Raw genomic sequence first — 72,089 nt, forward strand, 5'->3', positions numbered from 1 at the left:
TCAGCCTCGTAGTCCTAGACGCCGTAGGGGCGATGAGCCAAACCTACCGAACAGAGGTCAGTATCCCCCTGGTAACAGGAGGGACTCAGAGTTAGGCTTTGCGGTCCGGGGTTCTGTAACGACCTCCTTTCTTAACATACATATATAGTGTAAAAACAAATTTTAACCTAAATACGACAATACTGAAATTCTGAATTTACAAAAACTTTATTAAACAATACATAAATAATGTTTATAACCTCAAACCACACAATACTCACAACTAAATAAAAACTTTATCTTACATACAAATCTTAATACTTTTATAAATCATTTTCGTGGCTTTACTACACCTTAACGTAGAAATGAAAATGCATCCAACTGATAAATTGAAAAGCTTTATGTAAATTACAAAGTTCATGAAATACTTTTAAAGCTTTAAGTAAATGATAAAGTTCACAAAATACTTTTAATGAAATATAATAAAACCAAGTTTCTTGTTTATTTATAAAATAGCATAGCAGAACTCCACTCCCTTCAGGTCAGCCCCATATGTACAGTCATGTTGGCTCCACGTATACTCATCAACGATTTATATTTGGGGCCTCTTACCTACAATACAAAACATTAACTGATGAGCTAAGGCTCAGTAAGCAGAATAACTACCTCATATGCATTAAAATAAACGTGCAACATGCTATGTATTCTCTTTCTTTCTTTCACTTTCCTTTCTTTTGGGCCCTAGAGGATGCTGCTGCCGGCATTACATAGGGAATCACATTCCCACCTGAACATAAACATGATAATAGGGAATTTCCCTCATAAACATTCATCATATAGGGACGTACATCTCCCTCCTTACATTTTTGGGACTTAGGTCTCCCAAGCAGCACCTCTACTTTAACGTTGTGAACATTAAGCGTGCTTATGCATAATATAACATTCTTGAAAATAACTTATGCATAAGAACAATATGACAGATTAACATATAAAGCATATAAATGCACATAAGACACATAAAATACTTGTATTGTAGATGAGGATTCTACTTACCTTGCGTCTTGATAAAACAACCGAAATTGTTAGCTTCCTGATAAAAACACAAACTATTAACTTACATAAAATCTACATGATATAATTTTAGTTTATAATTGTTGTTATTCTATTTTTCTTTTCTTCTTATTTTATTGTTTATTTTATGTCCAGGCATATGGTCATACTATAATTGTCCATGGCAAGATCCCGGTCTAAAAGTCGTGGTCATGGTCATGGTCATACGGAAATGTCCAGGTCATAGTATCAGTCCATAATAATAGGGAATAAGGTCATATAATAAAAGTCCAAATAGTCCAAAGTGTGACCATAGCCTATATAAGTTTTAGTATTATAAAGATACATAAAAAAAATAGTTTATATTTCAATTTTGGCATTTGTAAAATATGACGACATGGTAAAATAATCCATATATAAATTTTAGCATTTTAATGGCATAGTAAAGTAATCTATATAAATTTTGGCATTATAATGGCATGGTAACATAATCCATATATAAATTTGGCATTATAGTAAAATAATCTATATATAAATTTTTGGTATTATAACGGCATAGTAAAATAATCTATATATAACTTTTGGCATTATAACGTCATAGTAAAATAATCTATATATAAATTTTGGCATTATAACGGCATAGTAAAATAATCTATATATAAATTTTGGCATTATAACGGCATAGTAAATTAATCTATATATAAATTTTTGCATTATAACGGCATAGTAAATTAATATATATATAACTTTTGGCATTATAACGGCATAGTAAAATAATCTATACATATATAATAACTAAATAACTGAAAAGAAAGGCTCGGGAAGAGCTTACCTAAAAGGTTTTCGTAGGCTAGCGTTACGGACAGAACTTCGCCTAGATCTCCGAGGTTTAGAACTTTAGAAGGATGTTAAGAATATTTTTGGGTATAGTAAGAGAAAGGAAAATGAGGTTTTTGTGATTTCAAGATGAGTTTTGGAAGGGCTATTTATAGGAAAAACTTGGGATACTATTCTAATAAAATATTAAAAATAATAAGCATAGTGGAATAATAACATATTCAAAATATCAAGCATAGTAATTTGCTTAAGTCATTAATGTGTCACTACTGCGTCAACATGTGGAACCCATGGGGTGGACCCCGCTGTGGGACCCATGTGGACCCTACTGTGGGACCCTTGCGGACCCCACTGTGGGACCCACTATGAATAGTACCCGGTGAATAGTAAAAAATGAAAATTTCCCAATCTTCTTATATTACTTAGTCCAACATTTTTGACTCACAAACTTTTCTGAAAAAGTTTCTCTAACACCCATAAATTAATTATTCCCACCTGTTGGTTACTTCAACAACTTAGAATTGTTAAAATCCCATAATAGAAAACAACTATACCCCCAACGGTCATGATCACTATTCACCAACGGTCATAAACGGCTAGTTTTTGTCCTATAAATACTTGTTCCTTCAACCATTTATTTGCACAACTTCTTCACCTCTTAACCTTCTATAAAAATTCATCATCAAAACATGAATTTCTCTTTATTTTTCATAACTTTAGTGATTGTTTGCTTGTATTTAGCATCATTCTATGGGTATTATACTAATGAAATGCCAATGAATGTTATAGTTGCATATTCATTAGTTATTCTTCCACTTTACTTAATAGCTCTAGCCTTCGGTTAGCATTGTAATGCACTTAAAAGTATGAATAAAAACATCTTCTCTTATCTTTCATAATTGTTATAATTTGTAAAAAGAAATGGGAGTTACAGGTTCCCCATGGCATGATAATGCACGGGGACGCCACGATCAGCGCAGGCCGCCCTCTAACATTCGGGACGTTTCAGCCAGGGACGGAAATCGAGGGAACAGTCAATCCCACCATAGCCAATCAAGGTTCAGAGATGGCCATGGATATAATGAGGCCGACTCAGGCAAGGGAAACGCTGGCCGAAGGAATGAAGAAAGAGGTAAAGGCAGGAGCCAGGTACCTCAAGATGACCAGCCCAATAGACGGGACGCTGGGGGGCAGCCCAAGCAAAATAATGTCTTCAACCGGCTCGGGGGTAGTGAGCAGCGGAGAAGAGACGAAGATTTGCGTGACGTACTCAACGATCTCCGCAAGTGGCATGGCGAGAATGTCCCCCCAGCAACAGAGGCAACAGCGATTCCTGCCGCTGTACAGGCCCAAATAGACGCCCTCAACCAAGCAGTGCAGCAGCTGGTCGGGGGAAGGACGTCGTATATCGACCACGATAAGAGGAAAGGCACTCCTTTTGTACAGAGGATAGCTAATACAGAAACTCCAAGCAAGTTCAAAATGCCTACACTTCCAAATTTTGACGGGTACGGAGACCCAGTATCTCATGTCAATAAATTTGAGATACAAATGGACATTCAGAAAGTGTCCGAAGACGCTCGGTGCAGGATCTTCCCTGCAACACTTTCTGAAGCCGCGTAGGAATGGTTTTTTAAGTTCCCTCCCGCAAGCATAGTTTCCTGGGAAATGTTCGTAAGGGAGTTTTACGGACAGTTCTATGCAGGTCGTGTGCACCCGACCGAAACAAACCAGCTGGTTGAAATTCGCCAGCAGGATGGAGAATCAGTGAAGGACTACATCTAGCACTTTATGTGAGCGACGGCTGGAGCGAAAATGGTGCGGGACGAAGGCAAAATGATGGCCATAACCGCAGGGGTTAAACGTCGTTCTCCCCTCTGGAAAAGTCTCCGAAAGGAAGGAGTGAGAACTACCCAGGAATTTTTGGACCGGGCTGATCGCTACATCAAGCTCGAAGAAGCCATTGCCGACGATGGAAAACCCTCAAGCAAGGATAAGAAGGCTTCCGAACCCGCCAAAGCCGCCAATGGTTCCAAACCTAATGGCAACGGGAATGGCAACGGCAATGGCAAGAATGGTGGAAAACGGCCGTATAACGAGCCTTCCACCTCCGACAATAAACGAGCCAAGGGTAATCGTTATGAACCTCAGTTCACTAACTACACTACCCTCGTTGAGTCTCGAGGAGAGGTTTATCAGGCCACAAGTTCTAGTGTGCCTTACAAAAAACCTGGCCCCATTCGAAAGGATATTTCGAAGAGAGACACTACCAAGTTCTGTCGTTATCATAACGACTACGGACATGACACCAATGAATGCAACCAGTTGAAAGATGAAATCGAGTTCCTTATTAGACAAGGACACTTGAGAAGATACGTACGGGCCTCGGGAAATTCCCAACGAGAAGCTCCGGGTAGCAACGAGCAGGCGCCCACGCGGCAACGCTCACCACCCTTACAGCCTGCCCCCGTGACTGGCACACTCTTAACCATCTGTGGAGGCCTGCACCTCGTGGGAAATAGCGGAAAGGCCAGGGAACGATATGCTCGGACTCTGCGCCACGACCAGGACATCGAGATGATGACTGTGGAGGACCGTGCACCAAAAAAGGCTCAGGCAGAGGAAGGTGAAATAACCTTCTCTGACGGCGATGCCCAACATGTCCGTTTCCCGCATTCCGATCCGCTGGTCGTGGACATCCAGATGGCCAACATGATGGTGAAGAGAGTGCTGGCCGATACAGGAAGTTCAGTCAATATCCTGTATAAGTCTACACTGGAACGCATGAAATTGTCTGTTAAGGACTTGGAGCCCTGCAACCAAACGATATACGGCTTCTCTGGAGAAGGACTCGCCCCCGCCGGATTAATCAAACTACCAGTAACAACGGGTACAGCGCCTGCAACAAGGACATTACTCGCCACTTTTGTAGTGGTCGATTGTCCTTCAGCGTACAATGCCGTCATTGGAAGGCCTATACTGGTTGATCTACGGGTCGTCATCTCTATGTGGCACTTGGCCATGAAGCTCCCAACAGACACGGGGGTAGGACGCGTGTTGGGGAACCAGAGAGAAGCCAGGGAGTGCTACAACACCTCAATCACAAAGGCGAAGAATGGAACGCCGAAGAGCACTACCTCCGATAGGTTGCAGATGACAGTTGATACACAAGCCCAATTCGGTGATGAAGTCACCAAATAGGGTGTTGCCCAAAGTGAGGATAGAGACTTAGATCCTCGCTTTGGGGATTTTGAAGAAAACGTTGGACCCGTCGAGGACCTTGAGGAGGTCCAACTCGACGAAAAAGACCCGACCAGAGTCGTGAAGGTTGGGAAAAACTTAGAGCCTACCACGAAGCACGCACTGGTGGAATTTTTGCAAAAGAACCAGGAGGTTTTCGCCTGGTCGCATAAAGACATGGCTGGGATAGATCCTGCAGTCATCAGCCATGTCCTGAATATAGACAAGACCTTTTCACCCGTGCAACAAAAGAGAAGGCTGCTCAATAAGGATAGATCGAGAGCCTTAAAAGAAGAAGTTGAAAGGTTAAAGGAGAATGGGTTCATCAGGGTGGCGTTTTATCCATCATGGGTCTCCAATCCAGTGCTGGTTCCCAAGCCAAACGGCAAATGGTGAACCTGCGTGGATTTTACAGACCTCAATAAAGCCTGCCCAAAGGACTGCTTCCCATTCCCAAGAATCGACCAGCTGGTCGATGCAACTGCAGGACACGAGATCCTCTCGTTCATGGATGCGTATTCGGGCTACAACCAGATTAGCATGCATCCCCCCGACGAGGATCACACCAGCTTTCGGACCGATACGGGCTTATACTGTTACAAAGTAATGCCCTTCGGACTGAAAAACGCAGGTGCGACTTACCAACGGCTAGTCAACCACATGTTTAAGGAGCTGATCGGAGTAAACATGGAGGTATATGTGGACGACATGCTGGTAAAGTCTAAAAAGGGAGAAGGACATGTAAGGGATTTACAAAAGAGCTTTGATGTATTGAACAAATACAAAATGAAGTTAAATCCCCTTAAATGTTCCTTCGGAGTTGGATCAGGGAAGTTTTTAGGGTTTATTGTAAATTCAAGAGGAATCGAGGCCAACCCCGACAAGATAAAAGCCCTGATCGATATGAAGTCGCCAGAAAGGATCAAAGATGTACAAAGTTTAACTGGGAGAATCGCAGCCCTAAGTAGATTTATTTCGAAATCAACAGACAAGTGCGTCCCTTTTTTCAATCTACTTAGGGGAAATAAGAAGTTTGAATGGACAGGAGACTGCGAGCAAGCATTCCAAGCCTTGAAAGCCCATATGGCACAACCTCCCATCTTATCAAAGCCGATCGAAGGAGAAACTTTGTTTATTTACCTGGCGATTACTGAAGTTGCTGCTAGCGCGGTACTAGTGCGAGAGGAAAAAGGCGTACAAAAGGCAGTCTATTATGTCAGCAAGAGACTGATCGGGGCAGAATTGAGATATCCACCAATCGAGAGGTTAGCATATTGCCTAATCCTGGCCTCTAGAAAGTTACGCCCCTACTTTCAAGCCCATCCTATTACAGTTCTAACTGACTAGCCCCTTCGACAAGTCCTCCAAAAACCAGAAGCGGCTGGACGATTATTAAAATGGGCAGTCAAACTGGGGCAGTTTGATATAACTTATTCACCGCGAGTAGCAGTCAAGGGACAAGTCTTGGCCGACCTCATTGTAGAGTTCACCGAACTCCCAGACAGCGAGCAGTGCAAACAGCCTAGTGCGCCTGAGCCTCAAGAGAAAGCCCCTTCGTGGAAATTATTCACGGACGGGTCATCTAACGAATCCTACGTAGGAGCGGGAGTGATATTGATAATGCCGGAAGGGCATCGATTTCACTGCGCTATTAGGTTCGACTTCACCGCGTCAAATAATGAAGCCGAATACGAAGCACTCCTCGCTGGATTGAGGATGGCGAAAGACATGAGCATAAAGACGCTTGATATTTACAGTGATTCACAGCTGGTGGTGAATCAAGTTCTAGGAGAATATCAAGCGCGAGGCTTAAAAATGGTGGCCTACTTGAATAAAACAAAAGACTTGCTAGCCCAATTCACAGAGTACACCCTTCAGCAAATTCCGCGGGATCAGAATTCAAACGCAGATGCCTTAGCCAAACTCGCGAGCGCGAAGGATGCTGGCACTTTGAACATTGTGCCAGTGGAAAGACTGAGTAAGCCAAGCATACAAGCGGTCGAATCCAGTATGGAGATTCGAATGGAGGATACATGGATGGCACCTTATTTGGAGTATTTGACAAACTGTATGCTACCAACAGATAGAAACAAAGCCAGAACTCTACAAAGGCGAGCTGCTAGGTACATACTGGTCGATGGTGTTATGTACCGAAGAGGATATTCCTTGCCACTACTCAGATGCGTTACACCAGAAAAAGCTAAGGAACTCATGAAAGAGGTGCATGAAGGCTTCTGTGGGGATCACGCTGGGGGGCAGAGTTTGGCAAAGAAGATTCTAAGGCAAGGCTACTTCTGGCCAACTATGAACAAGGATTCGATGGAGTTTGTACGAAGATGCGATAAATGTCAAAGGTTCTCCAAGATTCCACGAGTAGCTCCAAACGAATTAAAATAGATGCAAAGTCTGTGACCTTTTGGAGTATGGGGGATAGATTTGATTGGATCCCTACCTACAAGGAAAGGCGGAGTAAAGTACGCAGTCGTAGCAGTTGATTACTTCACCAAATGGGCCGAAGCTGAACCGCTCGCTACCATCACGACCAAGAAAGTACTTGACTTTGTATCAAGAACATTGTCTGTCGATATGGCTTGCCTAGAAAGATAGTTTCAGACAACGGAACCCAATTTGACAGCGACTTATTCACCGATTTCTGCGAAAGACATGGAGTTATCAAAAGCTTTTCTTCAGTTGCACACCCCCAAGCGAATGGGCAGGTCGAAGCCGTGAATAAAACTCTTAAAGATACCCTGAAGAAGAGACTCGAAGAAGCTAAGGGAGCGTGGCTAGAGCAGCTACCAGAAGTCCTCTGGTCGTATAGAACGTCTCACCGAACAGCGACAGGACATACCCCATTTTCCTTAGCCTACGGATATGAGGCGATGTTGCCTGTCGAATTAGATCCCCCCTCACATCGACGATTAACATATGACCAAGACCAGAACAGCCAACTGATGATGGAATCCCTAGACTCAATTGATGAGATACGGGAGAAAGCCCAACTCCGAGTTGCTGCGTACCAGCAAAAAGTCGTCCGGTACTTTAACTCAAAAGTTAAAGAAAGAAAATTCAACGTCGGAGACTTGGTGCTACGACGAGTTTTCTTAAACACCCGCGACCCCACTGCTGGAGTACTCGGACCTAATTGGGAAGGACCTTACCAGATTGAAGAAGTCCTTCATCCGAGCACCTACAAACTTGCACGCTTAAACGGAGATCTCGTTCCACGTTATTGGAATGGAGAACACCTGCGCAAGTACTATCAGTGAACAGTCCTTTTTAAAGGACTGGCTTGTATTAATTTTACTTTTTACAAGTTTTGCAAAGAGGGTTAGCCACGTTGTATGGCTAATCGCTCGTATATGTAAGATTCTATTTTAGAATCACTCGTAAAGACATGTTTAGTTGATTATTAATACGAGATTATAAGGGACTGTGCGCAGCTAGTCATTCTTGCCAACCTTTGTGAATTTATATTTATAAGTATTTGTTCATTACGTGTGTTGATTTGCTGTATTACAAGTATTACTTTTTTCACCCGAGCAGAAATGTTCGAACAGGTCGTGGTCAAGGCAAGTGACCAAGGACCTAAAGCTCCTCGATCACTTGGGGGGCATATAAGGCACATCGATAGCAAAGCGTACCATGAGGTATGTAAACACATGAACAAAATGAGTGAAAGCATGCTAAGGTACTTAGAGTATTTTTCAAAATTTATATTTTGTTAAATCAAGCCAAAGTACTATGCTAAGTTCGGTCATACGGACAAATGTTATAATAAATGAAAATGTTATAGCATCATGATGTAATCTTTTACACCGCAAGCATCATTGCTTGGATGTAGCTGTTCAAATAAAAGAAAATGTTTACTGCTCGTGCAACAAATTCAAAAAAGGCATTGTCTTTACATCACGACCCGTGGGTCATATAATCAAAAGAAAGGAAAAATAATAAAAAAGCTCAAGAGGCATTGGGAGCAGGAGGGTCTTTATCAGCATTGGTCGCGTCCTCAATGGCTCTTTCTTCTTCTGCACCAGCAAGACTTGGAGAAGTAGGGATCCTTGCTCTTGCCTCCTCTTCAGCCAGTTGAGCAGTGCAGCGAGCCAGCTCAGCAGTCCTGACATCTTCTGAAAGATAGCTGAAGTCGGCACCCTGATTGTGTTTCCAGAAATTATAAAAACATTAGAGCGTCGTCCTCTTATATCTTTCCAGATTCTTGGAGTTGTCAAGCTCCAGCTGCTTTACTTTGCCCTCAAGAGTAGCGATGGCATCGTCCTTGGACTTAAGCACCCCTTCCAATCTCTTGACTTCGCGAAACTGAGTACGGCTGGCACCTTGATACTCCTCCCTCTGCTTTATTATAGCTGCCTTCGTAGCTTCAACCTCTGATAGCTTTGTCACTGCGGCATCCCTCTGCTGAGCCAGCGCCTCCAACTCCTTTGCGTGCCTGGCCTCTGCAGCCGAAAGTTCCTCGGCTGCCTTCACCTGGTGCCTCTCGATAGCCTTTGCCCGAGCCTGTTTGATGGGGGCTTGGGTGCGGGTACGAGCAGTAGTGACAGACAGCAAAGCCTGAGGATAGAGGATAAAGTTAGAACCTGTGGCAAAGACTAAAAGACTAAGGCCAAAAAGATAAAGAACTACTTACGCTGGCTATTTCGTTCAGGGTCCTGTTCAGAATTAGGTCGACCGTCATACTCTCTGCCTCAACCATTGCATCCTTGACGCGGTTGTTTTTCCCGATGTGCGCAATACGGTCTTTGGCTGCTCGTACGGTACGGCTCGAGAGTCTGGCCCCAAGAGTTTCTTCCCGCTTGTCTTGTTCCCTGCTGGGCGCAGCTGGAGGAGGGTTCATTGGAGCAGGGGGAATCTCCTTCTCAGCAAAGGTGGGAGGATGAGCAGAAGTTTGCCCAGTTGGCACGCCCCTAGAAGGGTCTTCTGTTCGACTCTTTTTGGCAGGTCCCTGACTCGTCTCGCCGTTGTGTCTCCGTGACGACTTTCGCCGAAGCTGAGGAACTTCCTCTTCCTCCTCAGCCTGGTATAAGTCGAAGACGTTGGGAGTGGCCATATCTGCACACAAGTAAAAACATGCAAAGGGTAAAGATAAAAGCAGATGAAGACTCTTTATCAAAATGGAAAAGAAGGTCACAAAGTTAGTACCCGAGCTACAACTACTGGTCGCTATACTATTGACTCTATTAGTCACACACTCACTATCTGGCATGAAGAAGTCTGGCCCTAGATTTGGAGTATATGTAAAGTTGCCCTCCCCGTCAAACAAATGACAGGGAATTGGCAAGCTATTTAAAAGCAAAATAACTTTACCATTTTCATCAGAGGATTCCCCCAGGTCCACAACTGGCTCTTTGGCCTTTTGTTTCCCCTTGCCTTGGGGAGCAGAAGGCCTTTCTGCGGAAGGATTTCCCGTGGGCTCCCTGATTGTAACCCCCGTCAGCCTCCTTCGAGGAGGGGACGCAGGAGGTTGCTGCTCGGGAACCCCCTCGGCAGTGGCATCAGCTACCACGGACCCTCTTGTTTCATGGCGAGGAGCCAGGAGGCCAGACAGCCTCAGGTTTTCATCAGTAACCAGGGACTTGACGCTTTTTTCTGCGTCTGTCATCCTGGCCAATGTATTGGACCTCAACACCATGTCTGGTGTTGGGGTCGGATGTAACCATGGGCTTGAAAGACAAAGTACAGTTTGAGAAAAATGAAAGGAAACTCCTTGAGTAAAAGTATCGACCAGTCAAAGACGGTACTTACCTCCTCGAGCGAAGGCCAGGTTGTTGTTGGTTATGTCCGGAGTAAGGAAGTACTCCTTACTGTACTGCCCCACGTTAGATATGTGCGTAGTGTCACTCAGGAATGTCCGGTTTGTCTCCTGGTGATAGAAGTGGAAGAAACCCGTCCCATATTGTTGCGGGTTGGATTTAAGGTCGAAAAGATAATTGACCTCATGGGGGGTAGGTTTTGACCATTTTTTAAGTTTGTACAGGATATAGAGTGCGGCCAGCATTCTATATCCGTTTGGAGTGATTTGGAAGGGGGCGACGTCGAAATAATTAGCCACCCCCTGATAAAAAGAATGTAGAGGGAGGAAAGCCCCTGCCTCTATGTGATACCGATACCAGGCGCTATATATGCCTCCGGGGAGGTTAGCCCTTTGGTCTGCGGCAGGAATTTTAATGGAAACCCATGTGAGAGGGTACTTCCTGAAATAGTTAGCAACCATCCGAAGGGTCACTACGCTGGTCGGGGAAATATACCACTCGACATCAGGCAGATTCTGATGGCGAGGGCGGGCTCTAATTTGGATATTAGGGTCAGGAACAGGATTGTTTCGATCGCTGGTCGAGGGAACCCTAGCCTGCGAATCAGGCTGAGTAGGAAGGTTTGGACTATCGTCGGATTCAGGTCTTTTCTTGCCTACGGATTTGGAACGAGCCATTTGAGGAGGAGAAGGACGAGGTCTGGATGAGGATCGAGAAAAAGGAATCTCGTGGATTCGATCGGCCGGTTGTTCTTCGCCTTCGAGCAACTGGGCGAGAAGATCGTCGTCGATGGGCCGTTCACCTCCCCATAAATCTAGCATCAATGTCTGCAAACACAAGAATGGGGAGGTGACGATGGAGAATTTTTAAAGGCTTTTTAGAATGACGCTGGTCGAGTATAAAAGCCAAGCTTTTATACAACAACATTCTAACAAAAAGCTAAATGTTTCAACACGAACAGTTTGAAAAACAGATCAAAGGGTGAAAGTAAAAAGTTTTTCAAAAAAGCTTTTTCAACTCCCCTTAGGAAGGGAAAAACCTATTTTCCAACTAGCCTAAAGATCGAATTTTTACTTCGATTTTACGTCCTAAAAGTACGATCCTAACTATCAAACTAACTCGTAAATCTTTTTACTCACAAACATCTCAAACCAGAAGCAGATGGACTCAAACAGTCAACATACAGAAGCATGCATTATAAAAATTTGAAGCGTAAGGATTCAAAAACTTACCAAGAAAATGGTCGTGGAGATTGAAAAAGAGCCTTTGGAAATCAAGAAACTCTCGGACTGAGTCTTGAAAATGCAGAAGAACGGTCTTCGGAGAAGATTAAAGCTCTGGTTTTTAGGGTTTCTTGAGAAGACAATGGCGTGCGTAAAAAGAAAAGGGGAAGTTTGGAGATGTTATATAAGTTTGTCTGCGGCATAAAAAAGGTGTAATCATCAGTTTCCCTTTTTTCGAAATATGGGGAAGCGAAATGGCCGTCGAATTATTACTGGGGAACCGAAAAGTCATGATTAGACAGGAGTAGGTTACTTTTTCCAAGAACACACGAAGGGTTCTGACACGTAAGGCGGGGTTACCGAAGAGTCGTTCGCTCAAAAGTTTATTTATTGCTCGTAATAAATAAACTTGGGGGGAAAATGTTGTCCAAAAAATTGGCATTGATGACGTGGCAAGTGAACCCTAGACACGTGGCTGACGCCTGGAGAAACTCTGCTAGTGTATCGACCAGAGGATGTATTAGAAGCAGTAAGCAGCCCAGTCATACCTGCGACCAGACTGGTCGATAGTCCCACATGCAATGTAATATTACTATAAAGATCTTTGTAGATCCCGAATTTAACTCACAGAATCTCCTTAATATCCGGTTATTCAGGAGAGAAAATCGGCAACTAAATCGTGTAATCTCCCTTGAGCCTATAAATAGAGAAATATAGCTCAAGAGAGGGACTTTTGGCTTTTGAATTATTGGAGATTAGAGTAATTCTCCTTGGAATATTGTATTGTTCTTCAGAGGTTAGTGAAACTCATTGAACCCTTGTTCTTTGATCACTCCTTTGATTCTTATATCAATAACAGTCTAAGTGGACGTAGGTCATTACCAAATCCTGGGGCCGAACCACTATAAAAATATCGTGTTCTTATTACTTTTCGTCATTTGATTCTTGTCAACATATTCATTCACATCAAGCATATTCCGACTCCATGTCAGTTGACCAAAATCTGGGTCAACAATCTTAATTAACGTTCTCTAATTCTCGTCATTCCCAATATTCTCAAATGCTAATAAATCATATCCCTTTATCCTTTTAATTCCTGGTAATGTTCTAATCCTCAAATTACCCCGAGACTCACCCCGAGCCCCGAAATCAACCCCGTTATGACCAAACTGCTAACTTGCACTCAAAGATCATCTCATGCCGAATGGCTTAAACAAATCCACATTATAATGTGGCCTCATCAATAGTTCACCAACATGCATGAACATACACAATTATGCCCTCAACAGGCCAAATTACCAAAATGCCCCTATCATGAAATGTGGACCCACATGCATGCATTTAACATCATATAATAATATAATTCACATAAACGTGCATATAATCATTTAATGGAATAATAAATCAATTATGGCCCTCCCGGCCTACTAATCCAACCATTAAACCTCATTAGGGATTTGGGGGCATCACAATAATAAATCCATGAAAATATTAATTCAAACTTAATTAATTTTAAATTTTAAAACTATAAAAATGATATTTTTGAGTACTAATCATAGACATACTCCAAATGCAAGGAATTAATAATGATACCATACATTTGGGCCTCCCACTTTTGACAGCAAGGTCCAAAGATATGTCGTTCATTCTCAACAGAATCAACTCGAGAGTCCAAGAATGGAAAGCAAAACTCCTCTCAAAAGCCGGCAGGACAACTCTTGTACAAGTGGTTGGATCATCTCTGGTTTCGTATGCTACAACATCAGGCCCTATACCAAGTTTAGTTCTTGAAGTTGTAGACAAGTCTTTGCGCTCATTTTGGTGGAGACATAAATCGGCAAAACGATCAATGCACACCATCGCTTGGCGAAATTTGTGACGCCCTAAGAATGTTGGTGGTCTAGGTTTCGTTCAACCAAACCTATTAATGAAGCTTTCTTGGCGAAACGAGCTTGGGAGATCCTAACCCACAAACAAGGATTGTGGCATAATATTGTTCGAGCAAAATATCTAAAAGACAATGATATCCTTGTTAGAACTAATGTCCTAAAAGCATGTAAAGACATTTTATTTATTTAAATAAAAGTACAATTTTATTATATTTGAATGTTTGAATTAATTATATGATAATATCAAGAAAATTCATTATTCATTCATGAGAATATGATCTTGTATTAGTACGAGAGAATTAAGATAATATATAGTGAATAAATTTGTCAGTAACATATTAAAGTAAGGAATCTTTAATGAATGGTTACTAGTGCGGTTTACTAAGAATACGAGAAGCGAGTGATCTAGATTTAGACTACTGATGTGGATAGACATCTTAGTAAATGTGTTGTATATAGCAGAGATTATATATGACAAGACCGAAGAGAATTAATTATCTTTATAAATTTGTCGTTTGACATAAAGACTTAATTCTTATCATTTGTAGATCAGTCTAAATTCTGAGTATTCATGAACTCCTGTGTTATGTTTATTGGATCTTTTGATTCCCCTGTTAAGGAATCTTATTTTAATTAGGCTAATGACTTTTGTTTTGGAGATTCAATATCATGAATGGATGGGAACATGATTTACAATAATGGAATTCATACTTTTCTGATGGGTCGAAGATTGGTTTCCTTAAGGGTTAATTCTGGAACTGAATAGTTATTGAGCTCAAATCTATAATATGATTATAGATTAATTAATTGCTAGTGAATTAATGGTACTTAAGGATCAAGAGGTAATTAGAAGGGTAATACGATAATATTGACCAGCTCTAATTAACGAACCAATAAATGGATGACAGAACTACATTTATTGATTTTATCAATGGACTACAAGAGAAAACTCTGTAAATATAATTCTGTAAATACTTAGAGTGCAATTCCATATTTATAGTGGAGTAATCATGGTATTAATAAATAATATTATTAGATTAAATATTTTAATTAATAATCTGGTTTATTGGAGCTTCGTATTATATGTCCATGGTCCCCAGATCACCTCTGTCCTACACTGTCAAGGGTAAGGATATCAAAAGAAAGATTTGTAGAGAGAAGACTTAATTGCAAAGGAATTAATTTTCGAGGGTAAGGAAATAATTATATGATAATTATGGGTAATTGATTAATTGTGAATTAATTAATTATTTAACTAAATAGTTTTTATTTTGAAAAAAATTATAGGTTAAAATAAATATTAATCATATTTGGATTAATATGAAGAGAGATTAATAATTGTCTTATTTAGAATAAGATATTTATTTATTTATTTAAAACGTGTATTTTAAGATAAAGTTGATTTTGAATCAACTGATATTTATTTTGGGATAAATATATTGTCTTAAATATTAATTAAATAAACAAATGAGAAAATTAGGGAAAACCCTAATGTGGCTCAGGTCACTCACTGTATTGCACAATGAGTGGCGCCACACACAAAGATTTCCTATCCGTGTGATTTGAGTTTTGAATTTTAAATAATTTTTTTATGTAATTATATATATTTAATTATTCTTTTTTAAATATGATTTAAATTAAATAATTAAATATGTTATAACTGGTCTGTTTTATTTTAATAAAATAAAGATTAATTAAATTAATTAATTATCTTTATAAACCTGAAAAGAAGCAGTACTTTTCAATATTTGGTTTTCATAGACTGACAGACTCTCTCTGAAAAAGAAAGCGATAGTTTTTCCTATACCTTGAAAACAATCCAATACATCTTCTCTCTATCAAACCTCTATAGATCTCATGTGTTGAGTACATCTAGAAAGTCCTAAATCAATATTTTGAATCCTACGTGCCCACACACGTCCTTGTGTGTTTGAGTATTGGTCTGGAAGATCAAGGTATGAGCTTTCAGAATTTGGATTTGAAGATCGTTGATTTATACAAAAAGATTCGTGGATTCTTGATAGGCTTTAAGGGGTAATCTCTAATCTATTTGTATGTGATTTAATAAATCTATATATGTATGATCCTGGCTGGTATTAATAAATTTTTTAAAACCCAATTCTTCCTTGCGTATCTTTGATTTACATTTTTAATACTAACAATCCTCAATCTCAATTCTAAGCCAACTGATTCAAGGAATAGGAAATCGATCATGACATCTATTGGTCTACTTGAAAATGGGCTTTGTAAAAGAATTGGGAATGGAAAATTGACGTCCATATGGTTTGACAACTGGCTTCCAACGGAGCCTTATCGACCCACTCCTTTATTGGATGAAATCCAAGGGATAAGTTGGGTCAGTCAATTCATAATGAATAAAGCTTGGTGTGGTCCAATGTTCAGACAATGGTTCTCCCCAGATGATGTCAAGAGAATTATGAATATCCCGCTCCCTAAGGATGAGAGGGATGACAGTTGGATGTGGTTCCCAAATTCTACAGGGAATTACTCCATCACATCTACATGCTCAGTACCGCATTTGGGTGAAACTAAAGGTTTGATTTGAATGACCATATGGAAGAGCAAAATCCATTCAAGACTGAAGATGTTGTGGTGGCAAATTATGACAGATTCTCTTCCAACCACAACCAAATTGTCCACGCTCTTAAATGTGGACGATGCAACTTGTTTTCAGTGTGGTGTAGAGGAAGAAACTACTTTCCATTTATTTTGAAAATTTCATTGGGCAACGAGATTATGTCTTATCAATCTTCATGGCTTGAGATAAAAAAGAACTAGCGCGGAGAATTGGAAGGATTGGTTTGAATTCTTCCAAACATCAAGCAATATACCAAACCACCTATCCTTTGATGATTTCTTCCTTCAAGCATCAGTCCTCGTGGAAATAATTTGGAGAGAAAGGAATGAAATTGCTCATGGAGCATCACCAAACAATTTCGACACTCTTGCACTAAGTTTGTCTCTAAACTAAATGAGTGGTCGACATCCTATCTCCCAATGGAATCTACATCAGCTCAGTGGTTAACCCCACCCACATGATGTCATTGTGTTTCTATTGATATAGCTATTTCAAATGAGGAATCATTTATAGCAGATGTGTCTTGTAACTCCCTATGTGAAATTGTGTCAGTAGTAACCCAAAAGTTAAGAGAAGCGGAACCTATTCTAGTAGAAGGTAAAGCACTCCTAATTGCAGCAGAGATGGCTCATTCTCTGTCACACTCAGCATTGTTGTTTTAGAGTGATAGTCTACTGGCAGTTAGAGCTCTGAACAAACGTAATTTCCAAGAAGTGGTCATTCTAGAGAAGGTGAGGAGGAAGTTCATTAATATGTGCACTAATTTGCATCACTTGGAAATTGCAAAGGTGCCCCGTGAGATCAATTTCTTAGCTCACAATTTTACAAATTATGCCTGCTTCTACTGAAATGAGGGAAAGAATGACTTGAAAAGTTGTGACCAAACTATGCCCAACAACTATAATGCGTGGCATCCACCATGAAGGAGTTCATGTTCTTCTTGTGTTTCGACATACTGGTTCAATTTCTTCTATTTTCGACTGTTTGTGTTGATTAGTGCTCAAAAATATTTTTTTAGTTTTAAAGTTTAAAATAAATTAAGTTTTAATTAATATTTTCATGGATTTATTGTAAAATATTTTATATTTGAAAATATTAATCTTAATTTAATTTGTGTTCAATTTTTCAGGAAATAAAATGTACTTTGACACAAAGAAAAAGAAAGAAGAAAGAATAGAAACAAATGACATTTTTAAAGACATTTGTTGAGCAAATTAGGCCAAAAACCGAGCCTAGGCCCAAGCCTTCAGCAAGTACCCACGTTATCCCACCAGCAATTGCCACGCGTCCCATCGAGATGAGCCAAGCCGAGCCACGCAAGCCAAGCTGAGCCACCTGACGCCGCCTGCCACTCCGCCTGTCGCTACCCTACACACGCGACACGTGCCCATTTTGTCCCCTCTTTTCCCTGCACATCCTCTCAACACATGACACGTGGCCTGACTGTGTCCCCCACTCCACCAGCAGCCTTTTCGATAGCCAATGAGCGCGACACATGTCCCACTTGTCCCATTTTGCATCATATTTTGAGACCACTTTCTCCACTTCCTAATGCACGAAAATACCAACTTTGGAGCAAATTTTCTCTATAAATAGAGAATCAAAATGAGTGTAAAGAAATCAGATTTTGGAGGGAAAAAATACACTTTGTTTTGTTTCTTTTCTTATTTCTAGCTTAGTTTTACTTGTTTTAGGTGACAAAAATGAGTGCACTATTTTATAAATATTTGTGAGGTTAGAGTGTAGTTTTTGTACTTCTCATTCCTAGTATTGATATTTATTTTTCTTATGCTTCATCTCCAGATCTCATTAATTATTTTGTTTCTCATCTTCTAATTTCTTTTCTAAAACTATTTAACATCTTTTACATAAGTTCAGTTATGTTTTTCTTATGTAACTTAGATTGTTAATTTATTTTAGTATATTTGTTATATTGTATGTCTTTTACTGCATTTTGTCAGCGGTATTTTGTCGCTCTTGGATATATAATATGATATGCTATGAAATTAGGAGTTAGATTCACTTTAATTTAGATTAATTAATTCGTACTTTTAACATATACATCTTCCAGTTGTAATTAATGGTGTAGAATTGCAACTGTGTTTTGAATTAATATTAACATTATAATAGGATTTACAGCTCTGCATCTTTACCTTGCATCTTTACCTTGCTATGCTCTTTATCTGATCAATTTATCTAATCTATCATTTTAATTTCACAAAATTTATCTCTTCAATTCTACCTTATTTTTATCTTGAACTTTACTAATCTAATCTTTAGTTGTGCTTGTCTTTATGTGGATACGACATAGCTCGTCTACTATTGTGACCACTTAGAAGGTTATTGGGCAATATCACGTGTTTATATCCAGTAGACTGAGTGTTGAAGGTCTTGTCTTTTATCCCTTGTGCTAAATTTAATAAACAATACTATGAGCATTATCAATAAATCAGATTCAAAATAACATTACATGCTCATACAACAATCCAAGAACACATTTTATTTAGAGCATTGAATTGAATATATATAGATGAAAACATACCTGACATTGAGTCCCCAATGTTCATCTTTGAATCTCTCACGATCTATATAAATAATATTAGAAGAACAATGCAAGAGAGAACTTATGGAGAGCATCCCTTACCAAATCACATCTATCAGTATTTTCCCAACAACATATATGTTCAATATATATGTCTCATATGCCTTCTTACCCTAAGGGGTATATTGGGCCTATTAGGCTTATATTATCATATATGGTGCACTATGGTTTAATGGGCCAACCTATAGTCTTTAGGGTGCTACCATGTGCCTCAATTGCGATTAAATTAATATTAACCATCTCATTATGGTCTTTAAGTATTCGTAGGCACTCTAGAAAATGATTGTGATAATGGAATTATGTTTGTAATTATATTAGTCCATATAAAATTCTAACATTCTCCCACTTGGACAATATAATCAAACCACCATAATATTTTCCATCACTAAAAGACAGTCTAATAAATCATATATAATATCATATCGATAGGATACATATATTATCTATGATTCGGTCTTGAAGACATTCAAAAACAATAACAATCATTAAACCAAACATACATGTGGTACATTAATTTGAGACTATGCGCATTCATCTCCTTTTGTACCTGTCACTTCGTTGAACAATAGTATATACATATATAAACATATATACGTAATAGCAACAAGAAGAAGTGGCTTCAATTATCATTATGCATGTTCAGAATAAAACACAAGCTATAAGCAATCCATACAAAATACTAGCATGTTCAATACATAAATAACAAAACTCCCACTGAGCTCAACAAGCTAGGCTCCTGACAATCCCATTCGGGCAACGTGTTCTGAAAACACACATATAGGTAAGCCTTTCGTTAGTGGGTCTGCCAACATGCTAGTGGTAGGTGTGTACTCAATAGAAATGAGGGACTCAGCGACTTTCTCTTTAACAAAATAGTACTTTATATCAATATGCTTTGAGCGAGAAGTACTCCTAGTGTTCTTAGAGAAAGCTACTGCTGTGGAGTTATCACAATACAATTTCAGCGGCCTCGAAATAGAGTCTACAACATTCAATGCTGAAATGAAATTCCGCAGTCATATTGCTTGACAAGTAGCCTCATAACACGCCATATATTCTGCCTCCATCGTAGAAGAAGCTGTGAGTGTCTGCTTGACACATTTCCATGAAACGGCTCATCCAGCCATCATATAAATGTAGCCTGAAGTGGACTTTTTATCATCCACGCATCCTGCATAATCGGCGTCACTGAACCCAACTATATCAAGAGTGTCAGCTCGCCGATAAGTCAACATATGATCCTTTGTACCCTGAAGATACCTCATGACTTTCTTAGCCGCTTTCCAATGGCTAAGACCAGGATCACTCAAGTATCTACCCAACACGCCGACAACAAAAGAAATATCAGGGCGTGTGCATACTTGAGCATACATCAAGCTACCAACCAATGACGCATAAGGAATGACTTTCATTTCATCTCTCTCTTTATCATTTTGTGGACATTAGGCCTTTGAGAACTTATCACCCTTCACTATCGGTGCCTTCCCAGGAGAACATGCATGCATATTGAATCTTTTCAAGATCCGATCAATGTAAGTCTTCTGAGATAAACGAAGAATACCATTAGCCCTATCCCGAAGAATCTGAATCCCAAGCACATAGGAAGCCTCACCAAGATCCTTCATATCAAAATGGCTAAACAAAAGTTGTTTTGTCTCAAACAACAGATCAGAATTATTAGATGCAAGCAGGATGTCGTCAACATACAATACTAGAAAAATGAAATTGCTCCCACTGACCTTCATGTATATACCTTGATCTACAACATTCTCCTTGAAGCCATTTGCAGTGACAATCATATCGAACTTGAGATACCACTGCCTTGATGCTTGTTTAAGCCCATAGATAGACTTTTTGAGCTTGCAAACCATGTGTTCTTTGCCAGACTTCTCAAAACCAATAGGTTAAGTCATGTAAACATCTTCAAATAAATCTCCATTCAAGAAGGCAGTCCTCACATCCATTTGATTGAGTTCTAGATCAAAATGAGCAACTATAGCCATAATAATTCGCAACGAATCTTTGGTGGAAATAGGTGAAAAGGTTTCTTTGAAATCAATACCTTCTCTCTGGCTATAGCCTTTAGCCACAAGCCTAGCCTTATACCTTTCCACTTGCCCATTCGAGTCACGTTTGATCTTATACACCCATTTGCATCCAATGGGTCTGCAACCTTTGGGTAATTCAACCAACTCCAAAACTTCATTTTGTGACATAGAATTGAACTCATCTTTCATTGCATCCATCCACAATACAGATTGAGGACTATTCATAGCTTCTTGATAGGTAACTGGCTCAAAAGTGTCTCCTACATCAAACTCATGATCCTGTAAATAGACAAGGTAGTCATTAGGAATAGCAGACCTGCGGGTTCTCTGTGATCTTCTCACCATAGCTTCATCATCCCCAATATCAAGATTTTCACCTTGGTCTTGATTTTGAGGTTCATCATGAGTTTCTACCGGAATCTGTTCAATCACAGGGTCATTAACAGGAGCGGAAGCGGAAGCAACAGGTACAGGGACATAAACACGTTCTTCCCTGAATACAATTTCTCTTGACCCTTGACTTGAACCAAATTCTTCTTCAAAATAGACAGCTCTATCTGATTCTATCACTCTGGTGGTGTGAGAAGGACAATAGAACCTGGAACCCCTCGATCCAATAGTGTAACCTACAAAGTAGCCACTAATAGTTTTCGGATCAAGTTTCTTAGATTGTGGGTTATAGGGCCTTACTTCAGCTTTACATCCCCAAACATGAAAATGACGCAAACTTGGTTTCTTACCCGACCACAACTCATATGGTGTCTTTGGGACAGACTTACTAGGTACTTGATTCAAGATATAAGCAACAGTTCTTAATGCCTCACCCCATAAAAATTCTGGCAAGCTAGAATGAATCAACATACAGCGCACCATGTCAAGAAGTGTGCGATTTCTCCTTTCAGCGATTCCATTCTGTTGGGGCGTCCCTGGCATTGTATATCTTGCATCAATACCACATTCCTGCAAGTATTTGGCAAAAGGCCTGGGGTTCCTTCCAGTTTCATCATAACGTCCATAATACTCTCCACCTCTATCAGAGTTGACAATTTTAATCTTCTTTCCCTTTTGAAGCTCAACATTCGTCTTGAAAATCTTAAAAGCATCCAAAGATTCAGATTTTTCACGAATGAGCTCAACATGACCATACCGGGAAAAATCATCAATAAAGGTGATAAAGTATCTATAACCACCCATAGCAGGTGGAACAAAAGGCCCACAAATATCAGTATGAATAGTCTCCAATACATCTGTGCACCTGTCTGACTTGATCTTTCCAACCTTGGCAGTCAACTTTCCTTTTATACAATCAACACAGGCAGTGAAATCAGAGAAATCAAGATCCTGAAGTACACCATCCTTCACCAATCTCTCCATTCTATCTCTAGAAATATGGCCTAAATGTTTATGCCAAAGCATAGAAGATTTCAAATATGATCTTGCACGTTTTGACCCAACAATAGCATTAAGAGAAGAAGAACAAGAAGAAGTAGAAGTAACAGGAACAACATCATGTAAATCAAGCTTATATAAGTTTCCACATAAAGTTCCATTTCCAACCAACATAGAGTCACAATACAAAGTCAGTTTTCCAGTTCCAAAATGAAGACTATAACCTAGTCTATCCAAAATAGATACAGAAATCAAATTCCTCCTAATAGAGGGTAAATAAGCAACATCATGCAACTCCAAAAAAATGCCCAGTATTTAGCTGCAGTCTAACAGTCCCAAAAAATTCAACTCTGACTTTAGTATCGTCTCCCGTGTATACATGCTCCTCCAACCTACTCGGTCTTCTTCGGTTTGTCACTGCCTGCAAGGAATTCGTAACATGAATTGTAGCTCCAGTATCTAACCACCAAGTGTTTAAGGGCACATCAATAATATTGGACTCTAAACAAACCATCACAAGACAATTACCTTTCTTCTCTAAGTGAGCTTTGAGCTTTCGACAATCAGCTTTCTTATGCCCAAAGCATTGACAAAAGTTGCACTTCCCTTTGAAAAACTCATTCTTATGACCAGTTGAAGATGAGCTAGCTTGCCCATTTCCCTTAGGATGGTTGGCTTTCTTCTTAGGATGCTTTTGGTCACTAGAGTTGTTGGAAGTGAACTTTCTCTTGTGAGGATTGTTTGGGTTCGTCACCATGGAGATACTTCTTGCCCTACCATTTCTCATGTCCTCCTCTTCCTTGGCAAGAATAGCAGACATATCCCCAACAGTCCATTGCTCTTTCTGAGCATTATAGCTTGATCTGATCGCATCAAACTGAGATGGAATGTTCTCCATCACCAACCACACCATGTAATCCTCACCAAGGTCCATATCCATGGCCTTAAGTTTATGATAGTGGCCCATGAGCTTGTCAATGTGAGCCCTAATGTCACCTGAACCATCGTAAACAGTGTGATGCAGCATGTTCAAGTGTTCATTCTTCTCATTCTTTGAGAATTTCTTATACTTTTCCTTAATGACAGCAAGAAAATCCTTTGCATTTTCAGACTTGGGAATACTATCACGAATGGATTCATCCATGTGATATCTCATAAGCATCAAGCAACAACGATTGGAGTGTTCCCAGTCCTCGTAAGATTTCTTATCCTTCTCAATAGCATCATTAGCAGGCTTAGATGGTGCATCAATTCTCAAGGCCAAGTCCATTTTCATGAAGGTCAAGTTCATCGTGATATTTTCAATCCACTGCTTGTGGTTGGTTGCATTCAGCGTCAAGACGGCAGGAGATCTAGGAATGCTTACAGCTGAATGAGAAACAAGAGCAATAACTATTAAATACATGTTATAATAAACCATGTCATTTGTGCTATTTTCTCATCAATATATGATCGCAAAATAACAAATGATCATTATGTATGCTAGAGTTCTTAGACAAACACACAAAATAGAACTCATACACAGGTAAGAACAATCTATTAAACTTTATAATCAAATACATTAATTTACTATCGAAAGGATAGATAAATTGTGATACATAACGTTTAATATATTTTCTTCACCATATTAAGCATCCTTACCAAGCAATTATTATCGATAGGATAATGAATTACTTATATAGATCCTAATGTAATTTTGGAGGAAAAAACACAAAATTTAAATAAATAATTATTTAAATGTTCCTCTTTACTAAACAATTCACATGCTTATTCTTACGACAGGCAAGAAAATAAACAATAATTGTTGACAATATATAATTAGATTCATGCCACAAAAGATTAAATACAAATACAATTATGAATAAAATTCATGGATTAATCTTGTGCATAAACATATATAAAATAGGGTATTAAAAGTTGAGTGAAATGGTGAAAAATTAGGTCCAAAATTTATTTATTTATTATTTTTTTTTAATAAAACAGTCTCAGAAAACGACGTGTCGTTTTCAAAAACGGCGTGTCGTTTTCCAAAAACGACTTGTCGTTTTTTAATATAAAAATCGACCCCCATGCGTCAAAACGACGTGTCGTTTTTTAAAAACGACTTGTCGTTTTTCATATTAAAAATCGACCCATACGTCAAACGACGTGTCGTTTTGGGAAAGAAAACAGCCCATTTTTCGAAGAAACGACACGTCGTTTTTGTCTGACAGAGACAAAACGACATGTCGTTTTCTTCGTCCCTGACCTTGATTTTTTTCAGCACACGGGTCACCTCGACCCGGTTCAGTCCGTGGATCCGACCCGACTGAAAACAGTGGTTCCGGCCACTGTTTTGGCCACAGTTTTGAGGGGTTTTCCTCCACATCTTATCCTCTATCACTTTCCGGCCTCCATTTGGGTTAAAAAAACTCTCAAAACCAACAAACATATATACATTTATCTATGAAAGTTTTTGGAAAAAATGGGTATCCATGGCCGAAAAACACTCAAAAAATTCCGCAAAATTTTGTCAAAAAAAATGGTCTGAACCCATTGATGATTAATATACTAATTTTCTACATAGCCCAACAATGATATTCGAAATTTCATGTGAAAAATTAGATTTTGAAAAAATTGGATATATATCAAAATTTCAAGCCCTAAAATCAAAAGACCTGGCTCTGATACCAATTGCTAAATTTAATAAACAATACTATGAGCATTATCAATAAATCAGATTCAAAATAACATTACATGCTCATACAACAATCCAGGAACACATTTTATTTAGAGCATTGAATTGAATATATATAGATGAAAACATACCTGACATTGAGTCCCCAATGTTCATCTTTGAATCTCTCACGATCTATATAAATAATATTAGAAGAACAATGCAAGAGAGAACTTATGGAGAGCAGCCCTTACCAAATCACATCTATCAGTATTTTCCCAACAACATATATGTTCAATATATATGTCTCATATGCCTTCTTACCCTAAGGGGTATATTGGGCCTATTGAGCGTATATTATCATATATGGTGCACTATGGTTTAATGGGCCAACCTATAGTCTTTAGGGTGCTACCATGTGCCTCAATTGCGATTAAATTAATATTAACCATCACATTATGGTCTTTAAGTATTCGTAGGCACTCTAGAAAATGATTGTGATAATGGAATTATGTTTGTAATTATATTAGTCCATATAAAATTCTAACATTGCCTTCCCGTTGGTCATTTGGTGTTTGCCTTGTTGACTTTGTTTGTGTTATTTAGTCTCTTGTATGATTTTTGTTCAGCTACTACTCTCTTAGCCGTGTTGCAGGTGCTATTATCCTGCTTTCTGTTATTTCGTTCATATAACTTTTGTGTTCTGGGGGTTGCTTGTATAGAAGTACCCCTGATATTGTTTCTGTTATTAATTAATGGATAACCATAAAAATCAATATACCAAGATAACTATAAAAAAAAAAATCAACAAAAATAATATATTATATACCACAAAATTATACAACAAAATTATGGTATAAATTTGAAATAAATATATTATACTAATAAAATTATATACCACCATTATATATAACAAGATATAAATTAAATATCATCTAAAAAATAATATATCATACCACAAAAATTATATCACTGAGTTGGAAAATAATATACCAACAACACTTATAAAATTATTACTCAAAGAAATGTATATATTATGCTAACAAAATTATATACCACCATTAAAATGTATATACCTTGCTAACAAAAAAATATACTATCATCGTATATAACAAGATAAAACATAAATATCATCTAAAAAAATGATATACCATAAAACAAAATACATATACTGAGTTAAAAAATAATATACCAACAACACTTATAAAATTATTACTCAAAAAATGTATACATCAAGTTAACAAAATTATATACTGTTATTAAAATGTATATATCATGATACAAAATTATATACTATTATTATGTATAACAAGATAGAAACTAAATATAATCGACAAAAAAAATGATATACATTACCACAAAAAACATATACACTAATTAAAAAATAATATACTAATAACTCATAAAAAAATGAAAAAAAATCAATATAAACAAAAATAATATACACATAATATTAAAGTTATATGTTTCTAAATAAAATAAAAAATTATATAAAAGGGTAGATTGGAAAAATAAAAATATAATAAAATTAAAATTTTGAAAAAAAAAATGTTATTTTTCTCTAACTTAAAAACAAGGAACATTTATTAATTATCATCCTAAAAAATCATTTGTTATAAGTATCACGTTAAAGAGAAGCAAATGAGAAACTTATATGGCAAGAGCAATTTAAGTAATCAACATTATCTCTTCTATATAAAAAGTGTGTAGATAACGGAAATTCTTGATTTTAACGGTTTGTTTTGTTAAGTTTAACGAAATATTCTAAATACTTAACAGAATATACTTTTAAAATTAACTAAAAATAGATATTTATTAAGTATATTAATATAAATTTAAAAATGATAAAATATCATTATTATATTAATATAAGACTACACATATAATAATTATATTAATATAAATTCAAATTCAAATGTTATAAAATATCATTATTATATACAAGACTAGGTATTTAATAATTATATAATATAAATTTAAATGTTATAAAATATTATTATGATAATAATATATAATTCTAATTTTTTACTAATTATATTAATATAAATTCACATATTATAAAATATTATTATATATAATAATATTTATTTAAAATTTATATGATAATAATACAAATTTAATAAATATAATTAATATTATCTATAAAAAAAATTGAACAAACATGCACATTGTTTTTATCTAGTCACAGAATTATTTCTCTATAATTTTTAATTTGAGGACATTAAACTTCTTGGGAACATTATTTTAATCTATTTACCATAATTTCTTTTAATAAAGAGATATGAGATGAATAATAACTGTGACAATTTTAGAAAAAATGAGCAAAATTAGCATCAAATAAGGATGCCTAGAACATGGAGTATTTTTTTTTATTTCGGCCCTACATTATACATATAAACTTAAATTTTCCTTTTGAAAAGTTTGTGGCACGTGGGACCCATAAGAGTCCACAGAGAGATTCATGCACGTCATAACTCACCACCCACTTTTTCACTATAATACAAGAAGGATTAGCACATAGCTTACGCATATTACTTTTTGACCTAAATACTTGCTTTGTTTTGTCTTCGTGTATGGACATTCCAGAGACAACTAGAACCCTACTCAGTCATCTTTATGAATTCCCATCCCGGCTAAAAAGACTGGCAAAATAGTACAACTTTCAAACTCTTACAAATATGTAACATATCCCTGCAAATGCAATGCCTCGTTCCACAATCAAAATTAATGACAGCACAAAATCCCATTTTGTTTGCCATTACCCCCAAATAGAAAAACAGCAACAAAATGGCAAAGATAACAAAGCTAGCTATATTGTGGTAAAAATGAAAAGATTTGTGGCTACAAGTCGATTTTACAAAGCAGGGACAGTAGTAGTAGTAGTAGTTTCTATATCCACACAAAATCAACAACACAATACATTCAATCTAAAAAGCTCTCACTAAGAACCTAAATAAGCATTTGGAGGAGAGCTGAAATGAAATCACAGTCCCTGGTGATTCGAAAGACAAAGCATCTTTTTCTTTCACCAACCCTCCTCTCTTACTAATTGATGTATTGAGAGAGCCACTTAAAACCATCGCCATATCCCATTTTACGTACTATGCTGCACATGAACACCTCCAATGGACGGACATTTGAGTCTGATAAGTTTACCTTACCCTTTCCAGTGGTGAAATTGGACAAGCCAAGGTGGTATCGCAACTCATCCTCTGATGCAGCATAAGGTATATCGATTTTGTTCCCCAAAATAAGGAATGGAACATTTGCAAGGGCTTCATCGGAAAGAAGCGCATCCAGTTCTTTCTTTGATTCTGCAAACCTCTCCTTATCATAGGCATCCACCAAGTATACCACAGCATCTACCTGAAAGTTGTGACAGCAGTGACAGTAGGGTGTAAAACAAAAAAAAGCTTCATCAACAACTCATACTTTGCACAATTTCTCTTAACAGATAGTTTCAACTAAATGGCATTTAAAAGCCAAGGTTGACAATTACATTCAAACTACAGAAAGACATTATGAAATTCGATTACAAAGAAACTATTGCCGTTGTGTAAATGGGACCTCAATCAACAGAACAAGAAAAGGGATCCTAGTTCACTACTACAAAGGCTACATCTATCACAAGAAACCATGTTAACATAGGTTTTAGATTTTGTACAAAACTCGTTATATATTTTAGGTTTAGGCTTGATTTTATGCACTTAGACTGATGGACAACCATCCGGGACAAATTCCGGACCCCTTAACTTAACATATACTAACAGTGGGCTGAGAAAGGAAAAATTTTCATGTTCAGAAACAGGAGGCCCAACAACAGAGTAGACAAGATCTTTCCCAACACAACAAATATAGCAAGAAAACTTTTTTAACCTTATAGCATATAGGGTTACCTTGGCATAGTAATCCTTCCATACTCTACGAGCTATCTGATGACCTCCCAAATCAAAGGCCTTGAACTTGATTTTGCCAATACTTAACTCCTCAGATGTTGGGTGCTGTGTAGGCTGGTGCTGTACCAGTCTCTGAAAACCATATTAAAGACAAAATTCATATATTTAACCAATTAAAAACAATATTCGCGAACAACATTAAAAATCTAACACAAATATTGATTTTAACTCATTTAACAATTATTTACTCCAATGAAATTATGTTCTTTTCCCCTAATTTTACCAAACAATTAAGGGTCAGAACTTACAGATCTTCAAACCCCAATTCAATCTCTTCACCAATTTCCCGGAAATTCAGAAACAGGTATTTGGCCACTTAATTAAATAACAAACTTCAGTAAAAAAATATCTTTGTCCTTAAATCAGAGAAAATTGTAGGTAATTGTAGGTAATCAATATAAACAATATTTGATCAAACAAGAAGAGAAGTGAGTTAAAAGAAAAACCTCGTCTTTCAACATGTGAAGCAAGGTGGTCTTTCCAGCATTATCGAGACCTAAGAACAAGATCTTAGCCTCTTTCTGCCAGAGGCCGAGGGAGGCCAAAACGCCGTAGAACCAGTCAAGTAGAAACATCTTTGTGGAACTGCGGATAGAATAAACTCAGAGGCTGAGGGATCCGGATGATCGGAATCACGACGAAGGTGGAGCAGTCCGGTTCAATATCTCCGGCGAGGGTTCATATCTCCGATCCAGAGAGAGAGAGAATAGGGTTAAAGCAGAAGAAAGCAGTGAATTTGGGAGTTCTTGGGTTTTCGTTATTCTTTAGCTGTCTTTGCTTGGTGGGTCGGCAATGCCTACACAACGACATCGTTTTACCTTTCAAAACAATAATTTTTTTTTTGTCAAGTATAAACAATAATTTTTAAGTTAATATTTAATATGATTTACCTGTCTAAACAAGAATTTTCCCCTGATTTAATTAATTAATTTTTATCTATTCTTTTTTATTATTTTAATTTATAAAATCATTTTAAAATATAATATTAAAATGATATAAAGAAAATATAAAAAATCTATTATATGGTATAATGTAAATATTTGATGTAAAATAAAAAAAATGAAATTTAGATGATGTTTTTTGAATGATAGAGTAGAGATTCTGCTTGTAATAACTCATTTAAAAGAGAGAATTATTTTCTATAATTATAGAGAAAATTGTTAAAATTATCATCCAATAATTACTTTAAACCAATAATCTCAATGAAGTTTCTTTATATTCTTCTCTACATTTATAGATTTTTAAGAATTCATTTAAACATTTTTTTCTATTTTTTATTCACTTTTCTTTCTTTCTCTTTCTAGATTTATTCGTTTTTTATTATTTTAATTAATAAAAATATTTAAAGATATAATATTTAAATGATGTAAAGAAATATATAGAGTAGTTGATATATGGTGTATTGTAAAAGTTTGATTAGGGGTGGCAATATAGGTCATGACACAATAACACGACTTGAAAACGATACGGGGTATAATAGGTTTGAGTTTAGCATAAATAGGTACATGTTAAATTAGGTTAAACACGATTAGACACGATCAAAATTTTAGGTCAAAATCACGTAAAACATGCTAAACCTAAAATCGACCCGTTTAACACGATTAAGTACAAATTATGAGATATAGAATTACTATACACTACACTAAGTACCCATTTCCATAACACACAAATATAATACTAATAAAAAAGTGTTATGCTATAGTAATATATTGGGCCACTGAAAAAAAGGCGGACCACGTGGGCCCAAGCCCTCACACGACACCAGAGGTGAACGACGACACCGGAGGCCAGCTCTTCTTCTCCTTTTCCCTGTGTGCGGCCAAGCCTTCTTCTTCCCTGCGTGAGACCAGCTAGCTCCGAACGGTTCAGCAACGACGATTTCGGTCTAAGAACATTGGAAGGGTTCGATTACGAATCTATTTTGGGGCAGTGCTGCGAAATTCCTGTTGGGTACGTCCAGATTCCGGTGGGGATCGCGGGTCCGTTGTTGCTCGATGGGTTTGAGTATTCGGTGCCGATGGCGACTACGGAGGGTTGTTTGATTGCGAGTACAAACAGAAGTTGCAAGGCTATCCATTTGTCTGGTGGGGCTACCAGCGTGTTGTTGAGGGACGGCATGACCAGAGCATCGATTGTGAGGTTTAATTCCGCCAAGAGAGCTTCCGAGTTGAAGTTCTTCTTGGAGGACCCTGAAAATTTCGAGACACTTTCCATCATCTTTAACATGTTAGTCTATGCTTCATAAATATCATATGTATATATGTAAAGTTTTATCTATTGTTTGTGGTTTTGGTGATTGAAATTTTAACACGGAGATCGATATCATGTTTTTTTTCTTTCTCTAATTTAATATAAATTTGAGTAATAAAGCATGAAGCTGAATCTGAGGATCCGAAAGTATTAAAAGTAAATAAAGATAGAAAGAATAGAAAAATCACGTAAAGGTTGAATCTTTAGTCAATATATAGCCTTGAAGTTTCTTTCAAATGTCAGATTCATCGAATAGTAATGAATATTAGATTTGAACCATTTGTCGTATTGGGTTTTGGTCATCGTCTCCAGGTCTAGTAGATTTGCCAGGCTCCAGGGTATTCAGTGCGCGATTGCTGGAAAGAATGTGTATAACAGATTTACCTGCAGCACGGGTCTCAAACTTTAGATTTGTCTCAAAATTTTCTTAATGGTTCTATTCCTGCATCAATTCTTCAGTGCAAGAGACTTAGAGCCCTTGATAAGGCATCCAAATGTTGTAACTTTGAAAGCTTAGTACTGGTCTGTAGTTGAGAAGCTGCTCATATATGATTACATTTTCAATGGAAATCTTTCCACTGCACTTCATGGTAAGTTTCAGCATATCCCATTATCTGACTTGTGCTCATGAATTATTTAATTATTTTGATTCTGGTTTTGGAGTTTGATTGATCACAGGTCTTTTGGTATTCATATTTTGATCAATTTGATTTCTTTTCATGTAATCAGGGAGGTTTGGAACAGAGTCATTCACACCCCTATCATGGTCTGTTCGGCTAAAAATCATGAAAGGAATTGCTAAAGGTTTGGTCTATCTCCATGGTCTGTTCAACAACAAGAGCATACTTTCAAGTGTTATTTGAAATTGAGTTTGTTTTTCGTATATGTGAGCTGTGTTGTTACTCTTCTAAATTTTGAAACGCCTCCACCTACTAATTATTTAAACATTTATGTGCTATTATTTCATTATTGAATTGTTTTTCTCTTTTTTCTTTGCCTCAGGCCTCAAGGGTACTGAAATTGGAGAGAAATAGTCTGGAGTATCTTCTACACCACTTTTGTGGAGTAACTGCTAATAAAGAGTTGGTTTTTTTTCCCTTACTGATATTCATTTCTTTAACATTTGTGGGGCGTTTTATATAGTTTTAATCTGTGTTTAAGGACCATAAACTTTCATTAAGGGGTTGTGAATGGTTTAATATGATAAGGCTTGAATTATGGGCTTGAATCTGTCTTTTGCTTTCATTGGGTAATTATTTGTTTTATTGTGATGGCTGAGGTATTTTTATATGAATGATGATGATTTATTTACCCAATAATCTGTTGCTTTTTTGATTGATTATTCTCTATTTTCAATGCTTGCTTGTGCCTTGTACTTAGTTTCTAGCCAATCTAAACTCACTCTTCTGTTATTTAAGCAAATGGCATACGATGATCCATGAGCTAGAAAATGATTAGTTTCAATTTTTTGAATTTTAAGTAAGTAGTATCATGATCCATGAGCTAGAAAATGAACAAACAATTTGTTTCTGGATAATTCATTAGACAATAAAAAAAAATTATCAAGATTATCCTTAAACTTTAAGCAAATGAAGCATAAAAATGTCTAGTGATGAAAAAAGAGAAATCATTTTCTTTCTTGGATCTCTTTCATTATTATTATTATTCATCGAAACACAATTTTCCCTAGCATAGTATAGATTCCAGAAATGTGGTAAAATTAGTACTGTACCTCTACTAATATTGGCTCAAAGTAATCCCTTTTTCAAGTGTTTGCTTCCTAGACTGAATCAAGATTTATTTACATAGATAGATACTGCACATACTATTATTAAAACTTTACTGGAAATTGACTTTAGCTTTATATGAAAAGGGTATGTGGAAAAAGTTACAAAATGAGGTGAAATTAATGTAGAGGCACATATCAAGGACTCAATAATGTATGACTATGAATTATCATTATCAATGCCCATGTAATATCTATCTTTTTTCACATAATATCTATCTATGTTGTGTCCATCAGTTTTACACGTATGAGATTGAATTCGTACATCAGTTTTACACGTAAACCTTATTTGCAAATTCTGTTTTTGAACATCAGTTATAGTCTGAAGCCCTTAGATTTGTTTACAATGTAGCTTGTGTGTTTATTTTAGGATTTTCTTATACTAACATCTATTGCATTCGGTTTCAGGTTTTGGGGAGTGGTTTTGAGGTGATTTCTGTTGGAAGAAAAAAGCTTGTTCGTTCTGTTCCAACAGAGTTGAACAAAGACCATTTCATAGTTGGTGAAATGGGTGAAGCTGAGAACAGTTCAGTGCTTAGAAGAACACTCAAGAGTCTTTGTGTTAGTAATGGTTGGTCTTATGGCGTTTTCTAGTGTTTCGACCAAAGAAATCCCATGTAAGTTTTTTCTTTTTGTTCGTTTTGTCTTTTCTTCTTTACACCACACTCCTTTTGTTCTTTTCTTAATCAATTCTATAACTTTTTTTAAAATTTTAAAATATTTTTCCCAGTCACATTTGAGATTTGTGTACCCATGGTTTTCTCAAATCAAGCATAGTTCTTTCTTATTTTCTTTTTCAAAGAATAACTCAAGCTGAGAAAATGAAAATGCTTTACATGGGTTTTTTTAAAATTATTTGGAGAGAAAAATAAAAAATTAATGTTGCTCAAAACCCAAATTTTGTTTTTCTTAATCTGCATTTTTCACTCTGAGATTTGTGAAATTTCATTTAACCATTATAATAAGTTAGCATCATTAAGAAGATAATGGATTTGCAATATGTATTTTCTCAATATTAATTTAGCTAACTGTGAATTATGCTCTTTGGAATGGTCTCAGGCTGTTGTCTCTTGAAGATGCCTACTTTGAGAACCCAGTTGGAGCTGTCATTGAAAATATGCTATTAAAAGTCCATGTGCTTGGAGAAGGGTATGCCCCTAAACATTTGTTTTTTTCTTTATAAATGTGTCGAATGCATTAGAGAAAATATTTGTTTCTTTTCTCTAAAAAATAATAAAGTTGATTAGAGGAAAATAGAGGGCTAATGTTTGTTGTTTGTATATGTGTCAATGTAGAATTATTGGTCAAACTGCTTTAAATGGGAAGTACCAATGGATTCAAGCTGATGGGCCAAGTGGGGAATGGAATTCTTTTAGATCTACTGAAAATAAACACACATTTCAGGTATTTCGTCTTTCTTTTTCAGTTTTTAGAGTTGAAATCACATACATATGTTGAATTTTTTGAAGTTAGAATTCTTGTTATGTTTGCTTATTTTGTGAATTTTCTTTCACTCTACAGGATGATTCTGAGGTTTGCTATCAGTTTTCCTCTGGAATAAAGGTACAATTTTTTTCTTTTTGAGTACTTTAATTGAGATTAGTATGGTAGAAACTTGTACTTTAACGAGTTCACTCCAGTTTTTGGTGATGACAATTACAAACAGTTGGGGGAAAACAATTGCTCTGCATTGAACTCTAATCAATGCTCACCTTCTGTATCTGATATTCATTGCAAAAAAATGAAGTTATTAGTCTGTTTTTCTGTTTGAGTTCAAATTATATTTTCTGTTTTTGTCATACAGTTATTAGTTAACTCCTGATATATTCTTTCCACTGCCTATGCCTGTTTTCATTCGCTGTTACTGGTTTTGAATTCAGGTATGTTAGCAGCGACTTTGGTAACCATCCTCTGTCTCATCTGATGGTTTCTGTCTTTGGCTGCGTATCCAATCAGAAGTGGAGCATTTTATAGATGTCTCATCCATGTCATCTGATATGATTGCCAGGATGATTTGATACGCTGAACAGACTAAGAACATCTTAAGTAATTTAGTTGCTGCTGTTGACAATTTGTGGTATCTAAAAGATGGAATACATACTGTAGTCTTGAAAAAACTTTCAGAAAATGGTAAGAGCTATGTGGGTTTTACAGTTTTATTTTTGTATGATACTTCGAGCACTGATCTGTAGACTTATCTTTTGCATCTTTTAGGTTCGAGAGATGGAAAAATGGAAGGAAGGAATACATACTGCTTTGAGACGTTCTGTGAGGGAAATTGGGTATGTTTTTTAGCTTGTCTTTTTTATCTTTAGTAGTGTCTCTGTTACTTTTATTATTTCTAATGATGATTATCAACATTTTAATAAAGTATAATATTTTATTTTCTGTCAATTTTTTGTGTAGTTTTCTGTTTCTTTCTCAACTGTCTTTTCTTTGAATTGTTTCTCATTGTAAAGCTTTCTCAATCTTGTTTCTTTTGGTACTCGTGCATATCAAATAAAAAAACATGCTGATTGCTGACGCGTTTAAAAGGTCTCTTTATAGTTAGCTGTGACATAAACAGAGGTCACGTTGGTGCTTCTTCATTCCTGCTATTGGGCTGCACTTATTTGGTTTTCAAATTGTTGCATTGCATTGCGTCCAATATTTTTGAACTTGTTTGAGGACATTTACTTTATTTTTATAGCTAAAAAAATTCGACACCAGGATCTAGAGAGTCCTTTTGATACAAGCCTATTAGACTACTAACTTTGAACTTTTATTTATTTTGATTTATTGTAGATTGGATGTAGCAGAGCAAAGTGGAGAGGTTACACGATCTGTCTCTGGCCCAGTACTTCCAAGGTATTAGAGGCTCCGCATAGTGATCATTTAATTGTTTGTTTTTAATTTTTTAACAAGTGATACAAATTTTACTCGGACATTTCCATCACATCTGTTGGCTTCATTGCTAATTTTCTTTTATTCTATGATGTTGGTATCAGGAAAAACTATGGGAATGCTGACATACATGTGGAGAGACAACTTATGCCCCGTGTTCTTGCTTGTACCAATGGCCCCACTGATTGGAATGAAGCTTTGGATATTATTTCTTTTGGTTCTCCCGAGCAGGTACTTGTGGTTTATATGTACTTTTATATTAGAAGAAATATTAGTTATGAGAAAACTCTAGCTTGTCTCTTACAGTTAATACGCCTTGTGTTTTGTAAGGGTAAGCTTTAGGTTTTTATTTTTGATTTATCGTAAAGCCAATGGGAGAATTTTCAGTTATTACGTGGAAAAACTAAGTGATAAGTAAATATAATATATGTATGTATAAAAAAAAGAGTATGGTTAGCGGGTCTTGTGGCTAATTACTAAGGCTATTAGCAATTATTCTGGTTAAAAAAAGAGTAATTCTTGCAGCTATTATTCCCCTTCCCCTTATATTCTCCTTGCAGCTATTATTCTGGTTAAAAAAGAGTAACTCTTACATTTTGGTCTGATTTAATAATTCAAATGTCTGGCCTCATTGCTATACATTTTATTTGTTATGAAAGCTTTCGTTTGTGTTTGTAGGGTAGAGCAACTTTGTTTATTGTTTATTGTTCCTTTTTCTCTTTTTCTCTTCTTCTTTGTTATTTTTATTTTTCCAAAATTAAAAAAGTTTTAATATTTGTGTGCCTTTTTGCAGTCTGTTGAAGGAATGAAAGTCGTGTGTCATGAGCTGACACAAGCCACTAATGATCCAGAAGGTAGTGCAATGGATGAACTTATTAAAGATGCAGACAGACTTGTTTCAGGCCTTGCAAACAAGGTAGCGCTTTACTCTGTCCTTCCCTGTACTTTAGTTTTTGTTTCTGGGTTTTGTTTTTTTTTTTGGCATTATTTAGGCTTTGATTATGAACTTTTTCCCATAAAATAGGTTGTCAAGACCTTTGATTTCAGCTTGACAGGAGCATCATCTAGATCTTGTAAATATGTTCTCAACACCCTCATGCAGGTAAGTTTGGTTTATGTTGTTGTTGAATGTCTTAATGCTAACACTGTACTCTGTTTTTCCATTTTTTTTATATACCTTACTATAAACCTAACTAGTTGATGTAAATTTCTAATTGATTTTTATACATTTCAAAACAAGAGACTGGCTTATGCTGTCAAGGAAAGCACTCTTGATAGTCTAATTACTGAGCTCCTTCTATGGCTGTTGGATGAGAGAGTTCCACATCTGTGTGGATGCCAGTGTGTTTTCCTTTCTATCACTATCTAAAAGTGTTATATTATTTTATAATATAATGTTTTAGATTAAATAAATGTGACATAGAATGTCACATATTGTAACATATAATAGCGAGTTACATTATTTGGATATATGTGAAATATTCAAACATGTAACATATTTGGTATTACAAATTCATCACAAATTTGTAACTCCTAAATATCACCCATTATTGTGTAGATTTGTTGTTACACAATATTGAGATGAATTTCTTAAAGCCATATGAGAAATGGCTGATAGAGATGTGATTTTAACTCCCATATTGTGTATGGAAGTTACAAAATCAAGTGGGAATAAATTGGAACGTTTTGGAAAAAAACTTAAAAATTGGTTGCTGAAAATGACCAAGGGCCGCGGCGCTTGAAACAAGCGCCGCGGCCCTAGTGGCTGACAACTTCATACAATTTCGGTTTTTATCCAATTTTGAACGATTCCAACAATCAAGTAACTCCCAAATCTCTATTTTAATTCCATAAAACACCCAATTAATCATTGGTAACAGCCATGGGGGTTGGTGGAATTTGAAATTCAAAGGGTGTCTCTAAACTCTATAAATAGGAGCCTAATGCTCACTTGTAAGACACACCATTTCTATCCACTAGAGCACTTGGCTAGAAACACCTTGAGGCTTGATTATTCCAGAAAGCATTTCCAAAATCTGTGAGAGATCCCTTAGTACTTGAGTTAGGGGGAAATAAGCTTTTGGACAAATGTTTCAAACCTTGTTCAAGTTGGTGATCCCCAATACTCTTCACTTTGGTTGTGTGAGTGAGAGTTCTTTGTTCATTGTTCTTATTCTTGTTCTTTTATTCTATTGCTTTTCTTTTCTTCTATTATTCACTCTTTTACATGTATCTTTTGTTTTAGAGTTGTAATCTCATCTATTTCTTTTCATTATACTACTTCTAGTTTATTTGTATATTTTGTCTTAGAGTTGTATTTTCTATTTCTATCATCTTCTACCTCTTTCTTTATATTTACATGTATCTTTTGTCATAGAGTTGTAACACTTTTTAATCAATCAATATTTATTTGTAATATATTGTCTAGAGTTGTAATATTATCTTACCATTTCCATTGAGGCAATATTATTTTTCCTAACAAAAAGTTCATACTTGCATTTTTTTTCATTTATATGAACACACATAGAGTTATACACCTTTCATCTTCATATTTTGTTAATATATTTAAAAGCAATCATAGCCAATTAAAACAGGTAACCATTTAGTGTCTGATTTTTTTTAGCATGAATAATTTAATTTTGTGTGGTATTTTGTAGAAAGCTATAAAAGTTGTCCAACCTGCTACCAGAAGAGAAGGGTTTTCTGCCATTCCTAATGTAAAATTGGAAGATGTAGGTGGACTAGATCTTATAAGGAAGGAACTTGATCGATTCATAATTAGGCATTTCAAATACCACGAGAAATTTAAGGTAATTTTGTTATGAAATTTATTTATGATAGCCATTCTACTGTAAATAAGAGTTAGAGTTGAGGTAACATTTTAAAAGTTAGCTTAGCTTTGTTTGAGTTCTTTTCTAAGTTTCTTGAAGTAATTTCTTATGCATAAACCTCATGTTAGTGTTGTTTATACTTTCATCTTGATTCTTGTATTTTTGACATTTGTACTCGTTGCTTGTTTCATTTAGTTTGCAACATGAATTGCCTAACATTAAGTTTTCTTCATTGTTCCTGAGTGTTATCCTGGTTTCTTCTTTGAAAAACTGTTGTCTGGAAATGAATTTAGATGGTGAACCATAAATGATTGCATTGATCTGGTTTGTTAGTCCTGTACTCCTATCATTTAAGGGCTAAGGTTATGGTTGGAATAGTAGCCTGTTGCTGACTCTTGAGCCAGTATTTATTAATGGAAATTAACAAACAAGTGTGAAAATGATTGCGAATTTTTTTAAATAATTTTTTTCTCTTTCTTGCTTGGTTTATTTTCAATATTATCGAAAAGGTCATGTAGTCTTTTGACTTTAAAAGTCTAATTGGTCTTGTAGTCGTAAATATGCTGCACATTGCTCTGTCATTGTATCTCGTTTTTCTCTTCCTTCCTTCAATTATCCAGCAGCCTTGCCCATAAAGAGCGAAGGTGGCAGTAAAAGGCTAAGGGTCGGGTAAGTTTGAGATATATATTCTTTCTTCCTTTGTATGTACATACTGCCTATGCCTGTTTTTATTCGCTGTTAGGCAATTCATGTTGCAAACTAAATGAAACAAGCAACGAATATTTCTACTCTCTGTTGTGTTGGCTTAAAAATACTTGTCTGAGTGTTCAAAGCAAATTAAATATTACCTTTATCTTTATTTTTTCCATAGTATAATTCATGTCTTGCATGTGTATATATATAGATAAGTGTTAAAACAGATTGTCATGAAATGATCAAATAAAACACAAAAGAAACAATTTAAATCATATTTTTTAATATGAAAACATAATTGATAGAGACTCTTGTAAGTAATCTTTGTAGAGTATCTTGTAACCACTTTAACATCATTTATGATTTTAGCAACTATAGAATGAAATCTTGTGATAGTGACTACTCTGAGGTTATTATTACTTTTATTACTACACATTTTATCTATTAAGTGGTAGCTGCTAGATTTGTTATGGTTTTCTATGAATCTGTTAGTCTTACTCTAATTTTTAGCTCATTATAAGTGATGTATTCTCTTTTTCTATTTAACACTTCAATATATTTCAATAAAGTTCAGTTCATTCATTCTCTATCCTCTCTGATTTTCTCATTCACTTTCATTTCTGAATTTAACTGTTTGTTTTGTGGGAAATTCATATGCTTAGATTTTTCTTTCTTAATAGGCTAATATGACCATGTTAGAAGACGAACTACCAACAAAAAGATGACTTTCATCAGCCCTTGTCAAGGTATAAAGAAGAAAGTCTTCTGTTGTGCTTTAGAATTATGCTGCTGAATGTTTCTTTCATTTTCATTAAGTTTTAGGTATTGATAGAGTACTCTGTTTGGCAGTGGAATTTTCTCTTCGTTCATCTCTTAGCTTATTATTTTAAGTTGCATGTTTTGTTGCTTCAGTCGTTTTGCATGGTAGTACATCTTGCTATACCCTGCTGTTTCGTCAAGTTTTGGAGTTATTACAAATTTAATTTAAACTTTATATGCTTACAGGTGGAAACTAGCTTAAGTCTTATGTTCTTAATAATAAAATGACTTTTTTTTTACAATGTGCAGGTATATTGAGATGATTTCTTTGGAGCAATTCTTGACAACATTTGTAGTTGAGGCCTTTAGAATGGAAGAATGTATTTCACTAATTTTGTTATACATTTCTTGTTTTGTATTTAGTGATAAAGAAATCAAAATTGGGCATAAATTATGTTGTAATATGATTTCTTAAGCCTAGACTAGCAGACTAAATATTGTAATTACATTTGAGCTATTAATAAAAATCTATTTATGTTACATTATTTGGCTTCAACTTTCATATTTGTTTTCCTAGTTTTGTGTAAGTAAAAAAAGATTATGTTTCTCTAAGCTAATATAACACATGTGTTATACTAAAGTGTAGTATAACACAAAAAATGTGTTATATAATCGACTATAAATAACATAATTAAACACTTATCTATATATTAAAATAACACAGAAATTGTGTTATCGTTGACAGTACAATAACACATCTGTATAACACTGATAAAGTGTTATGTAAAGTACCCTGGCCTACGATAACATAGTCGGTCTTAACACATTAGAAAGTGTTATCGTATGTTTTGATAACACATTTTCGGTGTTATTAAAAGCATTTTTTCTTGTAGTGATATATATATATATATATATATGAATATGGCTATGTAATGTCTTAAATGAGTAATCTATTCATCTAATAGGTGTTATATGAGTTAAAATAACATATTTGAACTTATTTATCAAACATGATCTTATAAACCACACTCTAAAAGTATCAAATTAAACGTGATCTTTTTATAAATGAGTTGAATATGTCATAGTGGGTTAACCTGTTTATAAGGAGGTCAGGTTTGAGTTTAAGTTTTCGACACCACTAATAAATGAGTCGGGTTTGGGTATACCATTTACTTATAATATATGAGCTTCGACATGAACACGACCCATGACATTGAATTGTCAGCCCTAATTTTGATATAAAATAGAAAGAAAAAAAATTGAGTTTTAGTGATGTATTTTAAAAGATAGAATAGATGAGTTGTTGGGAGTATTCTTAGAGTATTCCCAACAACTCCTTTAAAAGGGGAATTCTCTATAATTATAAAGAAAGTTGTCAAAATGGGTAAATCACCATCTAATGGCTCTTTTAAACCAATGCTCCATTTTGGAGCTCATTTATATTTTGTGTTTCTTTCTCTATATTTATAGATTTTTTTTAGACCTCCTTTAAATATTTTTCTATTTTTTATTCACTTTTCTTTCAACCTCTCCCTAAATTTATTAGTTTTTTTATTGTATTTCTATTATTTTAATTAATAAAAATATTTAAAGATATGATATTTACATGATAGTGTAATATAAAAATTTGATGTAAAATAGAGAAATTCAAATTTTAATGATGTATTTTGAAAGATAGGGTAGATAAGTTGCTCCGATTGATCTGACCAATATATTGATGAGAAAAAAAACTAAGCAATAATATGTATATAATGTTTTTCTTCTTAGGAAAAGTATATAGCGTTATAGTTAATAAAAAATATATATATATAAGAATAACAAATAATAAGTAAATATACATATAGATAATATAATATTTATTGAGTTTTTTTTCTCTTGTGAAAAAATTCAATGACTTTAAGTTGTAGATTTTTTTTTTTTTTTGAAATAATTTATACACATTAAGCATTTCTCAACATGAAAAGAAGAAATAATTAAGAGAAAAATAGAGGCATTAGCAGCAAATATAAACAATCTACTTTATCGATATCTAACAAATAATTTAAAATCTTTTTTAAAAATTATTTAATGTTATAAATAATATAGTGGAGAATAACGAAATATATATTTATATATTTAATTAAAGAATAGAAATGTAAAAATACAATACAAAGAATGAACCAAAATTGAGGCACGCAAAATGTATTTTCTTTAAAGCAGATTTGACCCATCTACCTGAATGGTGCTAGAGGATTCGTGAGCAACCACTTCCCAAAATACAACAGCTATCAAGCAGGACGAAAGCACCACTATGTCTGCTCAGACGAACTCGAAAAAAAAACCTTCCCTCTATCACCGAAAAATACTACAAAGACTGAAAAAGAGAAAGAGACCAATAAGTTTGTGTGTGCTACTCTGTATCTGTATATCCTAGAATGAGAGGAGAAGCCTCTTTTTATAGGCTTCATGGAGTGTTGAAAATGTGTGTGAATCAAGTGCATTAATGCTCAAATATCCCACAAATCTGGGATCTTAATTTCTGAAAATCAATTAGAATTAATCACACTTATTATGATAATATCAGTTGTTACCCAAAGTGATTTTCTGAAAATCAATCAGAATTAATCACACCATATTATGATAATCCCAGCTTTGACCAAAGTGATTTGCTAAAAATTAATCAGAATTAATCACACAATATTCTGATAATTTCATCTTAGATCAAAGTGATTTGCTGAATCATTAACATTTTAAGCATCAACTTCTCATTAACTCAATTTTTTCCAACATTTAATTTGTTAAATATCTTCTTCCTAAAAGAATATGACATTTTCATGAAATGACGTCACTAAAAAGCGAGACAAAACCAAAATTAAAAGGGAAATATCACATATTATGCATATTAATATCTACTAATTATTATATATGCCTTCACAACTATCTATCCCCAAAATATGTCATTTTATAATTACTGGACATAATTGCCCCCACCATTAACATCATTTATTTCTCTCTCTAAAACTATCTCTCAAACTCTCTCTGCCCTTTTCTCATTCTCTTCCACGATGGAACATGTTTAACGCCCAAACGTGACTTCCACTAGTGGTAGTCATAGTATAGATGGGAGATAAAGAAACAAAGAGACAAATAAAACGGTTAGAAGGTAAGTAATATAATAACAGTAAAAAGAAACAATATTTTTGTGGATTTGTTTGTTTGAAGAATTAAAATAAAAGAGAATCTATATTAAAAAACCTTGGTGAGGCATCGGGGTTCCACAATATATTTTGGTCACTTATTTACATTGATAAATTGCAATTGTATTTGAGTAATAAAACTCCATACTTGAAGTACACGCACATGTTATTATTATGAGAAACCTAGAAATGACATAATAGCGTTGACAATATGCAATAAAATACCACTCACAAAATAACAAATTAAAATCTCATGATAATACTATTGTTATGAGAAATCTAAAAGCGACACCAACCTGTTTTGGTGATAATGCAGTAAAAGACTACTCACAAAATAATAAAATTTATATAAAATATTTTAGTAAAATTACATTAAAAAAGCTTGACTGAATCTACATAAAATTAATAATAAATATTAATTACATAAATAATGATAGAAATAATAAAACTCAAATAATAAGCTTTAAAAAAATATTTATAAAAATAAATAAAGATTACAAAATACAAAGTTTCATCCTAAACCTTACCAAAATTTACCCTAGCCTAGGTAAATAATAATTCTCACAATTTTACAAGAAAATTACGAGATAACCATTTTTCCTAACTTAGAGAGAGAAACTAAAGAAGGGTGTGGGAGGCGTGAGAGAAATGTATGTTGAATGAGTGAAATTGTGATCCTATTTATAGGAAGAAGAATGGACTAAAATGCAAAAGAAAATAAAGCTTAGGGATTTACAAAAGAAATAATAATATTAATAATAAATATGATTATTTAAGACCAAATTATATTATAAATATTATTATTTAAAGTGTTATCATAGTTATTTTTGGCATTTACATTGCATGGAGGTTGAGTGTGAGTAAAAAGAAGTTGATGAGATTGCAAAAGTCCAAAAATGAGCAGAAAATGGCAGCTAATGTGATTGGCTGCTGAAAGAGAAAGGAAATGATGCCCAGGTGGGCTTGGGCAACGTGGGCTGGGAACAGGAAGCAGGCGGACTGGGGTGCGGGCTGAGGCATGGGTGGGTTAGGCGCGGAGCTCCAGCAGGTTAGCAGGTGGCAAGGGTGACGTGTGGCACGAGGAGAAAGTGCCAAGTGGCACGTTGAGGTGGAGAAGGCAGGTGCGCCTGGTCTTTAAATTGGGCCTTTTCACTTCAAAAATGCCACTTTTCACTTCCTTTTTTTTTCAGCTTTACTTATTTCTTTCTCTTTCTTTTTGATAGTGCCCAAAATGCATTTTATTCCTACAAAATAAAACAAATTAAATATTTCAATTATAAAATAAATCATATTAATTTCATAAAAATATTAATTAAAACTTAATTTATTTTGACTATTAAATTCAATAAATGTATATTTTTGGCCACTAATCAGCACCACCATAACCACTTCCTCAAGGCACGGCAGAACACCACCACTCCACACTGCCACTGCCATTAACATTGTCCTCTCCAATAAATCCACCAACATCCACCATTGATGACCCCACCTCCACCAACATGAATCATCAAAATTGTATGTTCTACATACAAATTTTAAGATTTTACATGATCTAATCTTGTAGATCTCGAAAAAAATACCAAAATTTTTAAAAAAAATAATGTCAAACAGACATTTGAGTAAAAAGATATGAACCTCCAAAAATTTTGTCAAATTTTAGTGCAGAGCATCGATATTGCATCGAAAAAGCATTGTTTTGGCCCAAAATCAAGTTTTCATGATTGGATCGCAAGAGCATCGAAACAACATCGATTTTGCATCGAAAAAGCATCGTTTTGGCAACAAAAAAAAAAGCATGTTTTCGTGATTGGATCGCAAGAGCATCGAAACAACATCGATTTTGTATCGAAAAAGCATCGTTTAGGCAAAAAAAAAATCAACTTTTCATGATTGTTGTAATGTCCCAAAATCCCTAATGTGGCTTAATGCTTGGATTAGGGGGCCATGAGGGCCATAGATCGAGAAATCTGTGGCCTTGCCTTCTTTAACTGCGTCCATATGTGCTACTAATGTGTCATCATGCCCTTGCCCAATCCGTATATCTTCTAACAGACTTGACTTGATGGACAAGTTAGTCAGTTTACCAATGACTACTTCTATTCCAGCATTGATTAGCTCCTGCTGTAGCGGCTTTTATATTCCAGCTAACGCTCCCAGACTTCCATAACTCTTCCTACTTAGCGCATCAGCAATTAGGTTTGCCTTCCCCGGGTGGTATAGGATTTCATAGTCATAATCATTCACTAGTTCTAATCACTGAGATATGGATTGGTTAATCAAGTTTGGGGGAAAAGCTAGACTGCAAGGAAAGGATGATAACTCTTGGGTTTGAGAGTGGGAAGCCTTGTGGTAGTTGGCACTGTGCATGGATTTTGTATGCTTATGACATCTGTATCTAGAGCTAGAGATCTATTGCAGGAGGATGCATAGAACTCCTAGCTAGTGTGGTGGATACCAAGTCGCGACCCGCCCCTGGTACCCCAGACAGATTGCTATCTCTCTTGGGAGCACGCCGCGATTCACTAGGCCAAGTCACGACCCGCCCCTTCCTTTTGTGCTAGGGATGAGTTTTCAAAGGTTTAGGCTCAAGGTTTCATTTCCTAAGGCTCGGGATCGAATCTACTAACCGTTTTAGTATGATTCGAGGTCCCAGGAGCGATGTTTTAGATTATGAACAGTTTATTATTTATTTTTATTAATGGGATTTCATATTGGTTATGACTAGGTGACCGCTAAGGAACTTAAGGACTGATCGTTCTCAAAGGTCGTTCTTTTACTATTTCTCGCTCGAACTAGAGGTAAGAAAACTGCACCCAGTATGTGACATGCATGGTTATTGATGAAGCATGTTGAGTGCTCTATATATTGACATTGATTGCATAGTAAATGCATATCAACTTTGCTTATCTATGTATGGAAATAACTTATGAGTCAGGGAACGACAATGGTGTTTAGTATTTGTAACGCCTACCCCAAGACCGTTACGATGAACGATGAACCGTGAATTTAACTCGCAACCCGAGTTCTTTGGTTAAAAACGTGCTTATAGGTGTTATTAACAGGCTAAGGTGGAAAATCAATCAAAAGGAAATTATATATTTTATGTAGAGTCCAAGAACTTTACTTAGCTAAGTTAGATAGTAGTATAATAGTAGTAATAGTATTATCTTTATGACTGTGGATTTTTGGTTCAGACCGGGATTTATTTGGACACTCATAGTAGTAATTGTAGATTTTCTAAGTTTAACCTATAGTTTAAGAATATTAATTTTAACCTAAGGTTTGATTAATATGACTGATATTGAGGATAATATTTATTATACTATAAGGTTTAGATAAGAACCAATAGGATTTTAAGCACATGTTATGTATGGTTGATTAAGGATTAAGTATTTTGAGGATTAAATTTAATAAGGGTAAAATTTGAATGCTCTAAGATCAGTCAGCAGCTTTGAAAACGTTTGAGGGCTTAGTCAAGGCTGTTTACTCAATTCAAATTAAGCTAAAAATGTGTAATTTCGTGTTTAAATAATCAGCGTATGCCGATATATCGCAGCTATAGGGGGCGATATATCGCAGCACGTAGATACGGAAAACACGAAACGATGCACGTTTGCCTCAGGCATAATGGTCCAGGTGATATATCGCCTCCTTCAGCATATTTTGAATGTTTTCAAAATCGTTTCCCATTCAAACCTTCAACCTCTTGATAAGTCCAGCACCTTTCTGAACGAGTCTTCAGCCTCTGCTGAACGATAATTCAAATTATTTTCACTTAAAAAGCCATTATTTTTATTCAAGCTAAATTAAGATCCTTTCATTCCTACACTCTATAAATAGGACCTAGTACCCAGCCATTAGTCATCTTTTACTCTAAGTTCAGAGGCTGCAAGTTGCTAGGTGAGTGTGAGAGTGTAAACACTTGGGTTGGGAATCATAAGCTTGATCATCATAAGCTTATCAAACACTTGGGAAGTAAGATTTTATAGCATTTCGGTTCAAGGTTTAGATCGGTCTTACAAGTCTTCAAGGTATTTCCACACTCTAGTTCATTGGTATTATATTATTTTCTTTCTCATAGTCTTCTACTCAGCCTTCTAACCTTAATCTTTATTTTGGTTAGGAAATCTAAGAACTTGCACATAAGTTTTTGGTAAGTATTTTCTTAATGGTTTAGTCCTTCCATTCCTTTCATTTCTCTTATTCACTATACTCACTCTTTTTCAAATGGTTCTTAGGAGTGTTCCAAAGTCCCAACTCTGTCCTCTTATCCCGGTAATTTTGGTAAGGAAAATAGGATATAATTTATATGTTATATGCTTTTATATGTTATCTTATGTTATGATATCTATGTTTGTAGGCTTGGGCATATGACCCATATGACTAACAAGCCCTAAATAGATTATGGGCATATGACCTGCTTAGCTAGTAGGACCCCACTAATCTAATGGGCATATGACTTGTTTAGTCTATGGGACCCCAAGTAATAATGGCCATTATAGTATGTGTATGATATAAGTGTTATGTTAGGTTTTTATGTTTCTTATGAAATTTATGTATATGAACTATGTGTTAGATTTTCCTTGCTGGGCATTAGGCTCATTCCTTTTTGTTTATATGTGCAGGAAAATAGTCTTAGTGGCGGGAAAGGTTCTTGGAAGCTTGGAGAATGTGTATTGAGGTCGAATGGATTCAAAGAGTCGAGCGTTACGATTCGAGGATGTAGTTTTGTTTTTTATGGTTTTTACATGTATTTTCCCGCACTTGTTATGTAATCCTTTTTTATTTTAAATTATGTTTTGTTTTTTTTTTAAAACAATGGGATCTCATATCCTAACCTAAATTTTATGTAAGTTTAACTCTTATTTTTACAAGTTTCTTAATAAAGTTATGGTATTTTCACTTGTAAGTTTTATTAAGGTTTAGTATGTATAGTTTTCGTTAATGGTCCAAAAGTCTAGAGTAGTTGGGTCATTACATTTTATTTAAAACATAAAACTATTCATGGGCCCATCAAAACATTTACAAGTTATTTACAACTCAAAATGATCATTACAGTTTCAAATATACAAACCCGCCGACCTAAGCGGCAAAAATAGGGTAAACCCCCTAGTTCCTCTGACAACTCCTTGGTTGTGGTGGTCAAACGGCCGCATATGTACACAGCACCACCTAAGCTCTCCACTCAAGGTTGGGTGAGCTTTTCTTTCCCTTTACCTGCACCACATAGCACCCATGAGCCAAGGCCCAGCAAGAAAACACAATATTGCAAGAATATAATATCAACAATAATCATTCAGGACTCTTAGTCCAAAATAAAGGAGTGACAACTGAAAAATCACTAAGGTGGGTTCCTTAGCGGTCACCTAGCCATAACCAAATATGGGACACCATCAATAAAATGAGCAACAATGGTTCCCGAACCAAGATCTAGCCTTCGAAACGTCGAATCCCACTAATCCGGGTAGTAGGAGTAATCCCGAGGCCTAAAACCAAGTTCCCGAGATCAAAACACTCAATTAGTCTCAAAACCCTACCTGAGTCGCAGCCCTGGAACCATGAGCCGTGGCCCCCAGCCACACCAGGAGCAAGGGCTGCGGTGCCCACTACCCAGTGCCGTGGCGCCCAGCACAGGCCAAACTCCACCAGCTGCTTCTTCGAGCTTGGGCCGCGGCGCCCAAGAACAGGGCCGCGACCCCCACCCAGAAACCAGCCAAAACCTCATTTTTCTTCATCCCAAACCTTCCAAAAACATACCTAAACACTTCCAAATCCAAAAATCAAAGTTCCCAAACATCCCAATGATCTAAAATCATCAAATCCCAAGGCTCAAATGAATCGAAAACTCAATGATTCACAAAATCCAATTCAAAGCTTAGAAATTCTAAAACTCAAAAATTAAAGCTTAGATTACCTTTGATTGGGTTTTTTTCGTTAAATCCTTTGGTCAAGAAGCTTCTAATCTTTCCTAGGATCGCTATGCCTCGATCCTCGCTTGATTCCGACTCCTAGAACTCAAGATTTCTTCAAAATTGCCTCGAACGGTAAAAGGAACTAACGGGAAGAGAAAAAATGTTTTCTAACGTACGGTTCTATTTGACGAACTACTTCAGGCTTAAGTAACCTCAAATAAAACCTAGTGCTCAGGGTCCCAAAAACACCCCTGGGAACATAATAGTCAAAACTCCTAGAATTTCCTCCTGATCTCTATAACTCCCAATTTATCATCAAATAAACATTCCCATTATCCAATATCCCTATAAATGTCTCTGTTATGAGAAAACCGCTAATTTGCAATATAAGACCGTCTCATGCTGAATAGCTCGAATATATCTCCATAATAATGAGATCTCATCCATAAATCACAATATGCACCGAAATACACAAATATGCCCTCAACGGGCCAAATTACCAAAACACCTTAACAACCAAATGTGGACCCACATGCATGCATTTAACATCATATTATAATATAATTCACATAAACATGCATATTATCATTTAATGGCATAATTAAACAATTATGGCCCTCCCGACCTACTAATCCAGCCATTAAACCACATTAGGGATTTCAGGGCATTACAGTATTGATCCTGAAGCTGTGACTTATCAGTCAAGTTCAGCAGTGAAATGAGCACTAGTTGTATGTTATTGGCTTAAAAGTCAAGAACGACATTAATGTGTTTAACACTTATCGAAATGATAGATCTAATCACCATGAGCATGAAATGCTTGACCGACCCTAAGTTCGATGAAAACTAAAAGCGTTTGTCTAGTCTAAAGGCTAGTTACATAGAGTCAGAGCTAAAAGGCTCAGGTGACTGAATGTCACATGGCTTAGGGTGCAAAGCCCTAAAGATAGACTTATTAGTCATCTATTCAGAGATAGACTTATTAGTCATCTATCCAGAGATTGACTTATTAGTCATCTATTCAGAGTATGACTTAATAGTCACTTATCTGATTAGGGTGCGGAGCCCAAAGTGTGACTCGCAGTCTGATTAGGGCTGCAAGCCCCAGAATGATTACCATAATCATTTTTTGATATTACATACATACAGTAATAAGTTTTCTTGCTGAGTCTTGGCTCATTGGTGCTATGTGGTGCAGGTAAAAGGAAAGAAAAGCTCACCCAACCTTGAGTGGAGAGCTTAGATGCGTGCATATGCGACCACTTGACCACCACGGCCAAGATGTTTCTCAGAGGAACTAGGGGTTAACCCTATTTTTGCTGCTTAGGTCGGCGGGTTGTAATTTTTACACTGTAATGATCATTTTGGATTATAAATAACTTTGTAAGCACTTTGATGGGCCCATGTACAATTTTATGTTTTAAATAAAATATATCCATTCCTTTTGATCAAGATTTTTCACCTTAGCCTATTAATAACACCTAGATGCACGTTTATAACCAAATGACTCGTTTAGCGAGTTAAGCACTGTTTAAAGTCCACAGTAACGGTCTTGGAGTAACCAGGGCGTTACAATTGCATCGCAAGAACATCAAAACAATATCGATTTTACATCGAAAAAGTATCGTTTTGGCCAAAAATCAAATGATGCAAAATCGATGTTGTTTCAATGCTCTTGCGATGTAATCATGAAAACTATATTTTTGGGCAAAGTGATGCTTTTTCGATGCAAAATCAATGTTGTTTCGATGCAATCGTGAAAACTTGATTTTGGCCAAAACGATGTCTTTCGATGCAAAATCAATGCTCTTGTGATGCAATCATGAAAACTATAATTTTTTTTTGTTGCCAAAATGATGTTTTTTCGATGCAAAATCGATGCTGTTTTTATGGTCTTGCAATCCAATCATGAAAACTTGAATATTTTTTTTTTGCCAAAACGATGCTTTTTTGATGCATAATCGATATTGTTTCGATGCTTTTGCGATGAAATCATGAAAACTTGATTTTTGGGAAAAATGATGCTTTTTCGATGCAATATCGATGCTCTGCGCTGAAATTTGACGAAAACTTTGGAGGTTCATATCTTTTCACTCAAAAGTCTGTTTTTCATATAATTATTTTAAATTATTTTTGTATTTTTTCGATATCCACAAGATTAGAACATGTAAGATCTTAAAATTTGTATGTAGAACATAAAATTTTGATGATTCATGTTGGTGGAGGTGGGGTCATCAATGGTGGATGTTGGTGGCTTCAATGAAGAGGACGATGTTAATAGAAGTGGTAGCATGGAGTAGTGGTGTTATGTCACCTCGAGGAAGTGGTTGTGGTGGTGCCATCGTGGAAGAATATGAGAGAGGGGAGAATAGAGTTTGAGAGATTGTTTTAGAGAGAAAATTGGAGGATGGTGATGGGAGGGACAATTGGGTCCAATAATTGCAAAATGACATATTTTTGGGATATATAGTTATGGGGGCATAATAGGCTTGGCAAAGATACCCGGTCGGGTCGGGGCTCCACTCTGTTATAGATTAAGATGGGTCTAGTCAAGAGTCAAGACCAACCTCGATTAGTTTTTTTTTTTTCAAATATCCTTTCCCTTAACCTCCTGTAACCCAGAAACAAAAATTCTTCCTTTACCTGGTAGTCACTCCACTCATTCATGCGTTTGATTAGTGGGCATCTTATTTTTACATACGCCAAATATATTAATTTTATATGTATAAAAACTGTGTAGATAACAAAAATTCTTAGTTTTAACAATTTATTTTGTTAACTTTAACGAAATATTCTAAATATTTAATAGAATATACTTTTAAAACTAATTAAAAATTTATATTTATTAATTATATTGTTATACCCAGATTTCGAGCTATGTTAAATATGACCTCGAAAGGTGGATTTGCAGCAATTGAACTCATAAGGTTTGAAGTATGCTCCAGGATTGAATATCGAGCCTGCAAGACATAGACGACCTCGAGTATGGTGACCTCGGAGTGTTCATGATCTCGAAAGGTAGCTCCGGAGACGCATCCATCTTCAGGGATGACCTCGGATCAGGGGTCCCGAACTCGACGCACATACGATCTCGAAAGCCATGTGACCTCGGGAGATGTCTCTAGCTCGAAAGATGACGGGAAACCTGGGAAGCTAAAGCCTTGGAGATATATGATAACCACCTTGAATATCTATAAGTGTTGTCCATACGAGATGTAATCCTCATTTATTACTGTAAATCCCCTAGAATCGTGGGATATTATTTGGTCAGTTATGCGTCCCCTGGTCTTCAGGGGACGTTTCCTTTTATATCTGATTATAGGCATTTAAAGCCATTAATTTTATTCACAAAAAAGAGTAACTACCCAAAATATGTGGGATAGTATTCTGCAGCCTTCTCTATAAATAGAGAGGTCATGCACCATTGTAATGGACCGAAAGGCTGAACCTTGAGAGAAAACTCTGAAGAATTCATGCTGAAGAATTTTCAGAGATAATCTTGAGTTTAATAACAGAGACTCGTGGACTAGGCAGATTTAACTGCTGAATCACGTAAAAATCGTGTGTTTGTGTTGTCATATTTAAATTGGCCATTATCAGTTATTGTTTACGTGCTCTTCTTTCACTGCTGACGAAAAACGGCGTCAACAGTTTGGTGCTTTCATTGAGAGCCTTAAGCATTCATCCCTGAGAAAATCATGGCCACAAACAATCAGAACACACCTGAAGAAAATTACCCAAGACGTCCTGGAAAACAACCAATGGAAAACCTGGATGTTGAGGAGAGAAGTGGGTCCTCTGATTCCCGGGGACCACCCCCTCCACCAAGGGATGAGGATATGTACTACAATCCGGAGCGGTACGTTCCTATCATGGAACTTGAAAACCGACAACTGAAGCAGCTGTTGGCAGAGGCCAACAAACGGAATGAGGAGTTGACAAGGATAGCCGCAGAGGCCCAGGTGGCTCAGCCCCCGCCTCCGCGCGAAAACCAAGTCCCTCCTCCAAGGGACGTGCATGTTCCTCCCCGGAGGCCCCGCGGGCGTCCACGAAAGGATGCTGCCACAAGGAGGCCGACTCAACCTCCGGCACCAGCAGAGCCATCCGCTCCACCTAGGCCCCAGAGGAGTACTCGAGCTCGGGCCCCGGCTAACCCGCATGTGGAAGTGCCTGCAGGAGCTGAGAATAACCGAACCCCTGCAGAGGCTCGGACTCAGGTACCTGGGAGCGCACCAAATGCGACCGACCCATCTCGGGCGAATTCTGGACCCTCTAGGCCGCGACAAGGGTGGCAGCCACCATCGCCTATACGGTTTCCTCCGTCACCCATACGATATCCTTCGCCCCCCCCCCCCCCTCGCAGGAACACTCAACCTGTTCGAGATCAGAATGAAGGGCGTGCGGGGGAAAGACAAGGAAACAGGGAGACTTTCCAGGAGCGGAGAGGCGCTCCATCTGAGAAAAGTCAAACGTCTCGGTCTCGCACGGCGGAGACGAGGCGACATAGAAAGAATCCATCATGGAATAACCGAGCAATGAGCTTCACCAGTGATGAGTCCAGAGAGACCAGGTCTGTTAGTAAACATGACCGAGGTCGTAATAACACTGGAAGCCGCAAGAATCGTCCCGACCTGCGAAATCACCTGAACCAGAGTCGAGGTAATGGAGAGCAAACAAGTCCGGACCTAAGGGATCGCTTGAAAAGGCGTAGAGATCCCTTGCGGAGACGCGAGCCTGGAATCACGATCGATGACAATCAATTCCAGACAGCACCTCCTACTGACCCAGTCCAGGAAAGAATCGATCAGCTCGAAAGAGCCTTTAGGCTTTTAAAGAATGAACGAGGAAATGGTCGATATGAGGACTCTGATGAGGAGCTCGAGCCGTTTGCTCCCCATATTTCCAACACTCAGTTTCCTCAGGGGTTTCGGATTCCTCACGTCCCAACGTTCGAAGGAAAAACCGACCCGAGCAGTCACCTGAGCACGTTCAACACTATCATGAGAGCCAGTAACGTGGGTTACGAGCTCAGGTGCATGTTGTTTCCAACATCATTGGCAGGACCTGCCAAAAGTTGGTTCGAAAAGTATAAGAGGCACTCAATAACCTCATGGGAGCAGTTGTCTAAAGACTTTAAGAAGCAGTTCAGAGCAATGGTGGGGGTCAGACCAGAAGCATCCACCTTAACTAACGTCCAGCAGCAACAGGGCGAAACATTGAAAAGTTACCTAACGAGATTTAATCTGGAAGTAGCCCGAGCTCGAGACGTTGATGACAATGGACACCTCATGGCTATCCGAGCTGGCGTATTACCGGGAAGTGCCCTTTGGGACGACATGCAAGGAAAACCGGTAAGGTCAATAACCGAGTTTAACAGGCGAGCGCAGAGGTTTGTCAATGTAGAGGAAGCGAGGTCGACGCTCAAAGTGACCTCCCAGTCCGAAACTACAACAATAAACATCAACTCTGCCTCAACCTCGGCGGACCCAGCAGCTCCAAAGCCTGCCACGGAGAACCCCTCCAAGAGGAAAAAGAACGAAGGAAGTCACCCCGAAGCTGAGGGAGGAAAGAAAAAGAAAGGGGAGAGATATTTCTCCGTGTATAGAGTATACACCGAGCTCAATGAGTCTCGGGAGAACATATACCTGGCTAATGAGAACCAGGTCCCCTTTAGGCACCCAGACATGATGAGAAATCAAAAATCCAAGAGGGATTCCAGTAAATATTGTCGGTTCCACAGAGACACCGGACATACAACTGATGAATGTCGACAACTGAAGGACGAGATCGAAGGGTTGATCTCGAGAGGTTACTTCCGGCATTATGTCAAAAACCCGAGTACTGGTCAGGCGGCCGCGAGCCAGAGAGTAGCCGCGCCTCCAACCACACAAAACAATAACTCCCGATCTCGGGAAGAAGATAGGCCCCCGCCGATAGATGGAGAGGATGTAATAACCATCTCGGGAGGGCCTCATCTCGCAGGAGGGGGCAGGAATGCCCAAAAGAGGTATGTTAACGAGTTGAAGACAGGGGACGGGTCTCCTTATGAACCCGAACCTAGGGTACCAAAAAGCCAGAGGATTGAAACACAACCAATAACCTTCACCGAGGAAGACGCCTCCCATGTTCAGTTCCCTCATCATGATCCGCTGGTTATTACTCTTCAGTTGGCCAATAAAAGGGTCCACCGAGTTCTCATAGATAATGGGAGCTCAGTCAACATCCTTTATAAAGCAACCCTCGAGAAGATGGGACTCTCCCTTCGCGACCTGAAAGCATGTGCAACTACTTTGTACGGCTTTTCAGGAGAAGGAACTGCCTGTATGGGATCCATTGAGCTCCCCCTGACCTTGGGAGACTATCCAATCTCAGTGACCAAGATAATGGAGTTTGTGGTAGTAGACTTACCATCTGCCTACAATGTGCTGCTCGGGAGACCCGCCCTGGTCGGGCTGGGGGCAGTCTCATCAGTAAGGCATCTGGCCCTTAAGTTCCCGACCCCTAACGGAGTTGGGACATTAGAAGGAGACCAATTGGCAGGGAGGGAATGTTGTAGCATCTCCTTGAGGGGAAAGAAACAAACGAACGCTCAAGCACTCGTCATCGTACAAAACAAAGACGGAACGGTCTTAGAGATTGACGAAGAGATCGATCCGAGGATTGAGGAGAAAGTTGACCTCGAACCTTTAGAGGAGCTCGAAGAAATTCAGCTCGAGGAAGCTGATCCCTCGAAGAAGGTGAAGGTCGGAAAACACCTCCAAGACGAGGCAAAATAGCAATTAATTTGTTTTTTGAAGAAAAACCAGGATGTCTTCGCGTGGTCGCACTCAGACATGGTGGGGATAAGCTCGAATGTAGCAAGCCACGCACTAAACATAGACAAAAGCTTTCCTCCGAAGCAACAAAAGCGAAGACAGCTGGACGAAGACAGAAAGAAGGCGTTAAAAGAGGAGGTTGATAGGTTAAAGGCAAACCAATTCATTAGGGATGCCTTTTACCCTGACTGGGTAGCCAATCCGGTGTTGGTCCCAAAGCCCAATGGGACGTGGAGAACCTGTATTGACTACTCAGATCTCAACAAAGCTTGCCCAAAAGACTGTTTTTCGTTACCAAGGATTGACCAGCTCGTAGATGCCACGGCGGGGCATGGCCTGATGTCGTTCATGGATGCTTATTCTCGATATAACCAGATTCCCATGCATGCCCCCGACCAAGAACATATGAGCTTCATCACAGATAAAGGGCTATACTGCTATAATGTCATGCCATTCGGGCTCAAGAATGCCGGAGCCACATACCAGCGGCTCGTAAACATGATGTTTTCAGAAAAAATAGAGAACAACATGGAGGTTTATGTTGATGACATGCTTGTAAAGTCTCAACTCAACAAGAACCATGTTGATGACCTCGAAGAGTGCTTCGGCGTGCTCAGGAAGTATAACATGAAGCTAAATCCTCAGAAGTGCACTTTTGGGGTATCTTCAGGAAAATTTCTGGGCTTTATTGTGAACTCTCGTGGAATCAAGGCTAACCCCGACAAGATCAAGGCCCTGATTGACATGCCCTCACCTCGAAGGCACAACGATGTCCAAAGTCTGACTGGCAGGATGGCGGCCCTAAGCAGATTCATCTCGAAGTCTACTGATCGGGGTCTTCCATTTTTCAACTTACTGAGAGGAGGTAAGAAGTTTGAATGGACAGAGGAATGCGAGCTGACCTTTCAGGAGCTCAAAAAGCACCTTGCGGAACCACCCATCCTGTCAAAACCTGAAACGGGGGAAATACTGTACCTATACCTTTCAACTACCGAACACGCGATAAGTGCAGTGCTCGTCCGAGAAGAAGAGAGGGTGCAAAGACCCGTTTATTACATCAGTAAAAGATTACTGGGGGCAGAGTCAAGATATCCATTGATGGAGAAACTCGCGCTCAGTCTAATTCATTCATCCCGTAAGCTCCGCCCCTACTTTCAGGCACATCCCATCCATGTGCTGACTGATCAACGACTTAGGCAAGTCCTGTCTAAACCAGAAGCTTCAGGTCGACTTCTTAAATGGGCTGTTGAGCTCGGTCAGTTCGAGATCACCTACCACCCGAGAACGACCATTAAGGCACAGGCATTGGCGGACTTTATAGTGGAATGTACTGGTATAGCCAACGACGAGGTAATAACCATGGCCCACGAGCTGTGGAAACTTTACGTCGACGGCTCGTCAAATGAAAATGGAGCAGGGGCAGGGGTCATTTTAGTTACCCCCGCAGGAAGCAGATTTCATTCTGCCCTAAGATTTGGCTTCAAAGCGTCGAATAATGAGGCCGAATACGAGGCTTTACTCGCGGGACTTCGTATAGCTAAGGAGCTCAAAGCTAAAGCTATACATTGCTACAGTGACTCCCAGCTAGTGGTTAATCAAATCTTGGGTGAATACCAGGCTCGCGGCACGAGAATGGCAGCTTATTTGGAGAAGGAAAAATCAGCGTTAGAGTGTTTCAAATTCTATACAATCGAACAGGTTCCCCACGAGCAGAACTCGAATGCAGATGCCTTAGCTCGACTCGCCACGTCCGCCGAAAATGAAGAACTGAATATTGTACCCATAGAACACCTATCAGCACCTAGCATTAACGAGCCAGAAGAGGAAGATGTGTGTATGATCGAAATAGAGCCGACCTGGATGACCCTGATAGTTGATTATCTCGAAAATGGAGTTCTTCCAAAAGATCGGAACCAAGCTCGAAAGTTGATGTATCAACTTCCCCGTTACACAATTTTGGATGGAAGGTTGTACCGAAGGGGATATTCCATGTCGTTACTCAGGTGAGTAACCCCTCCCGAAGCCAAGAAAATCATTGAAGAAATTCATGAAGGGTTCTGCGAAGATCACACCGAGCGGCATAGCCTGTCTAAGAAGATCATACACCAAGGATATTTCTGGCCAACCATTAAAACAGATTCTTTCGAGTATGTGAATAAATGCGACAAATGCCAGAGATTCGCCACGATACCCCGAGCCCCACCATCCGAGCTGACCATGTTGACATCCCCATGGCCTTTCGCGGTATGGGGCATCGACCTCATAGGCTCACTCCCAACTGGCAAAGGCGGAGTGAAATATGCTGTAGTCGCCGTGGATTACTTCACAAAATGGACGGAGGCTGAACAATTGGCAACCATAACCTCGAAGAAGATCCTTGATTTCGTTGTAAAGAGCATCGTGTGCCGATACGGAGTGCCGAGAAAGATCGTGTCCGACAACGGAACCCAGTTCGATTGCGACTTGTTCACCAACTTTTGTGAAAAGAACGGTATAATAAAGAGTTTTTCATCAGTGGCTCACCCTCAAGCGAATGGCCAGGTCGAAGCTGTGAACAAAACTCTCAAAATTTCTTTAAAGAAAAAGTTGGAGGAAGCAAAGGGACGGTGGCCCGAAGAATTGCCCCAAGTCCTTTGGGGATACAGGACCACGGCTCGAACCTTAACAGGACATACCCCGTTCTCTCTAGCATACGGCTGCGAGGCAATGTTGCCCATAGAAGTCGAAATCCCCACGATCCGAACTCAGATTTACGACCAAAGTTCAAACCATACTCAGCTCGAGGAAACCTTAGACTTGATTGAAGAAAAAAGAGAAGAGGCTCAGCTGAGAAATGCTGCCTACCAGCAACGAACTACCAGATATTTCAACAAGAGGGTTCGAGATCGAAAGTTCGGAATGGGAGATCTGGTGTTGAGACACGTATTCTTGGCAACTCGAGATCCAACAGCTGGAGTGCTCGGGCCGAACTGGGAAGGGCCATACCAGATAGAATCAGTCATCTGACCTGGTGTGTACAAACTTGCGAGATTGGATGGGAGTCTAGTACCCCGTGCATGGAATGGCGAACACCTTAGACCTTACTATCAGTAGTGTAGGAAAAGTGTTGCCGATAACCATGAGTTTCTATTTGTATTAATTTGTTTGCCTTTTGATTACCATCAAATAAAGAATTATTTCATTCAGTATATTATCTCTGTTTATTTTTTATTTTTGCAATCTCTCTTAATTTAATAACCTATGGTCACACTCATAGGATATTAAGGGGGGCATCAACGGTAGATATACCATCAGCTTAAAAAATAAAAAATATATAAAGTATTTGGATGTAACCAGATACGCGAGCTTAGATAGTTCGGACATAACCGAATTATCAAGGACATATAAAGTATTTGGATATAACCAGATACGTGAGCTTAGATAGTTCGGACATAACCGAATTATAAAAAACATATAAAGTATTTGGATATAACCAGATACGCGAGCTTAGATAGTTCAGACATAACTGAATTATCAAAGACATATAAAGTATTTGGATATAACCAGATACGCGAGCTTAGATAGTTCGGACATAGCCGAATTATCAAAAACATATAAAGTATTTGGATGTAACCAGATACGCACGCTTAGATAGTTCGGACATAACCGAATTATCAAAAACATATAAAGTATTTGGATGTAACCAGATACGCAAGCTTAGATAGTTCGGACATAACCGAATTATCAAAAACCGAAAAAGTTTGGAGTTAACCAGATGTGCAAACTTAACAGGTTTGGAACAAACCAGCCAAAAAACTAATCGATGGTAAGTAGGAACCTAAACCTATTTCGAAATAAGTCGAGATCGAGGCTGGAATGTCTTAAAGAAAAATAGTTTCGAACTCTTAACCTTGGAACGAAAACCGAGGATGAGGAAAAGTGACTAAGCAAAAAAGATATAACCAAATCATTCACATTACATACCATATAAGTACTTTTGGGTTCATGGTTAAAGTAATATCCGACTTTGAAAAATAACGAGGTCGGAAGCGCATAATTTGAACAACCTATGCATGAATGTAAAGCATATATAAGTAATATTTAAAGAAATTGTATCAGCCCCGAGGGCATAAATTAAAATAATTACAAAAATAAGGGGACGCAGCCCCAATAAATGGTTTCCCCGAGATCAGATTTAAGGAAGAGGAGTCTCCTTGGCCTTCTCAGCATCAGCAGCACCGGATTCCTCAGGACGAATAGCATGGCTGTCCTCCTGGGTTCCCTCCGAAACAGCATCCCGAGCAGCCTTTTCCTTCTCGAGCTCATCAGCCTCTTCCTTCTCGACCCGAGCATTCTACCTGTCAAGAAGAGTCGCCTCGTGAGGACCTAAGAAGCTGGTGTCCAGATCTTCATTGTAGGCCCACATTCGGTACATGGCCGAGTCAACCGCTTGTTCCTTCTTCTCTTTGTACTCAGCAAGGAGACGAGCTTTTGCATCCTCCATGATGTCAAAGTTAGCAGCCTTTTCCTCTTCAAGCTTCTTGTTGATCGCCTGAAGCAGGGTGATCTCCTTCTTATGCTCCTCGAGCTTAGTTTTCAGCTTCCCGAGCTCAGTGGCCATGTCCTCACGTTCCTTAGCTCCTGCCTCAAGCTTTGCATTCGCTGCCTTCAGATCGTCGCTCGCTTTGAGGTGGAGATTCTTCGCCTCTTGGGCATGAGACTTGCTCGAATGAATCTCGTTGTTCAACTTATAATTGAGCTGGGCGGTAAAGGCAAGAGATTGAAAAAGGAAAAGTCATCATTAACACCAAGTCTGTGTGATTATAACCAAGAAGGACTATAAAAGGATACTTACCGCGGCAGCGAGCTCGATACTCTTCTCATAGAGGACAGTGCAGTCTTGGGTATCGTTTAAGCATTGCCATTGGGGAGCTTCGAGACTGCCAAAGCTCTGGCCGATCCAGGACATAACATCCGAGACCAGCGTAGATCCATGGGCCCAGCGGCATTGTCGACCACATATGCATCCATGTGGGTGGAAACTGATAGCTTCTGAGCTCGAGAAGAAGAAGGCCTTCTAGAAGGCGGAACTAAGGATGACTGAACCACCACAGGAGGTTGGGACTCGACCATAGCGGAGGGACCGACCAGCGAAGTCGGCGCCACTGCAGAGGCGACGACCTGCGAGGACGGCCGTTGTGGAAGCGCCGGCCTGGGAAGTCGCCGCAGCGATGGAGCTCGAAGCCGGCGGAGCAGGAGGAGGGGTTTTCTTGGACCTCTTGGGGACTTTACCCGGCCGGTCGGTCTTCAGCGACCCCGCTCTGGGATGCTTGCTCCTCTTGGCGCCAGCACCATCGATGATGTTGTCGAGGTCGGAGTCCATCTTGCCTGCACAAGTCACAACACAGAGTGAGTTAATAAAAGAGAAGCATACAAGTTGTTTCAGTATCATAGACGTATAAAGTGATGATAGAAGAAACCTAACTGGAACTCTCCCCCGAGCTCGAACTTGGGGACCATTAAATTCCCCCGTCTTCAGAGGAGGCGGGGGGAGTACCTTCCCTATATGTGGGTGATAACCTCGAAAGGTCCCTATAATCGTTGGTCCCGTACTAAACAGCTATCCCGTTCCACACTTCGTCCGTGGTATACATGGTGTCGTATTTCCCGAGCCCACTATCAAACCTATGGACACAGTCATCTACCCAACTCCATATGTAGAAGTGGTATCTATCCTGTGGGCACGAGACTAACCTATTGGGCCTATGTTTTAGTAAGGTGGGGGACCACATTCTTGAGGTAGGGAGAACTTTACCTTCATCCGAATCTGAGCGCGAGGCTTCATCATTAGCCTCATTCCCAGACAGCGGACTCCTCAGGCGAACTGGAAGTGGCGGCCTCGTTTCTCTCCTCGGAGGAAGGGCGCCTGTGGGCAGTGGCACCTGCTCCCAGTGTTCATATTTTTTATTGGACCAGTCAAAGGTGGACTAGCCCTCCCCCAAAAGTCCGCACTTTCGGAGCTTATCCTCGTGTAAAAGGTATAAGAGAGACCTCCTGCCATGTGGGAGTTGGAGCAGGGTCTCTCTATGCTCCTTCATCATCTCGTCAGGAGTGGCACGCTGAAAATTGGCTGAAAGACAACATATTTCTACTAAGTGTGGATCTAAGAGCTAAAGTCACGAGCACAGAAATAAAGATAACAAGAATACTTACGAATCCGCCTGAACGAGTAGTGTCGAGACGGGGACAGACCGTCTGTCCAGAAGAAGGCCCTCTTGAAATCAGGCGGATGATTGGGAAGATCTTCAAAGACCTTCTTCTCCTTGGGATAGCTCGAGAGATAATAAAAGACATCCCCTCCCCGAGCTCGGGAGGGGTTACTTTTCAGACAAAAGAGATACAAGATCTCTTAAGGCGAAGGTCCTTTCCACCCCATCTCGTGGTATAAGGACCTCAGGGCAGACAGCACCCTGTAAGAATTGGTGTTGAGTTGGAACAGAGCCAACCCAACGAAATCCATGAAGTCTTTGAAAAAAGACTTCAAGGGAAACAGTGCTCCCGCCCTCATGTGTTCCTAGCTCTAGGCCGCGTATTTCACATTGGCGTCGCGGCCCCCAGGGGCGAAGTAGTTTCGTTCATGGTCGACCGGAGCTCGACACTTCAAGGAGCCTGACAGGCTAAGGCCGTGGAAAGCCAGGATGTCAGTTATCTGACTAGTTGTGGTAACCGAGCTCCAATAGTGCTCGGCCTCAAACATTTCTCTCCTCGGCTGCGAGGAAGAAGGTTCCCCCATTAGTGAAAATTTGAGCTCTCCTGGATGGTATGCGACAGTAACCTTTAATGCAGGATCGAGAGGAATCGGCCTAGGTCCAGAATTGGATTCCGGATAGAGGGCCTCCCGAAGAACTCTCCTCTTCCCCTCTATGACCTCGTCTATCTGGCGGCGGTAGTGAGCTCGAATGTCCTCTTGCTCGCGCGCAAGCTCGTATTCTCTTATCCGACGTTGATTCCGGGCGAACAACGATTCTGGGCTCGAAGATTTTGGCTCGTAAGGGATTGCCAGCAACGACCCCCACCGTCTTTCCAGATTCTGTGACATCTAGTGAGAAAGAAAAAATGGTGAGGGCCATGCATGCAAGAGTTTCGAGCTCGAGATTACGAGCTCGGGGTTTAGGAACAAAACAAGCTACATATTAAGGCCCTTATTAAAGAGTCAGGACGTGCGTTCCACGAAAAAGGAAGGAGAGTGGATAATTTTTTGAAAATCCCAAAAATCAAGGGAAAAAAGAGTGGCGGTTAACCAGAAAAGGCAGCCTTGGGTTTCGTGCATTTGTCAAGGCCCATGTTTTTTACCCGAAATCTTGGTGCACAAGAAACGTCTCTTAAAATTTTAAAACCCAGAAAACAGGAATCTTGTTCAAACATCAAAACTGGATATGAACCAGTGATGCAAATTCTGTGTTGGGAGTAAAAAAAAAAAAGCACAAGAACCTATCGGATAGAAACCTCCTATCATATTATGCTAAAGATGTAAACTAGTACATACACATACACAGCAAGAACAGTATGAACAAAAAATAACAAGATGGAAAACGAAGATTGCACACTTACACAATAATGGAGATTGCAGAGAGATCGTTGATTGAAGGAGAGGTTGCAAATAAGAACTCACGGACTCGAACAAACCAGGGTTTCTTTGTTTCTTTGGCTAAGAAAACATGCACGGGATAGAAGCTTTATAGGAAGGTCTCTGGTTCTGTTTTTCCTTTTTTCTTGCTCCTGGTGAACGAAGGTAAAAAAGAAGATGAAGAGTGGGGTCTCGTATATATAGATGGAAAAAGGGGGATTAATCCGGGGCGTTGAATGAAATCCTTGCTAGATCCAACGGATGGGGATCAATGACAAGATGGCGCCGAAAAGGTGGCAGACGGATGATCGTGGGCATGTTTCCAAGGTACTCAAGTACCAAAAATGAGCAATACCCAGCTGACGCGTGTCCATTTTCAAAAGTGTATTACGGTACAGTTCTCAAAGAAAGTAGTTCAAAAGTTTCCTTCTCTTAGGATTCGAACAAATACTTTTGAGGGGGCAAGATGTTATACCCAGATTTCGAGCTATGTTAAATATGACCTCGAAAGGTGGATTCGCAGCAATTGGAGTCATAAGGTTTGAAGTATGCTCCAGGATTGAATATCGAGCCTGCAAGACATAGACAACCTCGAGTATGGTGACCTCGGAGTGTTCATGATCTCGAAAGGTAGCTCCGGAGACGCATCCATCTTCAGGGATGACCTCGGATCAGGGGTCCCGAGCTCGATGCACATACGATCTCGAAAGCCATGTGACCTCGGGAGATGTCTCTAGCCCGAAAGATGACGGGAAACCTGGGAAGCTAAAGCCTTGGAGATATATGATAACCACCTTGAATATGTATAAGTGTTGTCCATACGAGATGTAATCCTCATTTATTACTGTAAATCCCCTAGAATCGTGGGATATTATTTGGTCAGTTATGCGTCCCCTGGTCTTCAGGGGACGTTTCCTTTTATATCTAATTATAGGCATTTAAAGCCATTAATTTTATTCACAAAAAAGAGTAACTACCCAAAATATGTGGGATAGTATTCTGCAGCCTTCTCTATAAATAGAGAGGTCATGCACCATTGTAATGGACCGAAAGGCTGAACCTTGAGAGAAAACTCTGAAGAATTCATGCTGAAGAATTTTCAGAGATAATCTTGAGTTTAATAACAGAGACTCGTGGACTAGGCAGATTTAACTGCTGAACCACGTAAAAATCATGTGTTTGTGTTGTCATATTTAAATTGGCCATTATCAGTTATTGTTTACGTGCTCTTCTTTCACTGCTGACGAAAAATGGCGTCAACATATATTAATATAAATTCAAATATTATAAAAAATCATTATTATGATAATATTTAATGTAAGACTACATATCTAATAATTATATTAAAATAAATTCAAATTCAAATTCAAGTTCAAGTGTTATAAAATATAATTATTATAATAATATATAATACAGGACTAGATATTTAATAATTATATTAATATAAATTTAAATGTTATAAAATATTATTATGATAATAATATATAATCTTAATTTTTTACTAATTATATTAATATGAATTCAAATATTATAATAATATTCAATACAAGACTAGATATTTAATAATTATATTAAAATAAATATAAATTTAAATATTATAAAATATCATTATAATAATAATATATAATACATAATTGTAACACCCTGGTTAGCCAAGACCGTTACACCGTGTATTTTAAATAGTGCTAGGCTCGCTAATCAAGTCATTTGACCATAAACGTGCAACTAAACGTGATTGACAACTTAAGGTTAGAAATTTTGGACAAAAGGGAACAATCATTTTATTAAAACATAAAGTTCGTACATGAGATCCCAAAATAAACATTTACAAAGTCATTTAGAGTTCCAAAAGGGTAATTACAACTCAAAAGTTACAAACAGCCGACCTAAGCGGCAAAATAGGATTGGACCCTAGTTCCCCTGAAGATTCCTGATCGTGGTGGTTGAGTAGCCGCATATGTACACGTCGTCACCGAAGCTCTCCAACTCATGGTTGGTCCAGCTGCCCTTTCCCCTTACCTGCACCACATATCACTCGTGAGCCAAGGCTCAACAAGAAAACTTAAACATGCTCATAAGTAATTAATAACATTTTATAGAATCATAATAAGTATGCCTAGCAGTAATAACCCTACTCATGCATGCATTCTATTAAGATAAATGACAGGAACGTCACACCGGGGCCTGTTGCCCTAAATAGATATTACATAGTCATACCAGGACCCAGCCCTAGGATATGGGACTAATAAGTCACCTCGGGGCCTATTGCCCTATCCTCTGTATAACAGCCTTAGAGTTGGCCCAACGTACCAGTCGCTTAATTTTTCCACGACCATTGGGTCAGACAAGCGTATGATGCACTCCTAATTAGGCCTAACCACAACGACTAGCGCTCAGCACGCTATTGCCACCCCTTACTTATAAGTTAATGCTTTCGATCAGCACTTAGCGCTATTGCCGTCCTTGACTCACACATCAAGCCACTTTCAATCAAATAATGCAAACAGGCATACATTATATAGAAAATATCCAAATACAGAGCATTCAACATGCTTAATCAAACCATCACATGCATAATCATAATCATGCACATTTATAGGGGCCCGAGCCCGAGCCCGAGCCCGAGCCCTAACCATAACTATATCTCACAATCGGGCCAAGCCTTAATCACGTACATCATGTATTGGGTGCAATTTTCTTACCTTTGGTCCAAGCACAAGCAAGCAAGCACGACCCCCGAGAATGATCCTCTTTCGAGCCCTAGCAGTAACCTAGTCACAACCCACAAATAACTTTCTCATTACCATTCGATTCCATAATTGGACCCCAAGACTAATCGCGTACTCTCGGGACTCCAAATTCCCCCACACGAGGTGGTGAAATCGTCCCACGAGCCCCTGGGCCTATGCCCTAAAATTAAAAAATTAAGTCCCCTGAAAATGGTTTAGCGTTATGGTACGGCCTAACAGGCGTTGCGGCACCCATCCAGGGCCCCCTACCTTGGAACATCCCAGCGCCGCGGCTCGGAAGAACAGCGTCGCGGCGCCCTTACACGAACCCAGAAAAACTGGGTTTTTCCACCATTCTCACTGAGCCAAAACTCCCAAAATCTCACCCCAAACTTGCACCAAGGTCTCAAATGAGTCTAAGACTCTCAATAACGCATCATAAACATTACAAACACCTCAAAAACCAAACCCAATCTCTAACCCAAATAAAAACCCAGCCATAGCTTGAAATTTTGCTACAACTTAAACTACTGCAAGAATCATCAGAAAAAACAGAGCATAACCTTACCTTAAAGAAGAATCACAACCCTTATGCTATTCCACTTCAATCCTAGCTTCAATTCCCCTCAATTCCCAAGCATTTCTCCTTAACAAAGATCAAACTCCTCCAAAGCTTCAAGAGGTAGAGAGAGAAATGTGAGAGAGAGTGTTTCCCATTTGTTTTGTTTCCTTCCCCTGAAACCTTCTAGTGAATAAGTCACTCAAGTTGGTAAAAGACTAATCTACCCCTTGCTAAAACCCTTACTCATCTAATGCCCCCAAGGGCAAATTTGTCTTTTGCCACCTTTCCCCGTTAATCATAATGTTGACCCTCGTTTTGGCCAATGACACGGAGTCAGATAAACGACAAGAAAATAGTACAGAGCTTGACAAAATGATCTATAGGAAAGTAAGAACACAAAGGATTATAGTGGTTCGGCCCCAGTGATTGGTAATGACCTACGTCCACTTGATATTATTATTGATATTGAGCTTCAAAGGTGTGATCAAAGAACTAGGGTTCCTGAGCTTCACAGACCTTAGAAGAAGAAAACAATACAAGTGGTGGATAATAGTAATGCAATTCAGAAAGAAATCCCCATATCCAAAAGTCCCCTTCCTTGAGCTATATCTTATATATTCATAGGCTCAAGGAGGATTACATGAATTAATCAGTCATATATTTCCTTAATAAATGGATACCAAAGTCATAATGAAGAGATATTCTCGGATATCATTACAACTGTACAGATCTTTACATAAATACACGGAGTATACGACCAGGCTGGTCGTATATCAAACTTGAACTCCGCATGTGGAAATATTTCTGGTCGATAGGCGAGCAGTATCTCTGCCACGTGTCGAAAATTCTTGTCACGTCACCAACAGCTATTTTTTGGATAAACACATAATTAGCATCTCACAAATTCCTATTATCTCCAATATCATCAAATAGTCACTAAATAATTTTCCATTACTCGATAAATCCCGGTAATGCGCTAAATTACCAAATTACCCCTAGGCTCACCCCGAGCCGAGTATTTGACCCCTTTATGACTAAATCGCTAACTCGCTCCCTAGGATCGCCTCGTGCCGAATAACCCAAATATATTCACGTAATAATGTGGTCTCAACATTTGAAACATATATATTCAAATATGCCCTCAATGGGCCAAAATTATAAAAATGTCATTCTGATAAGAAACAGACCCACAAGCATGCTTAATACACCTAAACATGCAAATACAATCATATTATAATATAACTAACATAATTCATGTAATCATGCATCAAATCACATAATAATGTAATTAATCAGTTATTGCCCTCCTTGCCCCCTAATCAAGGCACTAAGCTTTATTAGAGAAATTTGAACGTTACAATAATCTTAATTTTTATTAAAAAAATTATCATTTATGTTTAAAAATATCGTCATATTATATATATATATATTTTAAAATGATAAATAATATTTTGGTTTAATTTTTTATTTAATATGTTTATGTCATTCTTTTATATATAATATTGTTTATTTATTTAAAATTTATATGACAATGAAACAAATTTAATAAAAATAATTAATAAATTCTATAAATAAAATTAAATAAACGTGCATGCTTGTATCTAATATGAGTATATAAATTCATACAAATGCAAATTGTGACATAAATATATTTTTATAGAATGGCACACATGAATATATAATACCATTACGTATTGGGTTAATAATTTTACAATTTTTAATGCTTCCCTCAATTTTACGACTCCGTAGATTATTGTTATTGAATATGTTGTATAATTTGAAAGAAAGATAAGTATCACACCTCAATCCTCATGAATACAGTTCGATTAATATTAAAGAAAACTAAACTAGCTGCACTTGTAGATGAAATTTTTTGACGGTTAAATCCTTAATTTAGTGGCTTTGATGGTTGGGTGGTTCAAAAATAAAAAGTCACGTATAATATATATAATTATGTATCTATATATATATATAAGTCAATAACACAATTGTATGTGTGTGAAGACAATCGCTAATTATATAAATAATATAAAAGACAAATCTTAATACGAGTCTAGTCATGCTAATATTTTTTTAAATAGAAAAAGAAAACAAATAACGGGTCGGGTCTGACCCGTTCCACTTCAATCGGGGTGGGTCAGCCTGCCTCGGAATTAGGACTCTCGTGGGGCGGGGCAGGGCGGGGCGGGGTAGGACAGGGTCGACCTGCCCAATTTACATTTAGGGCATATATAATAATTAGGAGACATTATTTTGCATAATATGTGATATTTCTCAATTAAAATATCAAGTTATCAACGATTGGAAAAAAAGGAAAAAATGGCCATACAAGCCATCAATGATAGAGTAGTTTTTATAGTGTTTTAAAGAGTTATTTTATTTAATTTTTGAGGTTTATTTAGTAATTTTTTGTGCAGTATAACGTTTTGTTGCCTGTGTTTGATAATATTTTAGATTTATGAGATGTAATTGATAAATGGCTGCATTTGGTGTCAAAAAGATGGAATTTGATGAAAAAAAGACATTTGAGCCGCAGCTCTACGATTAGACAAAGAGGTCAATCTATCAAGAAGCATAGGGTCGCGACGCTGCCTCTGAGAGCCGCGACACTTGAGCAAGTCAAAGACGAGAGAATTCCATATTTTGGACACGGGTCGCGGCGCCACATTATAGAGCCGCGATGCTTGAGTGGCGTATTTCGCAGAAAAGGGCATTTTATGCAGGGTCAAAAGCGGGATTTCACATTCAGAACACATATTACTATTTAAGCATCATTATGATGATTTCTGAAGAAAAAAAACTATAACGCCCTGGTTACTCCAAGACCGTTACCGTGGACTTTAAACAGTGCTTAACTCACTAAACGAGTCATTTGGTTATAAACGTGCATCTATGTGTCATAAATAGGCCAGGGTGAAAACCTTGATTAAAATGAATGGATATATTTTGTTTGAAACATTAAACTGTACATGGGCCCATAAAAGTGTTTACAAAATTATTTACAATCCAAAATGGTCATTACAGTATAAAAATTACAACCCGCTGACCTAAGCGGCAAAAATAGGGTTAACCCCTAATTCCTCTGAGAAATACCTTGGCCGTGGTGGTCAAGCAGCCGCATATGTACACATTTCCACCTAAGCTCTCCACTCAAGGTTGGGTGAGCTTTTCTTTCCCTTTACCTGCACCATATAGCACCAGTGAGCAAGAGCTCGACAAGAAAACTTATTACTGCATGTATGTAATATCAATAAATGATTCTGGTAATCATTCTGGGGCTTGCAGCCCTAATCAGATAGGTGACTAATGAGTCACACTTTCGATAGATGAGTAATAAGTCTATCTCTGTATATATGACTGATAAGTCTATCTCTGTATAGATGACTAATAAGTCTGTCTCTGAGGCTCTGCACCCTAAGCCATGTGACATTCAGTCATCTGAGCCTTTTAGCCTTGGCTCTAAGTAACTAGCATTTAGACTAAACAAGTGCTTTTAGTTTTCATCGAACTTGGGGTCGATCAAGCATTTCATGATCATGTTGATTAGATCTAATCATTTCGGCCTGTGTTAAATGTAAAGCCTTACTTCCTTGGAGTCGTTACTAAGTAATTTTTAAACGTGCAATTAACTTGCTAATCGAGGTTTTAGGTTAAAAGTGTAGCTAAGCCGTAACAAAAGTCACATGATTTGAAAAGGTAGTCATTCATTGAAAATTATAAAGCATTAAACATTTGGGACCCAAAGTACTGTTTAGAAATATTTTGTAACGCTCTGGTTACCCCATAACAGTTACGGTGAACTGTGAACCGGAAATTTGACCCGCTACCCGAGTCCTTTGGTTAAAAACGTGCATCGAAGTGTTATTAATAGGCTAAGGTAGAAAACCAATCAAAAGGAAATGATATATTTTATTTAAAACATAAAACTGTTCATGGGCCCATAAAAAACATTTGCAAGTTATTTACAACTCAAAATGGTCATTACTGTTTCAAATTTACAAACCCGCCGACCTAAGCGGCAAAAATAGGGTAAACCCCCTAGTTCCTCTGAGAACTCCTTGGCCGTGATGGTCAAGCGGCCACATATGTACACCACACCACCTAAGCTCTCCACTCAAGGTTGGGTGAGCTTTTCTTTCCCTTTACCTGCACCACATAGCACCCATGAGCCAAGGCCCAGCAAGAAAACACAATATAGCATGATATAATATCAGCAATGATCGTAATAATCATTCAGGACTCTCAGCCCAAAATAGGTAAGTGACAGTCGCAAAAGTCACTAAGATGGGTATAGCTTCCTTTAGCCATGTGATGATAGGGTCACCGAGGCTTAACAGATAAGTGAACCTTTCACTAGCTTAAACAGGATAGGTGCATGATGACAAGTCACCAACATAACCTTCCTCATGACTTTAGAGTCATAACTATGGAACATTGTTCCCTAGCCATGTGACAAGCACTCACCTAGGCCTTTGGCCCTGGCTTTGAGTAACTAGTCTTAGACTAGCCAAGCACTTATAAGATTCATCGACCTTAGGGTCGGTCCAGCGTTAATGCCTTAGAGTCATTCAACGCTGATATCGATTAGATCTAATCTTCATTCGGCCCTGCGTTCAGGACGCTTATGCCATTTCTGACTCTTAGGTCAGTATCCCTGACTAGTCAGTACCATATATAGGTAAACAATATTCGATAGCATTTAATATGCAATCAATATCCACATTTATCAACCAACATACCTCAACAACAATCATGCATGTCATATACACAGGGTGCAGTTTTCTTACCTCAGGTTCGAGCAAGAAATAATATAAGAACGACCCTTGAGAACGATCAACCTTTAGATCCCTT

The 72,089-nt window shown here is 37.9% G+C and overlaps 2 protein-coding genes and 2 long non-coding RNA genes across 4 annotated transcripts; 2 read left to right on the plus strand and 2 right to left on the minus strand.

Moving 5' to 3' along the window:
* Positions 1–368: 368 nt before the first annotated feature.
* Positions 369–2,058, minus strand: LOC133819550 (uncharacterized). The gene is made up of 3 exons (XR_009886398.1): positions 1,862–2,058; positions 1,033–1,069; positions 369–591 (listed from the first exon to the last, which is right to left on the minus strand). It is a non-coding gene; the product is annotated as an uncharacterized LOC133819550 (long non-coding RNA).
* Positions 2,059–28,068: 26,010 nt separating this feature from the next.
* On the minus strand, positions 28,069–29,990 carry LOC133789877 (GTP-binding protein SAR1A). Its single transcript, XM_062227563.1, has 3 exons — positions 29,683–29,990; positions 29,177–29,308; positions 28,069–28,646 (listed from the first exon to the last, which is right to left on the minus strand). The coding sequence occupies exons 1-3, from the start codon at positions 29,809–29,811 to the stop codon at positions 28,326–28,328; spliced, it is 582 nt and encodes a 193-aa protein (XP_062083547.1). The 5' UTR covers positions 29,812–29,990; the 3' UTR covers positions 28,069–28,325.
* A 5,496-nt stretch (positions 29,991–35,486) lies between these two features.
* On the plus strand, positions 35,487–37,339 carry LOC133819698 (protein MOR1-like). Its single transcript, XM_062253032.1, has 4 exons — positions 35,487–35,554; positions 36,057–36,119; positions 36,260–36,386; positions 36,949–37,339. The coding sequence occupies exons 1-4, from the start codon at positions 35,496–35,498 to the stop codon at positions 37,177–37,179; spliced, it is 480 nt and encodes a 159-aa protein (XP_062109016.1). The 5' UTR covers positions 35,487–35,495; the 3' UTR covers positions 37,180–37,339.
* A 2,780-nt stretch (positions 37,340–40,119) lies between these two features.
* LOC133819770 (uncharacterized) lies at positions 40,120–40,798 on the plus strand. The gene is made up of 2 exons (XR_009886456.1): positions 40,120–40,425; positions 40,748–40,798. It is a non-coding gene; the product is annotated as an uncharacterized LOC133819770 (long non-coding RNA).
* The last annotated feature ends 31,291 nt before the right edge of the window (positions 40,799–72,089 follow it).

Source organism: Humulus lupulus, chromosome 1, assembly GCF_963169125.1.
Source record: "Humulus lupulus chromosome 1, drHumLupu1.1, whole genome shotgun sequence".
Lineage (NCBI taxonomy): Eukaryota > Viridiplantae > Streptophyta > Magnoliopsida > Rosales > Cannabaceae > Humulus > Humulus lupulus.

Bases quoted from the DNA above. Each gene is read 5' to 3' on its own strand.
- LOC133789877 (XM_062227563.1), bottom strand. From the start codon at position 29,811: ATGTTTCTACTTGACTGGTTCTACGGCGTTTTGGCCTCCCTCGGCCTC. The intron at 29,309-29,682 runs GTTTTTCTTTTA...TATGGTTTTCAG, and splicing joins TTCACATGTTGAAAGACGAG to AGACTGGTACAGCACCAGCC. The intron at 28,647-29,176 runs GTAACCCTATAT...CACAACTTTCAG, and splicing joins GGAAGGATTACTATGCCAAG to GTAGATGCTGTGGTATACTT.
- LOC133819698 (XM_062253032.1), top strand. From the start codon at position 35,496: ATGGAAAAATGGAAGGAAGGAATACATACTGCTTTGAGACGTTCTGTG. The intron at 35,555-36,056 runs GTATGTTTTTTA...GATTTATTGTAG, and splicing joins CGTTCTGTGAGGGAAATTGG to ATTGGATGTAGCAGAGCAAA. The intron at 36,387-36,948 runs GTACTTGTGGTT...GCCTTTTTGCAG, and splicing joins CTTTTGGTTCTCCCGAGCAG to TCTGTTGAAGGAATGAAAGT.